At 48.4% G+C, this 71,552-nt stretch overlaps 1 protein-coding gene and 1 long non-coding RNA gene across 2 annotated transcripts; one reads left to right on the top strand and one right to left on the bottom strand.

Moving 5' to 3' along the window:
- Positions 1 to 13,602: 13,602 nt before the first annotated feature.
- On the bottom strand, positions 13,603 to 27,066 carry LOC138421811 (uncharacterized). The gene is made up of 3 exons (XR_011249642.1): positions 26,791 to 27,066; positions 25,916 to 26,271; positions 13,603 to 14,030 (listed from the first exon to the last, which is right to left on the bottom strand). It is a non-coding gene; the product is annotated as an uncharacterized lncRNA (long non-coding RNA).
- Positions 27,067 to 27,213: 147 nt separating this feature from the next.
- BOD1 (biorientation of chromosomes in cell division 1) lies at positions 27,214 to 39,589 on the top strand. Its single transcript, XM_069556173.1, has 4 exons — positions 27,214 to 27,670; positions 31,499 to 31,623; positions 37,680 to 37,876; positions 38,825 to 39,589. Exons 1-3 carry the CDS (start codon positions 27,434 to 27,436, stop codon positions 37,873 to 37,875), a joined length of 558 nt encoding a protein of 185 aa, XP_069412274.1. The 5' UTR covers positions 27,214 to 27,433; the 3' UTR covers position 37,876; positions 38,825 to 39,589.
- The last annotated feature ends 31,963 nt before the right edge of the window (positions 39,590 to 71,552 follow it).

The raw sequence follows: 71,552 nt of genomic DNA, 5'->3' as shown, positions 1-71,552 counted from the left end.
AAAGCTACTGCAAACCTAGACAGCATATTAAAAAAAAACAACTCTATGACTTCCCTGGTGGCGCGGTGGTAAGATCTCCTGCCAGTGCAGGGGACACAGGTTAGATCCCTGGTCCAAGAAGATTCCACACGCTGTAGAGCGACTAAGTCCATGCATCACAACCACCTTAAGCCCATGCTCTAGCGCCCACAGGCCACAGCTACTGAAGCCTGCGTGCCTAGAACTTGCCCTCTGCAGCAAGAAAAACCACCACAATGATGAGCCTGTGCGTGGCAACAAACAGAAGGCCCCGCTCGCCGTGACTAGAGAAAACTCGGGCAAAGCAGTGAAGAGCGAGCACAGCCAAAAGTTTAAAAATAAATAAAAATGACTTAAAAAAAAAAGCAGCTAATGTTCAATAAAAAGTAATTTTAAAGCTTTAAAAACCTACCCTAAAATTAAAATAAAATATTTTAATAAAATGAAATTTATGTTAAGAAGACTCTTCCTCTCACGGTAACAACTAAAAACAGGTTTTACTTGCTATAGAGAGATGATCATCATAAAAATAACACTGAAAGCAAGATAACATTCCTGAAGCCCAGCCAGGTTCCACTCAGTCTGCAGCCTGCTCTCTAGCTGTCAGTAAAGAGAGACCAGCTAGCGTTAGGGAGGTGTCAGGGACACCGGAGCACTGAGAGCTTCCTGACAGAATCGGGGTTGAGAGAGGCTGTCTCTGATGCTTTACCTGTATCCCTCACTACAGGTGCCCAACAAATTACTAGTGTTCCCCACACCCAGAGAAGCTGGGTCCCAGCCAGAACCTGAGCCAAACCCCAACCATACACGTGTCTCCACAGTTCCCAGCAGCTGTTAACTATGCTCACTGGAGACCTTGAAGTTCATGGCTACGCCCGGGGCCTGCCATGGTGGGTGAGTACTTTGCAGAACAGCAGTAACCACAACCACTGCCTGGACAGCACCAACCACCATCATAGTGGACATTCATATATCCCTTATCATGTGCCAGGCACTGTTCTAAGCATTTCATGTATTAAATCACTTCACCCTCACAAAAACACTGATGATGATGGTGCCATGACTATTTCCACTTTATGGATGAGAAATCTGAAGCACAAAAAGGTTAAATACCTACCCAAGAGCCATTCTATCCTTTGTACATATTGGATTCCCACATACAATTTCATTTTTCTATTCTTTCTTTCATCCAGCCTTTGAACAGATATGCATTAAGTATCTTCTGCGTTTCTTATGAAGCAATACTTATTTTTAAGTGAAATTTGCTGTCCAGCTCCCTGCGTCCTTTGACTCTCATCCCCTGGTCCCTGCATCCTCAAATGGCCTGCAATTGCCTCCACGGGCTGTGCTGTGGCGCCCGGCCCAGATGGCTCATGGGGACCCAGGCACCCATCCCTCTGGCTTCCAGGGGTGTTGGCTGATGATGACTCCCACCGAGCCCTTCTCTGAGAATTGCACTAGGCTGCAGAGAACTGTGTGGACATCGTTTCTAGTCCTTTCCCCTGGGGACAGCGAACACGCAGGGACCGAGTACTATGGAGGAACAAAACGGAAACCCCCTTGATTCATTCAATTCAGGATAACTCTGCAGGTCCCCGACCTCCCTGGGGATGGGCCGAGGCCTCTGCTGCAGCCACATCCCAGCCCACCTTCTCCTGTGAGTCCCGCCTCCCCTCCATCACAGGTATGATTCCTGAGTCCACTCTCCCAAATACCACCTGCTGCAGACACTTGCCTGAGAAACTCCACCGAAGATGCTGTCCAAAAGCATCTGCTCCCAACCAGCGCCACACAGCTCCATCTCCCCAGCAGTCCTTTCCCAGTAAGACCCAAGTGAAGGGAGCCTGGGTGCATCTGACCTTCTCAAAGGGCCTTGAACCTGCCCTGAACCCCAGGGTCCCCTCAGCCTCCACAAGCCCTGAAAGCCTTGGAGGTGGCTGGGTTTCTTTATTTCTGTGTTTTAATAATTAGCTAATTAGCTTCATTCCCAGGCCCCATTACTCTTCCCTCAAGTGGGATCAAGTGGATCATGGCCTCAATGCTGATGACAGGCAGGCGCTCAGGCCGCCAGGCAAGACACACTCCTTCAGGCCCACAGGGGGCAGCCCTGGGAAGAAGAGAGAAAGCAGAGGGGAGACTGGATGGCGGGGAGTCGGAGAAAGGTCCCTGCTCCCCAGCCTCTCTCCGCCTTTGAGCAAGGAGGGTGGAATCAGCATCTCCCCTCCTGCAGGAGCCACATCCCAGGCAGAGGAAGGCCCTAGAGCTAATGGTCTGCCTTGACTCCTCTCACGTGGCCAGTCTTTAGACATAGCCTACATCTGCCTCAGGCCCAACTCTACCATTTCTTACATTTAATCGCAAATTGCTATCTCAGCAATTCTGCAGGCTTCTCAGTCTGCTCTAAACCCAAGAGATAAAGGCAGACAACAGACGGGATCAGAACCTGCAGTTCGCGGAGGTGATCTGGGATGTGGATGTGAGGGTTCACGGTAACCCTACTCAGCATAAGCGGTTTCCCAGATGGCTCAGCGGTAAAGAATCTGCCTGTAATGCAGGAGCTGCAGGTTCAATACCTAGCGGGGGAAGATCCCCCAGGGAAGAGAATGGCTACAGACTCCAGCATCCTTGCCTGGAGAATTTCTGAACAGAGGTGTCTGGCAGGCTACAGTCCATGAGGTTGCAAAGAGCTGGACATGACTGAGTGACTAACACTTTCAGTAGAACTTAATCTGAGGCAGCTCCAAGGTCCCCAAGTCCAGGCCCTGCTGAGAATCACAGGAGAGAGCGCCGGGCAGCCCAGACACAGTCCTTCAAAGAGCAGAGGGTCAGAGTGACAAGGCGGCTGGCGGCCCGGCCTGCCAGCACTCCCAAAGACCCGACTCTACACCCAGTCAATGAGTACCTGCTATGTACCAGCCCGTGAGGTAGTGGCTCCGAAAATCTCTGGTCTTTACACAGAAATTAAAAAATCACTGAGGACCCCAAAGCACTTTTCCTTCTATTTTTCATAGAAGAAACTAAAATTGAAGAATTACACTGAGATTCATTCACTCATTTAAAAATAATAATAACATGGTTACCAAAAGGTAAAAGAAGAGGGGAAGGATAAATTAGGAGTATGGGATTAACACACACACATTACTATATATAAAATGGGCTTCCTAGGGGGCATTAGCGGAGAAGGCAATGGCACCCCACTCCAGTACTGTTGCCTGGAAAATCCCATGGACGGGGGAGTCTGGTAGGCTGCAGTCCATGGGGTCGCTGAGGGTTGGACACGACTGAGCAACTCCACTTTCACTTTTCACTGTCATGCATTGGAGAAGGAAATGGCAACCCACTCCAGTGTTCTTGCCTGGAGAATCCCAGGGACGGGGGAGCCTGATGGGCTGCCGTCTATGGGGTCGCACGGAGTTGGACACGACTGAAGCGACTTAGCAGCAGCAGCAGCAGCAGCAGCAGCAGCAGCAGCAGCAGGGGGCATTAGAACCTGCCTGCCACTGCAGAAGATGTAAGAGATTCGGGTTCAATCCCTGGGTTGGAAAGATCCCCTGAAGGAGGGCAACGGCAACCGACTCCAGCATTCTTGCCTGGAGAATCCCAGGGACAGAGGAGCCTGGTGGGCTACAGTCCAGAGGATGGCAAAGAGTTGGACATGACTTAGCACTCACACATACATAAAATGGACAAGGAACAAGAATTTACTGCAGAGCACAGGGAACTATATTCAACATTTTGTGATAACCTATATGGAAAATAATCTGAAAAAATAATTTTATATATATATATATATATAAACTGAGTCACTTTGCTGTATACCTGAAAAAAAAATAGATCAATTAAAAAAATTCATTATACCTTCACATGTGACACAGTTTATGAAAATAAACTATTTTACAGAATAATGACATTTCATGAGAAGAAGGTAATTGTTTCATATATTTGCAAATCTCTTCAACGTCCAGCTTACGGAAGACAGCTGGATTCTCTGATCAGCTTCTACATTTGGTTTGTTGCAGTATCTTGTTCTGGTTCAAATGTATAAAGGAAATCTGGTCTCACACAGATTATGCAGCTGGAAAAGGGAGAAGTATTCTGATTGCCTTTACAGATAAGAATGAATATTCTCTGGTTCTATACCAAAACTTGACGACTGTGAGGGGTTGTTGCAATGGAGGGTCTGAAACCATGTCAATGAACTCTTCCATTCTGTCACATTGAAATTCACCCGTCCACCGTGCACTTTGACTAGATCTTTTACCCAGACAATGGCACCCCACTCCAGTACTCTTGCCTGGAAAATCCCATGGGCGGAGGAGCCTGGTAGGCTGCAGTCCATGGGGTCGTGAAGAGTTGTACACCACCGAGCCACTTCACTTTCACTTTACGCAGACATGATTTTATAACATTGTATAACATTGTTCATTTGAAAAAGATGGCCTCATGACTCCTATAGATCTTCCAAATGTTGACACATTCAGTTCAGTTCAGTTCAGTCGCTCAGTCGTGTCCCACTCTCTGCGACCCCATGAATCCCAGCACGCCAGGCCTCCCTGTCCATCACCATCTCCCAGAGTTCACTCAGACTCATGTCCATCAAGTCAGTGATGCCATCCAGCCATCTCATCCTCTGTTGTCCCCTTCTCCTCCTGCCCCCAATCCTTCCCAGCATCAAAGTCTTTTCCAATGAGTCAACTCTTCACATGAGGTGGCCAAAGTACTGGAGTTTCAGCTTTAGCATCATTCCTTCCAAAGAAATCCCAGGGCTAACCTCAGATATGCAGATGACACCACCCTTATGGCAGAAAGTGAAGAGGAACTAAAAAGCCTCTTGATGAAAGTGAAAGAGGAGAGTGAAAAAGTTGGCTTAAAGCTCAACATTCAGAAAACGAAGATCATGGCATCCGGTCTCATCACTTCATGGGAAATAGATGGGGAAACAGTGGAAACAGTGTCAGGCTTTATATTTTGGGGCTCCAGAATCACTGCAGATGGTGACTGCAGCCATGAAATTAAAAGACGCTTACTCCTTGGAAGGAAAATTATGACCAACCTAGATAGCATATTCAAAAGCAGAGACATTACTTTGCCAACTAAGGTCCGTCTAGTCAAGGCTATGATTTTTCCTGTGGTCATGTGTGGATGTGAGAGTTGGAACTGTGAGGAAGGCCGAGCACCGAAGAATTGATGCTTTTGCACTGTGGTATTGGAGAAGACTCTTGAGAGTCCCTTGGACTGCAAGGAGATCCAACCAGTCCATTCTGAAGGAGATCAACCCTGGGATTTCTTTGGAAGAAATGATGCTAAAGCTGAGACTCTAGTACTTTGGCCACCTCATGAGAAGAGTTGACTCAATGGAAAACACTGTGATGCTGGGAGGGATTGGGGGCAGGAGGAGAAGGGGACGACAGAGGATGAGATGGCTGGATGGCATCACGGACTCAATGGAGGTGAGTCTGAGTGAACTCCGGGAGATGGTGATGAACAGGGAGGCTGGGCATGCTGCGATTCATGGGGTCGCAAAGAGTCAGACACGACTGAGTGACTGAACTGAACTGAACTGATCTCCTTTAGAATGGACTGGTTGGATCTCCTTGCAGTCCAAGGGACTCTCAAGAGTCTTCTCCAACACCACAGTTCAAAAGCATCAATTCTTTGGCACTCAGCCTTCTTCACAGTCCAACTCTCACATCCATACATGACCACAGGAAAAACCATAGCCTTGACTAGACAGACCTTAGTCGGCAAAGTAATGTCTCTGCTTTTGAATATGCTATCTAGGTTGGTCATAACTTTTCTTCCAAGGAGTATGTGTCTTTTAATTGCATGACTGCAGTCACCATCTGCAGTGATTTTGGAGCCCCCCAAAATAAAGTCTGACACTGTTTCCACTGTTTCCCCATCTATTTCCCATGAAGTGATGAGACCAGATGCCATGATCTTCCTTTTCTGAATGTTGAGCTTTAAGCCAACTTTTTCACTCTCCACTTTCACTTTCATCAAGAGGCTTTTTAGTTCCTCTTCACTTTCTGCCATAAGGGTGGTGTCATCTGCATATCTGAGGTTATTGATATTTCTCCCAGCAATCTTGATTCCAGCTTGTGTTTCTTCCAGTCCAGCATTTCTCATGATGTACTCTGCATATAAGTTAAATAAGCAGGGTGACAATATACAGCCTTGATGTACTCCTTTTCCTATTTGAAAGCACATTATATTTAACTCTCTCCAAAAACCTCTGAAATGCACAGAAGTATTCTCTCTGTTTGGAGAAGTGGCACTTCCCTGGTGGAGCTCCCCTGGTGGCTCAGATGGTAAAGAATATGCCTGTAATGCAGGAGACCCAGGTTCAATCCCTGGGTCGGGAAGATCCACTGGAGAAGGGCATGACAACCCACTCCAGTATTCTGGCCTGGGAAATCCCATGGACAGAGGAGCCTGGCAAGCTACAGTTCATGGGGTCACAGAGTGGGATGTGACTGAGCGACTAACACTTTCACTTTCAAAAACCTCTGAAATGCACGTAAGTATTCTCTTTATTTGGAGAAGTGGAGTGACCGACTCCGGGACAACATGGCAAATCTATGGGGAAGATCTAGATTAAAGCCAGACTGCCTGATTCCAAGGCCACTTTTGTTCTTTCTACTTTTGCTAAGCCAAGAGGAAGAGCAGTGTTCTGGGCACTGACTGCTTCGAATTTCAATAGTTTCCTACAGCTGACCGAAAAAGATCCAGTCCCTTCCACTTGGCATTCAAGGCTTCCCAGCCCAGCTCCACCTCCCTTTTCCAGCCTGCCTTCTATGAATCCCCACTCCAGCCACGCTGGGATCCTTCCTTTTCATCCAGACTTGCTTCGGGTCTTCTTGGAGCAGTGACCTCCAGCAGGAGCCCCTTCTCCCTCCCATCTTGATCGACTGTTGGACTCCTACCAATCTTTTCAGGCTCAGATAACCTCTTCTTTCTAATCGTCTGCATCTCTTATGTGTGTTGACGTCAGGCAGCAGGTCTGCCCACAGCTGCCGATCGATTCATTCATCCACCCTTCAAACCTAATGACCCATCACTGGACTGCAGGCTCCTTGATGGCTGGCACCACATTGGTCTAAGCAAATTATATCTTGGGTCTTGTACTTAGAGCCTCCATTTCCCCCTCTGTAAAATGGGGATACTAGCACCCCACCTCAGAGAGCTGTGGGGAGGACTGCATTAATGAATGTCAAGTGCCTAGCAATCTGCCTGGCACATAGGAAGGATTCAATCAACACGAGCTGCTTTCATTACTGTCATCAAAATAATCACTCTTGTAACATATCCTGAAGGGAGAGGGAGTGAGCACCTCCTATGCCCAGCAGTTTCACGGTCCACTTTCCCGTGATAATGGTAGGTCTGGTAACACGATGCATTTGAAGCCGATCTAGAAACAGGATAATACGTCCAGTATTTATTACTCCGGTCTTTCTGCAGGCAGTTCTACTCTGAGGACTTATTCCAGTTGGTTCCCTGTGTTCTGTCCTTCATGCCTGCTGAACCCCCATGGATCTGGGAAGTCTGAAAGTAACTGAACCAGGCCCTGCAGCCAGGTTGCAGAGAAGGCCCGGGGCACCCAGAGCCCTGACTGAGCCTGCGGTGGGGTTGGCTTTGTATCAGCTGAGCTGCCTTCCTCTTTCAGGTCCCCCCAACCACCCTGTCTGGGCCCTGAGGAGAAGGCGGCCCCTTCAGCCCCACTGGCACTCAAAACCAGAGACAGTCGGCGTGGTAAACTTTGACCTCCGCTGCTGTCGCTCTCATCCGCAGACGAGGAGAGCTCTTGGGTTCCGGGCTCTGCCCTGCCTGAAGCAGGCTGGCGGGCTGTTGTCAGTGCCATGGGTTTGTTTTTAAGATTAGTGAGCAAAGCACCCTAGGATGCCAGCTGCCTTGGGTTTGGCTACTCTCTTCTCGAGGTGTGATGAGATCTTGGCGTTGGGTGAATTCCGAAGAAGGCAGGACATGTGCGTGAGCTCCAAAGGGTGACGCAAGTCAATCACTCATGTCGGGGCTCCCGGGTTCTATTTCCAAACATGTTTCTGGCCTGCAGATACTGTTGTTAGAGACCGTGAACCACTCGATGCAAAGACCTGATGTCATTTCCAGCTCATTTCATCATCTAAAGCTGGTACAGAAGTTCTGCCTGATGCCACTCAGGTACCATTTCTGTGGCCTTGGCTCAGCCACGGTCACCACAGTGATGCTTGTACTTTCCACACGCCAGCCACTGGGCGCAACTCTTCACTGCATTGTCTCGTTTCACACTGAGCACAGTCCTGGGGGGACTGTGGATCTGTTTGACCAGTGAGGAAAGTGCAGCTCCCAAAGGATACATCCTTTGTCCAAAAGACACCACTGCTGGACCCAAGCACCAGAAATCAAGGCCAGTGTGATCAGATTCCACAGGCGTGGAAGGGCATTTGCTCTGCCCTCACTTACTCCCACCGATCTTCTTGGCTATTCATCACGGTTGGCTGAAATGAACTGGCATAAAGTTGACACCAGCATTCTGGGGGAGTCTCTCCCTGTGCCAGATCTTTTACCCGTGCAGCATCTTATTTCCTCCTGGAAGAAAGAAAAAGCCTTGCGAGGCAGGGATTATCACCCCCAGCTTAAAGAAGAGGATTTGGAGGCTCAGCTTGTGGGCTGACTTGCCCAGGTCCACAGTCAGAGCAGGATCCAGAGCGCGTGCGAGCTCGGGGGCCACGCCCTCCTTGCCACATCCGCCACTCCAGTTGTGTGAGGACACCCGGTCCTCCTGGGAGAGATGAGGGAGCCTTTCCCAGACTGAATGGGCACGGCTGACAGGTGTGCTCACTGTCAGCGTGTGGAGAAGCGAGAGGAAAAGCCCAGTACCAAAAAGATGTGGGAGCAGGAGGCTGCTGTGCAGGGGCGACAGGCAGAAACTCAAGAAGGCAAGTCCCGTGGTGCAGGAACAGGGAATCTGGGGACAGACAAGCTGCTCCTATCACAGACCATTCCTTCCATCAGAACCAGGATGTCTAGCCCTCTGACTGGATCTTTCCAAACTTCAGGACGCAGTTTAAGCACCACACTGCCTGCAGAGCCTTCCTCCAGCCCACAGTGACCCCAGTCGCCATTAGCAATTTTTGTCTGTGCCTCTGAATCTGTTTTTCAATTATGTACATACTGCAGTCTTGAGTGTCCTGAGATAGAAAGTCCCCATCAGATAGGAGGTTCCCGCTCAGACAGGAAGTTATTCAGAGGGAGGGTACAGTCCCATTTGTTCCTTTTCTTATATCTCACAGGGCCTAGAAGACTAGAATAAACAAACACAGGCTCAAATACACGTGCTATTGAACCATTCCCATTCTACAGATAAAAACAGAGGAACTCCTGTAAATTGGGTCAGTGGCTCCAAGGTTATCGGATGTCCCTCTAACATTGAATCTCCTGATTGCTACTATACCCCCAATCAAAGCCAAGCAAATGGACTGAGGAGAGTCAAGAGTGGGAGAAGGAGGTAGGGGAGCGGAGCGGGGAGGAAGGGTAGAAAGACAAGGGTGGAGAGGGGAGGAGATGAGGAGGGAGGAGCAGGAGGGGAGGAGATGAGTGGGAGGAGGGGGAGAGGATGACTGGGAGGAAGGGGGGATGAGTGGGAAGGGGGGAGGAGATGAGAGGAGGGGGAGGAGATGAGTGAGAGGAGGGGGAGGAGATGAGAGGGAAGAAGGGAGGAGATGAGTGAGAGGAGGAGAAGAGATGAGTGGGAGGAGGGGGAGGAGATGAGTTGGAGGAGGGGGAGGAGGGGGAGGAGATGAGTGAGAGGAGGGGAGGAGATGAGTGAGAGGAGGGGAGGAGATGAGTGAGAGGAGGGGAGGAGATGATTGGGAGGAGGGGGAGGAGATGAAAGGGAGGAAGGGAGGAGATGAGTGAGAGGAGGGGAAGGAGATGAGTGAGAGGAGGGGGAGGAGATGACTGGGAGGAGGGGGAGGAGATGAGTGAGAGGAGGGGGAAGAGATGAGTGGGAGGAGGGGGAGGAGATGAGTGAGAGGAGGGGAGGAGATCAGTGAGAGGAGGGGGAGGAGATGAGTGAGAGGAGGGGAGGAGATGAGTGGGAGGAAGGGAGATGACTGGGAAGAGGAGAGGAGATGAGTGAGAGGAGGGGAGATGAGTGAGAGGAGGGGAGGAGATGACTGGGAGGAGGGTGAGATGAGTGGGAGGAGGGGGAGAAGATGAGTGGGAGGAAGAGGAGGGTATGAGTGGGAGGAAGGGGAGAGGAAGGTTTTGATCTGGAATGGGACACAGCTTTAAACTGAAATGGGTGTAAAGTCAGACTGGAGACAGAAATAGCACTCTTTTCTCAAGCATGAATTCTATTTTTCCCAATCTAAAATGAGATTTTTTTTTTTTGCCATTCAAAACTCCCCTTCTGTGCATGCTTCACCGAGATCTAACTATAACTAACTTCATCGACTGTGAAAAGCTAACCTGCCGTAGAATGAACTACATCTGGGACTCTGTAAGTTAATCTCGACAGAAATCTGGTGACAAGGTCAAATCTTGAAGCAAAACAAGACAGACAGCTGGGAACTTGCAGCCCTGCCATGCCTCACGTGGCACGGTACAGGCAGACCCTGAGAGGTGCTCCAAGCGGGGTGCAGGCAGGAACACTTTACTTCTAGCTAACATTTAACATCCTGGGGACCCCTGGACCCCCAGCACATAGCCTGACACTGGAGATGCTCCACAAACATGCCACCTGTTACTGTCTCTGAGTTTATAAACACAGCCAACGACTGTCAGATTTCACCACTTTCATTAACATCAGGATTTGCAACTAATCTCAATATTGGCCACATCTCAGACTTTCTCTACATGGGTTTCATATTTATTCTTTTTGGCAGTATTATTAGTAATGAGCCTCAGAGACGATACAGGCATTCCGGGGATTTATATGGGACTGCGACCGTACCTGAGCCTTCACACCTGGACCATTTTGACCAAACTGGGTCTGTAACATATGCTGTATGTCTTGCTCTCGTGTTGTCTCTCATATATATGTTCTGAATTACGCATTCGTAGGTTTCCTTGCTTTGTGTGTCTTCACCTGCATAAAAATACTGAGCCATGAGGAACAGAATCACTGGTCTGCTCTTCACCATAGTTCCCTGTGTCTAGTATATAACCTGGCACTAATACAATGTGTGGTATATGGTAGGTACTTAACAAACATGTACTGAATGAATGACCGAATGAATGGGGCTGGGTTACATGTCTCTTAGCTCCTTTCAACAAGAAGAGCTTCAGGCTCCGTACCACCAGAGGGTCTTTGGCTGCCTGACCCCAGCAGGCAGCCCTTTGTGAATCGGCTGGCGATGCCCACACAGCAATGGGACCCCAGATCCAACATTCAGGGTGGCTGCAGGTCCTCTGTTTGCACAGCTGGAACCAAGGGAGACTTTGATCATGGTGATCTCAGGCTGCAGGCCTGGACAACAGGCCCACCCTGGAGCTTACTTGACACCTGCCTCAGTCAGGACCCAGCTGGGGAAGGGCATCTCCAATTCTGGCAGGACTGCCTGCACCCCTGGGAGTCAGCACCAGCATGCACACCACACACAGAGAACAGCAGGAGAGGCTGGTGCCAGGCGGGAGGGCATATGCACTCCCCCGCAACCGGGGCCAAGTGTGACCCCAAGTTCGGGGAGATGCCCTTTGAGAAAGCAGGCTGTGCATAATAATGATGGGACTACACCTCGATTCTGAATGATCTGTCCTTTAATGTACTTACAGCAGGTGCAGGGCAAAGTGAAGGCCGGAGACACAGGCAGAAGCACTCCGCTCCTACCACACGCTGGACTCTGGGCCCAACCCCAGTCCTCCAGGCTGCCTTCCCACGAAAGGAGCGCTATCCCAGAACCCATCTGCTCCTCCCCACCGCGGTCCTGGTGCTCCATCAGCCTCAGCCACATGCACCCCCTGAGCAGTCCTGGCCCACCTCCATCAACCTCAGACACAAGCGCCCCCTAACCAGTCCTATTCCACCTCCATCAGCCTCAGCCACAAGCGCCCCCTAACCAGTCCTGGCCCCACCTCCAAGCCTCCAAACTACTGCTTCCTTCCCGGGCTGCCCTTCCCTCAGGCCTGAGTGTGGCCGCTTCTTCTTACTATTTAGATCTAGGCTCAAATGTTGCAAGAGAAGCCTTCCCTGATCACCTACTGATCTGGGCCGCAGATGATTCCGACTTTGACGTTGTTTGTTTCTTGCTGGCTTGTGAGCTTCAAGAACTGAGATCAGCCGCCCTTTCACTTGCTCTTTTAGCTCAAACCCCAGCACAAAACGGCGTGTGGAAGGCACTCGATAAATGCGTGAACAGATGAGAGACTGGGAAACAGTCTCTGTGAACAAATGAGATGCTGGGAAAGGCTGAAGGCAGGAGGGGATGGCAGAGGACGAGATGGGTGGATGGCATCACCGACTCAATGGACATGAGTTTGAGCAAACTCAGGAAGAGACAGAGAAGCCTGGCATGCTGCAGTCGATGGAGTTGCAAAGAGTCGGACACGACTGAGCGACTGAACAAGGAGAACAGAGAGGCTGAGTGAGTGAATGCTCATGCTCATGCTCAGTTAAAACAAAGGACCAGCCCAGCTTCCCAAGGTCCCTGCAGTGCCAGGCCAGTCCAGTAATGAGACCAATCCAGGATCTGCGGGTGGTGAGGTGGGAGCTCTTGAGAAGAGTCTCCCTATGTCAGGCGGGGCTCGGGTGTACGCCTAGTTAAGCTTCTCTTTTTATTGAACATTGACTACCCGGCATGCAGACATGGAGGTCTTTGTGTAATTCACAGCCTCCCTGAGTGTGGTCACCATGGTGATTTCCACGCCAGGGATAAGGAGACACACTTGGGGATGTTAAGCAACTGGTTTGCGGTCTCTTGGACATCAAGTCAGAGACCCCACTCAGCCTGGCCCTGGAGGCCCGCTGCTCAGACACCTCACTCTCCCACTTCCCCACAGACCCCTACGTCAGTCCCCAAGGCTAGCGAGGGGATGAGGCAGGAACAAGAGCTTTCTGAAAGAAGCCGTTCCTACAAACATCCACCAAGACCTGGCTCTGTGTGAGTCCCAGGGCCAAGGGCAGAGGACACAGAGCCACGGGGCTGCCCCACCCTCCTGCAGCTGCGGGACACTCATGTCACAGGGAGTCACCTGTCACGTGGTCTTCTGGAAAGCTTTTCCTTAATTAAGGGTAATCAAAATTCCTCTGGTTTTTGTGGATTTCTTAAAATTCCTCTAGTGGGTTGGGGAGGGGTAGTGGGGAGGGTATGTGGAGTGAGTACTAATGTCTAAATTCAGCGGAGACCTTTGAGGTGGTAGGGGGACGGGAGGGGGGAGTTTGGCCAGACAGCAAGCTGACTGGGTAGGCTGGCCTCCCAGGGCTTGCCCCAGTTTGGAGCCATTTCCGCCCCCAAAGTCCTACTTCTCCCTTCTGCAGCCCCAAGCTCTGTACCTTGGCAGAGGGCCAGAGGGCACCCGCCTGGGGAAAAGTGCCCAGCTCAGCATTTGGTAGCAAGCCTTGGAGTACAGGCACCAGCACCTCTGTCGAGACCCTGGAATTTTTTTATTTGAAGCCCACAATTCACTTGCTCTCTCTCTCACTCCCTCTCATTCATTCATTCATTCCTGGCACGCCGCGCACGCTCCCCTCCTCCCACACCAAGCCCATTGTCATTCTGGTGGCATCTCAGCCTGCTGCAGGTGCGGGGAGGCTCCCTCTTCCAGATTTCTCTGTTGAATCCCTGGCAAGGACAAAGCCGGGAGGAGCGAGATTCGGTAACTAGCTTTTTAGTTTCATGGCCGGAGGTTGTCAGGACAGTGCAGAGAAAACTGCCAACGATCCCGAGCGCAGCCCATGAATCTGGGGCAGAGCAGGCGAGAACAAGGGAGCGCTTCAGCCGGGGTGGGGGTGCCGACAGCCACTTGGATGAGAAAGTTCTCTTCTTCCAAATTTCTTTGATTCAGATTCCGTGCTAATTAAAAAAAAAAAAAATCGATTCAGCAGTTTTCAGCCTCCCTAAATAAAGTGTTTAGAGGGCTAAGAAAAAAAACCAGAAACAGTGCTCCGGAGATCCTTCTCTATCGGGGGACCATCGGTCACAGGTTGCTAGGAAGTGGGGGTTGTTAATTTGAGGAAGAGTTGCCATATTCCCGAGTTCTCTTTGCATCCTTGGATGATAGCACACGTGTACCCCAGATGAAGGCACGCTGTCAAAATGAAAAGATCTACATCCCAACCCCAAGCTCAGCCACAGAGCTGCTGAGTGGCAGGGGGCTGGAGGCTCTCTCTCTCTCTGTGGACTCTCAAAATGGAGAGGATTGGATAGAACAACGCCTAATATCCTTTCCCACCTCTGTGCTTCTCTGCCTTCACCAAGCCCACCGGGAATCGTTTCATCCCCTCCAGTCTGAGGTCTCCGGTCTCCTGAGCAGAATCTCAGATGGGTCTGAATTGTAAGGCCTGGTCTGTGACCTCCCGAGAGGTGAGTGACAGAACAGTGGCATCAGGAAGAATGGGTTTCATTTAACCTGTTGTGCCATCCACGATTCCCCAGCTGGATATATTTGGGCAAGTTAACACAGAAGAATAACGTAGTGAACTTGCACTGGGGTTTTGTTTTATGGTTCCCAGAACTTCCTCAAATATATTCTCTTTCAAATACATGCCTCACAACTTCCCTATAACTGAGGTCCTGTCATTGGCCCTTTTACAGATAAGAAAAGTGAGGTTCACGTGCCCAAAAGGCTAACCAAGTCTAACCAGAGCTCCTACCCAGCACTTTGGTTTGCTCTGGCCTAAGACAGACAAAAGTTGCGCCCAGAGAAGCAATTTGTGCAAGGGAGAAAAGTCAGGCTCATTTTGCCAGATCCTTCCTTCCAGCTTCTTGCTCCTGTGCCACCCCACGCTGCCCTCTATTTGGTTGTATCCATCCAAGGCTCTTAGTTGCACGCAACATAAATGAAGTATGGGTGATTTAAACTGAAAGCAAATTTATTAAAAGGATGCTGAGCAGCTCACAGATGAGACAGGAAGGGTGGAGAGCGAGGCTGAGAAGGTAGGCAGGAATAAAGGGAGGTCACACAGCCAGAATCACAGCTCAAACTCTTGCAACGAAACCAGCCCAGCAACAGCACCACTGCAGCTGCTGCAGACACAGGGCCCGTGGCGCCACCGCCGGCACTGCCTCTGCTGACCCTGGCCATGTGCCTGCACCCGGGCTGCGAGGGGAGCTGGGACAGCGTGCACTGGGCACCTCCACCTTCTGCTGCCCAACAAATCTCAGAGGGTGGAGGTTACCCCCACAATAGGAAGGGTACTGAAATGCCAAGTAACCAAGCAGATGGTACGTGTGTAGGTAAAGTCAGGTCAGGCCAGGTAACAAAAAAAAAAAAATCCTATATCTGAACGACTTTAAAACACCAAAGACTTATTTCTTGATCACTCTACAGCTCCATCAAGGGTCAGCTGAGGGCTCTGCTCTAGGTCACCCAGAGCCCAGGCTAATGGAGCATCCATCATCACTGCCAGAGAGAGCGATCTGGAGCAGTTATTACAGAGTTTAGTCCAAAAGTGACATCACTCTACTCCTGGCTCATTGGCTGGAACTAGTCACATGGCCCTGCCTGGGACCAGCATGTACAATACTGCCTTGGGCCTAGAAGGCAGAGAGCTGAGAATACCTGGTGATGTCCACAGCCCACTAAATGGAACCTGCCAATCAGAGCCTTCCTCGGGAGGGAAGAGAAGAAAATGGCACTGGAATGAAGGCAGGAGACCTGGCTTTCATTTTAGGTTGACCCACTGGGACCTGTACATTTCTCTAGCACCCCTAAAAATGGAGGAAAACCCCACTTTGAAGTGTGATCCCAGGAAGCAGTCCACTCAAATATTAGCAGCACGTGGCAGCAGCAAATGCTCAGCGCGCAGCCCACCAATGAAGTCCTGGACAGGCTAGGAGAAGCCAGCGCCAGGAGCTGACCCAGGCTCCTGGAGCTCAGGCAGGAAGCAACACTGTCCTCTCCCACAGGCTCTTCAGCGGCTGCACTGTCTCCCCAGAAAGGCACTTCTCGGTAGCCCCAGGATCCCTCTGGAAATAAACCCTCTGTGAGCAACAAGAGCTGAGATTTCTGGTGTGTTCACAGGCCTCTTGGGCCCCACTCTGTTTCAGCTGCAGAGAGGTGCCTGCCAGACAGCCCCAGGAAAGCAGGGAGTGGGGCACTGTGAGTGGCATCTGCTGACTCCTGAGTGGCCTTGCGCCCCAGCCCTTCCTAAAGCTGCAGAGCTGACACTTCCAAAGGAGCGAGAGCAACTATTGGGACCATTGTGCCCCACAACCCACAGACTAAACATTTAAGCTTCTTCCAAGATCCAGTCCAGGAAAAAGCGCAGGTGGAACTTCTGAGACAAGTGGGTTTCCCTGATACAGCACAAACCACTAGTTCCTCCCGATACCCACTTGCCACTTCTTCCTTAAGAATACGTACACCAATTTTTAACTAGGGGTTGTACCAGAGGTCCAGCTACACTTCCCAACCTGCTCCGCAGCGCTTAAGCAGCCCTCCTGGGTCAGAGCTTTCACAATGGCAGAGGAGCCTGGGAGGCTAAAGGTCAGGGAGCTGCCCTGTCAGTCTTCCTCCAGACTTTTCCATCAGACACACGAATTTCTGTTATTTTCTGGTTTATAATTACTATTGATAAAAGCAAAATTCAACTGCGCAAAGCTATTGTAGAGGCAGAAAAGTAACTGTTACCCACTCTTGTCTTCGAAGGAGCATGGGGCTTGTTAAAAGTGTGACCTCATGTTCCGATGGCCTCTTTCATGGGCCTGGAACTGGGTTTGGAAGAGAGGGCTTGAGAGGCATCATCTGTGGGGCAGCCTGTCAGGCAGGAGTGCTCGGCATTTCATAGGCAAACCACGAGGCAGGGAGTGAAGATGAGACAGAGCGGGTAAGGGCAGAGAGGAGGTGACGCGCTGGGACAGAGGCTGATGCACCCATGGGGAGAAACAGCTGACCATGAATCCCTCGGGACATATAAAGTCGTCTAAGAACAAGCAGGTTGATAGTACAATTTGCAGTTTGTTTTTAATGTTGCTGAAATGTCAGTCTCCCCTCTGATACTCTCAGAACTTCAATCCATGTCAAGGAATCAAGGTGCTGCATTTCACAAGAAAATCCATAAACTAAAAGGAACACAGTAGAGGCTGGAGTTCTGATGCAGCAGTGATCATGGAGAAGTTGCAGAAATTGTGTCGCGGGGTCAGGCTTGGCCTTCTGCAGGGCCTAGGATAGTGGTGGTGGGCGGAGGGCGGGGTGGGCAGTGACAAGGAAGGAGTGAGCAGTCTGAGCCAGATCTCAAGGGGCAGGGACGCCCTAGCCAGCATCCACCACATGAGATACTTCTTGCCGCTTCCTCATCCGTCTCCCCGCCCCCAGTTCCACCAGGTCCAATCACACCCCATGTTGTCCCAGAGTAATCTTTGTCAATTTTGGATCTGGTACTCCTGTTCTATTTAAAGCCCACTGTTTCCACTCCAAGGTCAAATTTAATTCCTGAAATGGTAGCATTTGAGCTCCCAGCTTATTTCATCCACCTGATCTCCTGCTGGTCCCCACTCCACCCCAAATACGTGCTCTGCAACCCCACGGGACTGGCATCCCTCTACAGAATATATCCAATGCTCTTCAAGGTCCTGGGCCTCTGCTCAAGCTGGAACCCTCTGCCTGGGTGGGGCTCTGATCCTCTCTCCTCTCTATGTACTCATCCAGGAGAGGTCTTTCAGCTGCAACAGACATGAACTCTGGCTGCTTTAATCAGTAAAGTTATGCAGCAAAGAACACGGGGTGGGGCTTCTCTGATGGCTCAGTGGTGAAGACTATGCCTGCCGATGCAGGAGACAAAGGGTTTCAATTCCTGATGCGGGAAGATCCCACACGCCGCAGGGCGACGGAGCCTGTGTGCCACAACTACGGAGCCTGTGCTCTAGAGCCCAGGGTCCGCGAGCACTGAAGCCCGGGTGCCTTGGAGCCTGTGCTCAGCATCAAGAGAAGCCAGGCAGTGAGAAGCTCACACACCACAGTAGAGAGCAGCCCCTGCTGGCCACAGCTAGAGAAAGTCCTGCACAATGAAGACTCAGCACAGCAACCCCCACCCCCCAAAATAGGAATACGAGTGGCTCCTGGAATCCCTGGGAGGGCCAGAGATCCAAGCCTGGAGACGACGTGGACAGGAGTCGCCCCTAAAATCACAGCACTGGACATTCCACGGAGACGCCACCGCCCCAGTGCTGGCTCAGAACAGCATCAGGTGCCTCTGACACGGACTGCACAGATACTGGACACCCCTGTGGGACCCCCCACCACGGCCCTCTGAAGGCAGGACACCACCTCCCAGCATGGAACATGCTTTCTTCACCTGCCACCTGCTGCACCAAGTGCCACAGCGGCCTCTAATGGCTGGAGTGGAAACCATATGCTTAGGAAGCGGGGAAATCAAGTCTCTGGGCTGCCAGATAGAAGAGGTCTCCCCATCCTACAGAGACCCACAGGCAGGGATGGCCCAAATGAACGAACATGTTCAAAGGCACTTCCATAAAGAAGGGCAACACCCACCACATTCATGAGGACCCTGCTTGAACGCTACCTTCTGTGGGACGTCCCCACGGCTGCCTTGAGCAGTTACCTGCACCCCTCTGTACCCTTTGTAACCACTTCCATTCTCAGGAACCACTATTGATGACCTCCCTCAAGGTATGAACGTGCTTCTCTTTACAGACAAGAGATGCAAGAGCCAGAGGGGAGATGTCAAGGATATTTTCAAGGGCACCGTCAACCAAAGGTAATCACTTAGGTATAAGTGGCCAGCTGGGAACAAGGGTAAGAGTTGGGAGTAGAGGTTGAGGTGGGGATGACAAAGAGAAGCTAAAAAACCAACATGCCAAAAGATAATCACCCTTTTGGGCTTGTTGATGGGGGTCGGAATTTTCTACCCAAACAGGCAAACGTTCCTGATCCAAACCCATTGTCGGAATCTCTTAGGAAACTTGTTATAAATGCAAATTGCCATGACCCACCTCTTGGGAACGATTCTGTGGACTTGAGGGATGGCTGGGCATCTGTATTTGTAATGAGGTCCTCAGTGAATTTTGATGAACACCAAAGTTGAAGAAAGACTAACCAAAGACATCTACAAAGGTATACATAGTGAACTAGGTGGATTTATAGTCATTCCTAGACATGATCTGAAGGGATGGGGCCCAGGAGAAGGAAGCTGATTCATTCACGCTTTTAGCCAATCATTTGTTTGTTAGTTTCAATGTTCAGTCATTCCACAATGATGGATTTAGTGGAGCAATGTGGTCAGATTTGTATCAGTCAGGATGGGCTAGATTATGCTGCAGTAAAAAAACAACTCCACAATCTCAGTGGCTCAAAACAACCAAGGTTTATTTTTCAATCTTGCTGGTCCATTAGGGGCCAACTGGAGCCCCTACTCCATGACCTCTCATTTGGGCCCAGGATGATAGATCAGCCACTGTCTCAAATTGTGCTGGTTATCATGGCAGGTGAAAGGAGAATTCTTGGAGGGTCTCATGTTGGTACTTAAATGTCCCAGCCTAGAAGGGACACGAATCCCTTCTGCTTACAGCTCACTGGCCAGAACCAGTTACATGCCCCACAAGTAACCCTCGGGGTGTTGGTTCAGGACTGCTGCACCTCCGTACGGACAGCAGGATGGGGCAGAGGCCCATCAGCAAGACAAAGCCTTCCCAGACACCCTCAGCTTCTGTCTCCTCGGCCAGAACGGACACCTACGGTCACCCTTGGCAACCCAAGGAATCTAGGGCAGACACTTTAACAGGGCACACGGAAGCCCCAGATAAAACGGGGTTCTGATGATAAGAAAGGGGGTGGATACTGGGTAGGCAACTAGAAGCATATGACTCGACAGGGGAGTCACTGGAGGATGACAGATAGCGCTGTCTCTGTGAAAACAGCAAACAGACAGAACGGATCCAGATGCCAACAGCAACAGCGTGGGCGGCCCCGCCATGAATCTGGCTTCCCTGAGTCCATCAGTTTAGGGACCGGCTAAGCGGTTCTCTATGTAATCCAAAGACTGAAACTAGCAAGTAATAAGTATAATTCTAAATACATATTGCGACTTCCCCGGAGATTCCACCCTCCTAACCACGGGGCCAAGGTTCAACTCCGGACCAGGGAACTAGATTCAACATGTTGAGACTAAAAGATCCCGTATGCTACAGTGACCACGTGGAGTGGCCAAATAAAAATAAATACTTAAAAAATAATAATAATAAAATAAACACATATTAATCAAGATTTCTGCCCAATAACAGACTACAACTGAGTACACTAAGAAGTTGTATCAAGACCATATTATTAGCTATTAGCTATTGAGTGCCAACTATGTGTCAGGTTCTGCATACAAACTATCTGTTTCACAACAACAAATGGCAAGTATTATTATGCTCATTTTACAGATGAGCAAACTGAGGCTCAGACTGGTTCATGGATTCTTCAGGGTCACACACGTGATAAGAGAGGTTCCCAATCCAAACTCAATGCAGATTTCAGACTTCCCATTCTTTTCTTACATTATATCAGATTGCCTCTTTCACTAAGCATCCTTTCGTAATAATAATTTGAAATGACAATGTGCTAAAAACATTTGAGCCTGACATGTTATCTAAGATGCATATTTGGTGGGAGAGGCAGTGATAGTACTGATCGGTGCTGAGGACACCTGCTTATTAAAACCTTGTTTCCTGAGTGTGTGTTTGGCTCCAGTCGCTCATTAGAGATGCTGGAAAACATCACAAAGAAATAAACAAAAAGCAGCTGAGATCCTTTGGTGCAGATGTAGCCAATATACTACAGACAGGAAATTTCGAGAAACGCTGTATACTATCAATTAAAAAATGAACATCTGTATGGCCTAAGACTTAGTAAGGCTCTTTGGATGAAGATATGGAAGCAAGGAGAAAAAGGGCCACACCATGAACATGAATGAGGACCAACAACCTGTCTAACCCAAGTGGGCGCTGTGTCTAAATGCAGCCCCAGACTCTGGAATGCTCCTGCAAGACTGGAAGGATACCGAGGCAACCCACAGATTTTCCTTTAACCTTGGGGCCTGCTCTCAGCTCCAGGCTCCTAGTCCAGTTCAGTCATTCATTATGGACAGCTCACTGGATTGCACCTGACCCCTCTGTAAACACAGCCAATATACTGATGATATTCTGCCATTTGGTGGAGGGCAGTATCAAAAATCTTGAATAGCCTGTTCCTATACTTAGAAGAGCTTTGCCAAAAGAACACACTGGTCATAGCAAACACCCTCTTCCAACAACACAAGAGAAGACTCTACACATGGACATCACCAGATGGTCAATAACAAAATCAGACTGATTATATTCTTTGCAACCAAAGATGGAGAAGTTCTATACAGTCAGCAAAAACAAGACCCGGAGCTGACTGTGGCTCAGATCATGAACTCCTTATTGCAAAATTCAGACTTAAATTAAAGAAAGTGGGGAAACCACTAGACCATTCATGTATGACCTAAATCAAATTCCTTACGATTATACAGTGGAAGTGACAAATAGATTCAAGGGATTAGATCTGATAGACAGAGTGCCTGAAGACCTATGGATGGAAGTTAATGACATTGTACAGGAGGCAGTGATCAAAACCATTCCCAAGAAAAAGAAACATTAAAAAGGCAAGATGGTTGTCTGAGGAGGCCTTACAAATAGCTGAGAAAAGAACAGAAGCCAAAGGCAAAGGAGAAAAAGAAAGATACCCAACTGAATGCAGAGTTCTAAAGAATAGCAAGGAGAGATAAGAAAGCTTTCCTCAGCTATCAATGCAAAGAAATAGATGAAAACAATAAAATGGGAAAGACTAGAGATCTCCCCAAGACAATTAGAGATAGCAAGGGAATATTTCAGCCAAACATGGGCACAATAAAGGGCAGAAATGGTATGGACCTAACACAAGCAGAAAATATTAAGAAGAGGTGGCAAGAATACACAGAAGAACTGTACAAAAAAGATCTTCACAACCCAGATAATCACGATAGTGTGATCACTCACCTAGAGCCAGACATCCTGGAGTCCAAAGTCAAGTGGGCCTTAGGAAGCATCACTACGAACAAAGCTAGTAGAGGTGATGAAATTCCAGTTGAACTATTTCAAATCCTAAAAGATGATGCTGTGAAAGTGCTGCACTCAATATGCCAGCAAATTTGGAAAACTCAGCAGTGGCCACAGGACTGGAAAAGGTCAGTTTTCATTCCAATCCCAAAGAAGGGCAATGCCAAAGAATGTTCAAACTACCACACAATTGCACTCATCTCACATGCTAGCAAGGTAATGCTCAAAATTCTCCAAGCCAGGCTGCAATGGTACATGAACCATGAACTTCCAGATGTTCAAGCTGGATTAAGAAAAGGCAGAGGAACCAGAAACCAAATTGCCAACATCCACTGGATCATGGAAAAAGCAAGAGAGTTCCAGAAAAGCATCTAGTTCTGCTTTAGTGACTATGCCAAAGCCACTGACTGTGTGGATCAGGACAAACTGAAAAATTCTTCAAGAGATGGGAATACCAGGCCACCTTATCTGCCTCCTGAGAAATGTGTATGCAGGTCAAGAAGCAACAGTTAGAACTGAACGTGGAACAATAGACTGGTTCCAAATTGGGAAAGGAGTACATCAAGCCTGTATATTGTCACCCTGCTTATTTAACTTATATGCAGAGTACATTATGCGAAATGCCGGGCTGGATGAAGCACAAGCTGGAATCCAGATTGCCAGGAGAAATACCAATAACCTCCAATATGCAGATGACAGCACACTTATGGCAGAAAGCAAAGAGGAATTGAAGAGCCTCTTGATGGAAGTGAGAGAGGAGAGTGAAAAAGTTGGCTGAAAACTAAGATCATGGCATCCGGTCCCATCACTTCATGGCAAGTAGATGGGGAACAGTGGAAAAAGTGGCAGACTTTATTTTGGGGGGCTCCAAAATCACTGCAGATGGTGACTGCAGCCATGAAATCAAAAGACACATTTCTTGAAAGAAAAGTTGTGACCAACCTAGACAGCATATTAAAAAGCAGAGACATTACTTTACCAACAAAAGTCCGTCTAGTCAAGCTATGGTTTTTCCAGTAGTCATTTACGGATGTGAGAGTTGGACCATAAAGAAAGTTGAGTGCTGAAGAATTGATGCTTTTGAACTATGGTGATGGAGAAGACTCTAGAGAGTCCCTTGGCCTGCAAGGAGATCAAACCAGTCAATCCTAAAGGAAATCAGTCCTGAATATTCATTGGAAGGACTGATGCTGAAGCTGAAACTCCAACACTTTGGCCACCTGATGCAAAGAACCGACTCATCTGAAAAGATTCTGATGCTGGGAAAGACTGAAGGTGGGAGGGGACAACAGGATAAGATGGTTGGATGCCATCACCGACTCAATGGACATGAGTTTAAGCAAGCTCCGGGAGTTGGTAATGGACAGGGAAGCTTGGCGTGCTGCAGTCCATGGGGTTGCAAAGAGTCGGACACGACTGAGCGACTGAACTGAACTGATACTTAGAAGATAGTTAAGAATCTTCCTACAATGTGGGAGACCAGGGTTCAATCCCTGGGTCAGGAAGATCTCCTGGAGAAGGGAATGGCAACCCACTTCAGTATTCTTGCCTGGAGAATTCCATGGATAAAGGAGCCTGGAGGGCTACAGTCCACGGGTCGCAAAGAGCCAGACACAACTGAGCGACTAACATTACATTACATTATATACTTAGAAGAGCAAATTTCCCCTTTATTCATTATTCTCTTTCATTCATCTATATTTACCAAGAGCCTGTACGTATCAGGCACTATTTAGGTGCTAAGCACACAATGATAAACGAAACAGACAAACCCTCCCTTCATACAATTGAGAAGTGAGTAGAGGAGACACTGGCTAATCAAATAACTTCCCAACCCAAATGTAAACTTGTGACTGTATTATATTATCAACATTTGCTGAGGACCAGGAATTATGCTAACTAGGATGTCAAACTGAAGCTTCACCCTTGCCAGAGCCCTGGAACTAAGGCTCTGAGACATGATGTGACTTTCCCGGTCACACCACCCCAAAGCGATGGAGCCGGGATTCCCATCCACTGTCATCTGATGCAGAAAGCCCTCATGCTTGGCTGCTTTCTCATGTCTCCCTCGGCAAATTATGGATCTCATTTCCAGTTTCTGCCCTTTCTCTTTTGGAGATCCAGGCTTAGCCTTGCAGTCGTTGACATAAAATATTCCAGTCCTTAATATGTACAATTCACTGGGCTCAGGCAATGTGCTACAGACAAATTGTAACAACGAGAGGCAACGATTATTTTTTCCTAACGGATATCTGAAAATGAGACCACTACCTGGGCCAAAATTAAAACAATATCTGTGTAGAAATTTCTAAAGATCCTGGATTATTAATACAGCAATGGCGCTCCCTGGTGGCAATCACTGTGTATTACATGTCTTTGTCTGTTACTGCAACTCTGGATGAGTAATAAGCCAGGAGAAGGGGGCGACAGAGGATGAGATGGTTGGATGGCATCCCCGACTCAATGGACATGAGTTTGAGCAAATTCTGGGAGATAGTGAAGGACAGGGAAGTCTGGGGTGCTGCAGTCCATGAGGTCACAGAGTGTCAAACACAACTTAGCAACTGCACAAGTCTTGATTACTTTCTCCTCATCCCCTTGACCCCACCACAACCCATTTATAGTGATTCCAGACATAAGGCCACAGCTATAAGATTCAACCTGTTTCCACAGTTCAGAATTCTAGCAACTAGGATATGATACAAGGTCCTCATGAGGCTGACAATTAAACCATTTGCTGTCAGGCTCCGGGATCACATACCCATTTGGTCACGACGGATTAAGCCATCATCCCCTGCTTTTTCTGCAAGTGGTGGCTACAAATGACACCCTCCTCCACCCACCCCCAACACAGACAGTCTCTCTGACTTTATTCCATGATTATAGGAAACAGACCAAAATGTACACGTCGACTTTCAGCTAGGTATTGAGCTATGGGCTGGAAACATGGTGATGGACAGCAAGCTGTGGTCCTGGCTCTAAAACTTTAGCAGTGGGAACAGGTGGCCAATTAACCTATAAATTATTCACTCTCAATTAAAATAATTGTTACAAGAAAGAGGCTCTGGGAGTCTATAAAAGTGAGACAGACCAATTAGGCCAGAAGGTCAGAAAAGTTTACCCTGAGGAAAGAGAGTAAGGTGTGCCTGTCAAAATGGAGAAGAGGCTGGTCAAAGTGATCAGAGTTTAGAGAAGAATGAACCTGGGGGCCCAGGCAGCCTGAACCCAGGCCTCTCCTGGGGCTAAAAGTGGGTGATAAGTATGGGAACAATTAGGAGAAATAGTCATTAGGAAATCCCCGGGATGGCTGAAGTATTAAGAGATAATGTTGGTTAACTTAACCTTTGAGGAAGACTGAACTTGAGTTAAAGGATGAGTGTAAACTGTAACACCCCAATATTCATTTTAAGAGCTAAATGCTTTTAAATGGGAAATGTTAGAGAGGAGAGCATCCATAATAGAGAGATCTCTATTATTTCTCTTCTTAGGAGCCAAGGATATTGAAGAATTTATTATTTACATACCCTCCACTGCTTATGGAAGATGAGGAAATAACAATACCTATGTTATGGGTAAGAGTTCAGTTAGTAACAGGCAAAAGCTGAAAGGAAGGGAGGATAGTGCTGGCAGTTCCAATGGTGAATTGTAGCTACAAAAAAAATTGAGAAAAAAAGCCTTACCTTTGATGTCAGCTTAGGCTGCAGTCCATGGGGTCGGTAAGAGTTGGGCACGACTGAGAGACTTCACTTTCACTTTTCACTTTCATGCATTGGAGAAGGAAATGGCAACCCACTCCAGTATTCTTGCCTGGAGAATCCCAGGGACAGAGGAGCCTAGTGGGCTGCCGTCTATGGGGTCGCACAGAGTTGGACACGACTGAAGCGACTTAGCAGCAGCAGCAGCAGCTCGTAAAATGTAGTACACCTTAGGTTAAACATGGCCAAGATTTGGATTCAGGAGACCTGACTTCAACCCCTCCTCTTCCACTTTTAGCTAGGTGATCAGGGTAACAAACTCTGTGCCTCCATTTTTTAATCTGCAAAACAGTGATAATAACTGCTCTTTAGATTGTGAAGTAGTGTATATAAAGTATTTGGTATCATGCCTGTAATATTCCAATTACTCAACATTCATTTATTATTATTATAGGCTTCCCAGGTGGCTCAGTAGTAAAGAATCCACCTGCCAAAGCAGGGGACACAGGAAATGAGAGTTCTGTTCCCTGAGTGGCAAAGATCCCCTGGAGAGGGAAATAGCAACCCACTCCAGTATTCTTGCCTGGAAAATTCCATGGAGAGAGGAGTCTGGCAAGCCACAGTCCATGGGTGTTGCAAAGAGTCAGACCAAGCAAGACAAAAAAAAAAAAAAAGCTATCCGGAAAGAAATACACACACACACACACACACACACACACACAATCAGGGAACTTTTTTACAGCAAAATTTTCTGTTATTCTTCAATTTTCTAAAATAAGTATGTATTTCTACTAAAATCAGAAGGGGAAATAAAACCCACAATGTTTGAATAAAAGAAATGTGACTAGTCCACTGCTTACCACATTTCCCAGATGATATTTGTTGCTCAAGGGCGTGGGAATATACATTAAAATCACGGATTCCCAGGCCACGACCTCGAAATACTGAATCAGAAGCTCTAAGGGACAAACCTGTTAATCTATGCATTCAATCAGCCTAGCAGACGATTCTTATAATCAGGTACTCTGGGAATGCGCAGATTTAGAGCAAGGGGGCAGTACCGGGTGAGGGCGAGGAAGGCCAGCCCACGCTGCAGCAATAACTAGGGCCTACGCCTACAAGTCCCATTCTTTCCCGCAACTGGAGACGCGAGCCCGGAGCCTGCCGGGAGATGTAGTTTCCATCCGCCAGACCTCTGCTTATAAGAGAGCGGGAGCTGCCTGCCGGAAGACCTCCCGCCCCACAATGCAAAGATCGGCGGTGACGTCATCCGTAGAGCGTCCGGGACGCGGCGGGCGGTTTCCGCCGCCTCCGGCAGCAGCTCGGCTACCTGAGAGACTGCTGCGGCCGCTGGGGAGGCCGGCGCCGCGCCTTCCTCCTGCGTCCCCGCCGCCGCCGCCGCCTTCTCCTTTTCAGGCCCCTCCGCCACCTCTCCACGACCTAGGCCCTCTGTTCTTGAGAGGAAGCCTTACTCGGGCCCCTTGGCGGGCCCGGCGCGCAGCCATGGCTGACGGCGGGGGCGGAGGGGGCACCGGCGCGGTGGGCGGCGGCGGCGCGGGCCCGGCCTCGGCGGGGGCGGCGGCGGGCGGCGGCGGGGCCGGCGGGGGCGGCGGCCCCATCAACCCGGCCTCACTGCCCCCGGGCGACCCGCAGCTCATCGCGCTCATCGTGGAGCAACTCAAGAGCCGGGGTCTATTTGACAGCTTCCGCCGGGACTGCCTGGCAGACGTGGACACCAAGGTCAGCGGAGGCGGCTTGGGCTCATGGAGGGCGGGCTGGGCGTGAGGCTGCTAGGGCTGCAGCTTCGCATTACCAAATACGAGAGAAAAACAAAAGGTACTTTTCAAATCTCAGCAGCGAGGAGACCGCTTGGGGCAGTATAGGAAGCTTTCTGAGGGATGTCCACGTGGGTTCGGCTCCCCGCCCCATCCTTGCTCTGTGCGGCTTAGCCCAACGGCACTTTAAACTTGGGGACCCAGTACCGGTTTTACAGCCTCGACCCTGTATTTCCCAAGATGAGACTCCTTTAAGCACAACAGTAACAAATCTCAGTATGTTAAGAACACCGGAGAAAACCGGGTAAGTAAGCAGGAATGGTATGAATGCACAAACATCAGCCTTTCTTCCTTTTCTCTAGCTCAGTGATTTGCAGGCTTGAGTATGCAGTTAATTAAGGTACATTTTCGTAGAACCGGCACCCTTATTTTGTATTTCATCACTGGCTGAAAGATTCTGTTAGATCCTAATGCCACAGGTCAACCGGCTAATACTGTTTCACTTGACCTTGCCTAGATTCATTTGTGTTCAGTGAAGTCACTGGTGTTAAGTGTCAAAGAGTAGTCGCTGAAATGTTTTTTTTTTTTTACTCCCTTTTCAGAAGTTTCTCTCACAAGACTGTGGTTGTAGACATAGGAGGCTCTCTTACTGAATGGGCTCCGCTTGGGAAGTGATTTCTCCTCTCTGAGCCCAACATGGAAATCTTTTGCCTACCTCACAGGAAGATTGTGAGCTTAAAACTAGGCCTTAAAGATAGGTTATCCATTAAACATTTATTGGTGAGGTTTCTGGACACAGGGTCAAGCATGTCACTATCCTGTCCTCAAAGTGTGTATTCTGGTGTAGAAAACTGAAGTGTAGACCAGACAATATGTATAGTAAGTATACTGTTATTCTCCAAGATTAAAAAACGCATGGAGCAGTTCTCTCCTTGGAATGAATTACTTAATTTTTCTTTTTTAACATATGTATTGACAGAACTTTCACATTTTCCAGTCCTGGGTGCTCTCAGCTTCCCATCGCAAGTTCTCCACTATGTTTTCTTATGTCTCACTAGGTTTTATGTGGCTTAACCCATGCGGTATACATTTGTTTTAGTCGGTATTGAGAATCTGTTGGGGTAGAGGGAATCAGAGCCTTCACCACTTAACACCCCCTTAGATGTTCTTTCTAGTTGTCACCAGGTTGCTTTAGCTCTTGAGGTAGTGTGTCTCCAGGCACATCCTTTGTTGCTTTAGTCCCACCGTTCTCACAGCGTGGTCCTTGGATCATCAGCATCACCTAAGAACTTGTTAGATTTGCGTATTGTTAGGCTCCACCCCAGACTGCAGATGTTTGGAAGGGAATGTGTACTGCTGATGTTTGTAATTTACTTTGCAATGCATCCAAAATATAAATAAATAGAATAGATTGATAGGTTAAGGGAAAGTGATAGTGTAATAAAGCGTTAGTGACAGGCACTGTAGATCTTTCACTTCATGAACTGAAGGGATTTTGCTATATTGTCAGGGTCTGTTAAGGTTAGAGTTTGGTTGGTGACGTTAGCTGTCCTTTGTCCTTTTCAGTAACCAGTCCTACCTAAAACTGGGTGAATCATTTTGAATAGTAAAAGAGACAGCGTCAGGATTGATGGTTAGGAGTGACAAATCTAACTCTGTGAGCAAATCTATTGACTTGTGGGAATCTAAGGAAGGGTAAAATTTAAAAAACTGCCAGAAGGGTAGGGCTGCATTTGGAACCAAGAATTCTCCACCAGGGCTATCTAACCCATGTCACTACAGAGCAGAGTCATCCATTCGGTTACATCTTACAGCTTCTTCCTCTCAAAATGGCTCCAGTTAAAGGAAAAAAAAAAATCCCAGAAAATACATGCATCGTCTAAACGTGGTTCAGGAAGCCACCCCTGTGGCCAGGAGAATGTGGCACCCACTGCCCTATCCTTGTGAAAAAGGGAAGGTAATTACCAGGAAGAAGGACTTGCTAGGTGGATAGTACATGGGGATCTGTGAATTTTGGTCCTCATCCATCTCCCTGCCTTTCTCTTTTCAGGTTTGGTGGAGAGTCTTTGTTTGTGAGTCTTGGCCTTTGGGAAGAGCCCGCTCACAGAACTGAGGCCTCTTGATTCCTTTGTCAGTGTCATACACCTGACTGTTAACAGACTTTTTCTAGAGTAACACTGTATAATAAACCAAATCTTCGTGGCTTATAATAAGCATTTGTTTGCATGCTGATGGGACTGCAAGTCAGCTAAAGTTCAGCTGGTCTGGATAGACTTGGTGGCTCAGCTATAGGCAACCTGGGCTTAGGTCCAAGCTGTGCTTGGGGGAACATCTCTGCATGTGTAGTTTTCCTACATCCCAGGCCCGAGGGACAGAGGTTGCAAAGAATAGACCCTCATAGGAGGTCACCAGAGCACCAGAGCCTTGCCAGATGGCACAACCACGTTAGGACTTCTTGTCAGCGACACAGTATTATCAAACTGAAAGTCATTCAGCCGTGTCCAACTCTTTGTGACCCCATGGGCTACACAGTCCATGGAATTCTCCAGGCCAGAATCCTGGAGTGGGTAGCCTTTCCCTTCTCCAGGGGGTCTTCCCAACCCAGGAATCAAACCAGGGTCTCCTGCATTGCAGGCAGATTCTTTACCAGTTGAGCTACTAGACACTTCATTGGCCAAAGAAAATCACACTGCTAAATGCAACATCAGTGAGTTGGCCACAGTGGGAGGAGAGAGGAGTGAAGTGTGAAACGGCAGTGCACACTGTTACACCTGGTTTGGACAGCAGCTGATGGTACCAGAAGGTCTTGGAGGCTCAGAGTGCACCTTGTGTTCACATGCATTCCTTGTGTTCATCAAATTCCTTTCTGATTTTGTTCTCATACTAGTTGGCTTTAGAGAGCAGTGCTGCCATTCAAGCTCCTTTGGGGACTGAAGTTTTGCTTCCTGTCAGCCTCTCCCAGTGTTCCATAGACTTTGACTTCAGTCTGTGTTTGTGAGGGCTGGGTGGCTTCATTTTACACAGAGGGCTTTCGTGGGCCTTTGCTTGTTGCTGAGAACACCCTATGAGGTAAGTGGGGCAGTAATATTTGTTTTAGAGATGGAAATAACTGAGACTCAGGTTGGTTGACTTGTTGAAAGTCACAGAGCTAGTAAGCAGTAGAGCTGGGCTAGAACTCATTTCCTTTTAATTTGGGAACAGCCTGGGTCTGACCTTGACTTTGCCACGTTTTAGCCTTGTAGGCAAGTTGTTTACTTTTTCTAAACCTAAATCCTTTAACATGAGTGCAGAAGAGAACTAATAGGACCACCCTCATAGAGTTATCTGAAAAGTAAGCAGGGCAGTAGAGCATCTGGCCTCATACCTACCTGCCAGGTGGCGCTAGTGGTGAAGAACCTGCCTGCCAGTGCAGGAGACATAAGAGACATGGGTTTGATCCCTGGGTCTGGAAGATCCCCTGGAGGAGGGCATGGCAGCCCGCTCCAGTCTTCTTGCCTGGAGAATCCCATGGACAGAAGAGCCTGGCGGGCTGCAGTCACAGGGTTGCAAAGACTTGGACATAACTGAAGTGGCTTAGCACGCACACATGCATGCCCTAAAGCAGGCGCACGTGTTGGTCATCAGTCCACGCTCTGCTGTGCTGTATGCTGACTTCATGGACACGCTGGGGTGTAATTAAGGACTTGAAGTTCTGCATTCCTATGAAAATCTGTGATCTGAATGGCAAATTTACAAAAGTCTGGTGCGTGTAACTTCTGACCTTGCCCCCCCCCCCTTTTTTTTAATATTTTAGCCAGCTTACCAAAACCTGAGGCAAAAAGTGGATAATTTTGTGTCAACACATCTGGACAAGCAGGAATGGAATCCCACGATGAACAAAAACCAATTGCGAAATGGTCTGAGGCAGAGTGTGGTTCAGTAAGTAAGCAGAATTGAAAGTGAAAAGGCAGTAACCGCAAGTGTAACTCACAAGGCCCGTGAAAGGCCCTGTTCGGTCAAGCGCATGGTCTGCAGCCCGCCAGGCTCCTCTGTGCATGGGGTATCCTAGCAGGAGTGCTGGCGTAGGCTGCCATTTCCTCCTCCGGGAGGTCTTCCCAACCCAGGAACTGAACTTGTGTCTCCTGTGGCTTCTGCATTGGAAGGCAGATTCTTTACCACTGAGCCACCTGGGAAGCCCCAAGTGCATGGTACCTTCTAGCAAATAAGACATACAGGTGGCAGCAGACCCCACCCCCCAGTTAAGTTCAAGTAAGCAAAGAAAGTGAAGTCACTCAGTCGTGTCCGACTCTTTGCGACCCCATGGGCTGTAGCCTACCAGGCTCCTCTGTCCATGGGATTTTCCAGGCAATAGTCCTGGAGTGGATTGCCATTTCCTTCTCCAGGGATCGAACCTGGGTCTCCCGCATTGTAGACAGATGCTTTACTGTCTGAGCCACCAGGGAAGTCAAGAACTCAATTAAAACTCTTGATACCTACAGAGGCCTCCTGTGCACGTCTCTACCAGGAAAGGTATTCCAAATTGTAGGACATATTTCAGGCTCTTTGAAGTTTTCAGTGTAGCATGAACATACACTGAAGCTCATACCAATATATCAGTGTTTGAGCCTTGGGCAAGAGCAGCCGGATCTTCTCACAAGCCAGTGTGGGTTACACAGATTTTCTGAATCCACATGACCCCTCTAAAGTGTAATGGTAGTGTTCAAGAAGGCATGAAGTTTTATTAAAAGTATATTCTTCATAATAGCAAACTGAACCTCAGTTAATGAGGTGCTATTGATTGTGCATCCAAGTGACTTCTGCCTGTCACTGGGCACAAAAGTGGAGGTGGCTCATGAAATCTGGTGTCCTGAGATAAGCTTTTTCTTTTTTGTTCTTAATACCAGTGCTTATGTTCAGGTTTTCTTGATCACTCACTCTCCTGGAATATCTAAAAGCTTGTGATGCTTTCCTCTTTAAAAAGAGAAATGGTGGGGAATTGTGCCAAGTGAAAAAAACCTAGTATCAAAAAGATACATGTTGCGTGATTCCACTTCCATAACATTCGTGAACTGACATGTAATTATAGAAATGGAAAATAGGTTAGTGATTGCTAGGGCTTAGGGTTGGAGGGATGTGAGTGTGGCTAGGAAAGGGTAGCTGGAAGAGGGTGGGATACAAGTGAGTAATTGTGATTCATGAGGTTTCTTACGATGAAATTGCACAGAGCCATGTATCCAGACACACAAATGCAGCTATAACTGAGATGTAATTGAGGTCGAGTACCCATGCTGGTTTTCTGGAGTTTTTTGCCCGCCACCTGCCTTTTCGGAGGTGTTGTTGACATGCAGCTTATTGGTTTCAGGTGTAATTAGTTTCAAGCATAATGATTCAATTCATGTATGTTTTGAAATGATCACCACAATAAGTAGTTAACATCCATCACCACATATGGTTACAGAATTTTCCCTCTTATGTTCCTGGCTTCAATATTGTACTGTGGTTATACACAGTACAAGCATTAGAGGTGTCTGGGTAAAGAGTTCATAGACCTCCCTATGTATTTCTTTGCAACTTTCTATGAACATATAATTTCAAAATAAAAAGTTTTGTAATGTAGAAAAGAATGTTTATTAACATGCTGGCACTTTGAATATAGCTGATGAAATCTGAATCTTTGTAAATGTAACTAAAATTTATAAAAGTTCTCAAAGATAGGGAAGAAGCATGACTCCAAAAGATGTCCAGTGCCTTGTCGCTCTGGATTCATTACCCATGACCTGTGCCTCTGTTGAGCAGACTGGCACAGGAGTCCTTCAAAAAGAAGGGGACAGTGGCTGCCACTCACAAAGCAGCTGCTTCACGTCTGGCACTGGTCCTTATATGAGTTATTACTCAATCTCCGTTCAGTCACTCAGTCATGTCCAAGTCTTTGCAACCCCATGGACTGCAGCACGCCAGGCCTCCCTGTCCATCACCAACATCATGTCCATTGAGTCAATGATGCCATCCAACCATCTCATCCTCTGTCATCCCCTTCTCCTCCCACCTTCAGTCTTTCCCAGCATCAGAGCCTTTTCAGATGATTCAGTTCTTCACGTCAGGTGACCAAAGTATTGGAGTTTTCGCTTCAGCATCAGTCTTTCCAGTGACTATTCAGGACTGATTTCCTTTAGGATGGACTGGTTGGATCTCCTTGCAGGCCAAGGGACTCTCAAGAGTCTTCTCCAACACCACAGTTCAAAAGCATCATTCTTCGGCGCTCAGCTTTCTTCACAGTCCAACTCTCACATCCATACATGACCACTGGAAAAACCATAGCCTTGACTAGATGGAGCTTTGTTGGCAAAGTAATGTCTCTGCTTTTTAATACGCTATCTAGGTTGGTCATAACTTCCCTTCCAAGGAGGAAGCGTCTTTTAATTTCATGGCTGCAGTCACCATCTGCAGTGATTTTGGAGTCTCCCAAAATAAAGTCTCTCACTGTTTCTGTTGTTTCCCCATCCATTTCCCATGAAGTGATGGGACCAGATGCCATGATCTTAGTTTTCTGAATGCTGAGTTTTAAGCTAACTTTTTCACTCTCCTCTTTCACTTCCATCAAGAGGCTCTAGTTCCTCTTCACTTTCTGCCATAAGTGTAGTGTCACCTACATATCAGGTTATTGATATTTCTCCCGGCAATCTTGATTCCAGCTTGTGCTTCATCCAGCCCAGCGTTTCTCATGGTGTACTCTGCATATGAGTTATTGCTAGTCCTTAAAAAAAAACTATGTGACAGCTTAAGTAACAAATCAGATGAAACTTTTAACCCTACCTTCTAAAAGATTGGCAACCATATTAAGAAAATAAAGCACAAAATAATTTAAATATTTGAAAAGGTGCCAATAATGGCATGAAGACTGTCAACGTTACTGTTAATTTCTAATGCGTGTTGATACCATCCTTGAGGTGTGCATGTGGCACTTCTCTTCATATAGCTTTCATATGAAATGTAACACAGAAAAGTGCTTGCGACAGATGTGCAGTGTAACAAATAGTTAGAACATCCCTGTAGTCCCACCCAGGTTGAGAAATAGAACATTACCAGCACCCTCCAAACCCCACGCCCTACCCATCCCAGCCCCGCCTCCCACTTTTCCCAGTACCTGTTCTCTCAGAAGTTGACCATACTCCTCACTTGCTGCTGCTGCTGCTAAGTGACTTAAGTCGTGTCCGACTCTGTGCGACCCCATAGACGGCAGCCCACCAGGCTTCCCCATCCCTGAGATTCTCCAGGCAAGAACACTGGAGTGGGTTGCCATTTCCTTCTCCAATGCGTGAAAGTGAAGTTGCTCAGTCGTGTCCAACTCTAGCGACCCCATGGACTGCAGCCCACCAGGCTCCTCCATCCATGGGATTTTCCAGGCAAGAGTACTGGAGTGGGGTGCCATTGCCTTCTCCAACTCCTCACTTGGATGGTCCTTATTTCCTTGCCCTTTTTTTTTTCATAGTTTTACCACCTACGTAATTATTCCCTGCTTTTCACTTTGATCAAGAATGTATTTAACCTGAAAACATGAATTTGGATGTCGTACTGAGACATTTGTCTGTGATTCCTGCTAACATTTTGAATTTGAGGCAAATTCTAATGATGTTTTACAGTGAAGATTCACTCCTTAACCCTGCCAGTGCGACACTGCAGCCCTCAGCATTGGCTGGCCAGCCGCGCTGCTCAGGCCCAGACGCTGTATCCTAGTCTCCAGCCTGGAGGAACCTACATGATAGTTGTTTGTTTCATCTTCTGTTTTAGGCACCTGACAATACTTCTTACTTCCTCCTGGCACTTTAAAAATCTCCAGGAAAGGGAGCTGTACTCTTGGTATTTTGTTTTCCTTGGTCAGATTTTCACCTCTAGTAAAGACATCTGGTCCCATCACTTCATGGCAAATAGATGGGGAAACAGTGGAAACAGTGTCAGACTTTATTTTGGGGGGCTCCAAAATCACTGCAGATGGTGATTGCAGCCATGAAATTAAAAGACGCTTACTCCTTGGAAGGAAAGTTATGACCAACCTAGATAGCATATTCAAAAGCAGAGACATTATTTTGCCGACTAAGGTACATCTAGTCAAGGCTATGGTTTTTCCAGTGGTCATGTATGGATGTGAGAGTTGGACTGTGAAGAAAGCTGAGAGCCAAAGAATGATGCTTTTGAACTGTGGTGTTGGAGAAGACTCTTGAGAGTCCCTTGGCCTGCAAGGAGATCCAACCAGTCCATCCTAAAGGAGATAAGTCCTGAGTGTTCATTGGAAGGAGTGATATTGAAGCTGAAACTCCAATACTTTGGCCACCTCATGTGAAGAGCTGACTCATTGGAAAAGACCCTGATGCTGGGAGGGATTGGGGGCAGGAGGAGAAGGGGACGACAGAGGATGAGATGGCTGGATGGCATCACCGACCTGATGGACGTGAGTTTGAGTGGACTCCAGGAGTTGGTGATAGACAGGGAGGCCTGGCGTGCTGCGATTCATGGGGTCGCAAAGAATCGGACACGACTGAGCGACAACTGAAACTGGAAAGAGACCTGGAAAGAACCTGACGCAGGAAGCAAGGTGATGGAGGTCGGTAGCCCTTGGCTTGTGACTAAGGAGAGGTGGCTTTGCTTCCTCGCTGACCCAGGGGCTGCTGCTGGCCTTGGTGTTCCGTGGGCGCACACTGTCTACATCTAGGCTTCCTGTTGATAAGCTGTCCGTCACCACTGGGTTTAGGGAGCACTTTATTGACTGCTCAGCCTAACCAGTTCAGGGCCTGTTTCTCATCTCACTCATGGCTGCGTATGTGTGCTCGGTTGTCTCCTCGGCTGTGCTCTGACACACCATTTGCCCCGTTACATCAGGACCTATTTTTACCCAAGCAAAACCTTGAATGGCCTAAGAACTCAAGTCTAAAGGAAAGTAAGTAAAACCTGTCCACCACACTTGTGAATGGTATTTGAATATTTTAATCCTTTGAGGAGAACAAGTCAGTTTGACCCTGCATGAACTATGTTCCAAACCCTTCAAATGTGATTGTTTCCTATGACCATAATCTTCCTTGCTACCCATCCCTAATGTTTGAATATAGACATTTGACTAATTATTGTTCTATTTCAAAAAGCACTGGGGCTGTATTTTAGCCCCTTAGAAGCTTAGAAACAATCTATTTCTTGTCTGTTTACTTGTTTGCTTCCACGTTACCTTGTATGTAGCACAACTTGAAGGCCTTTGAATTGCTGAGGATGCTGTAAGCATTCCCAGCCCTGACTGGTTTGTGCTGTATAAGATTTAGGGCTTAGTAGCCAGGTTGCTCAGAGAAGGTGATGGCACCCCACTCCAGTACTGTTGCCTGAGAAATCCTATGGATGGAGGAGCCTGGTAGGCTGCAGCCCATGGGGTCGCTAAGAGTCGGACACGACTGAGCGACTTCACTTTCACTTTTCACTCTTATGCATGGGAGAAGGAAACGGCAACCCACTCCACTGTTCTTGCCTGGAGAATCCCAAGGACGGGGGAGCCTGGTGGGCTGCCATCTGTGGGGTCGCACAGAGTCGGACATGACTGAAGCGACTTGGCAGCAACAGCAGCAGGGTTGCTGCTGGGGCCCACTTCTGCTTTGACGTGTGGAAGAATAGATATTGAGGGGAGTGGAGTCAAGTGGGAGGTCTGCTGGCTTTGCTGGATTGAGGTTTTCAAATCTCCCCACGGCGTCTTTTCTTTCGATCGTCCTGTTACTGTTTGTCTTTGGGGGAGTTTTGTTTGGTTCTTTTGTACAAGGTTGCATTGAGAGTGGCTGAGATTGTGAACTAGGAATAATGAATTGCCCTCTAAAGACGACATGGCTTGAACCCTGTGTGCTCAGTGCACCGTCCTTTGAAAGCACTCTCTCACGGGCCTGTACCTTGGACCAGGTGGATACTTCTTGCACTCTCCCATGACACTTGCAGGCTAAATAATGCAATAATCTGTTTGTCTTCTCAAGGTCAGGGATGTTAGAAGCTGGAGTGGACAGAATTATTTCCCAGGTGGTGGATCCCAAACTGAACCACATCTTCAGACCGCAGATAGAACGAGCAATTCATGAGTTCCTGGCAGCCCAGAAAAAAGAAGCCGTGCCAGCACCGCCTCCAGAGCCTGAAAGCCAGGACCCTGCTGCTCCATCCCAAGATGCTTCCTAAGGTCAGTGTCCCGCCTTCTGTCCAGGAGCATTCACCTCTGGCTTATAGACACAGGAAGTGGATAGAAAAGGGATAAGCTATTACCAAGGTTCACGTTTCTTATCTGTTCAGAAAAGTGTTTACTGCAAATGGATTTCATTTTGTTGTGAGTAATTTTTTACTGAGAACTAATTAGTAGCCTCTTCCTATGTCAGTGAGTGTGATTTTCTGTGCCAGCAGAGCTGAACATTTAAGCCATGAATAGATGCTTCATTAAAAACCAGCTGGGATGCTTGGTATGCACACGCCAAATTCACATTAAAGTCTTGTGAAATTGCCTAAATGAGTCTCTCCCCAGACATTGAGTTAACTTGGGCTTACAATTTGAATATAAAACCAAGCAGTGCATTCTAAAGTGCCTCCTCAGTGGCGCTCAGAATCCGCTTTAAGTCCTCTTGGGTTTCCTTGTAGTATTTATTAAGCATTTCAGTTTACCACTGTCAGCTACCATGGGATTCTTCTGCTATGAGCACCCTTTTTTTCTTTTTCACATTTGAAATTTAGTTTTAAAAATCAGCTCTAGATGCACAAAACAATACTGTTTGCAGGGGTTGGTAAAGTTATCACAAGTAAGCCGTGGTGGACTCTCTCAGCCATTGCGGGTAACCATCACGGTGTGCCTTACCCCCTCATTCTACGTTGGTGTTCTCTTTGAAAGAGTCTGTAAGATGTCTGTTATTTTTGATTAGTAAACTAAGCATCAGTGAGTGAACAAAGCAAGAACATCAGGCTCGCATGGGAAACTTATGAGACAAATTGTCCCTTTGTGCCTGTATTAGGAGAAAACCTCAGTTCCATTATGGAGTGTAAACATTCGCTTCAAGTTTTTCTTTCTAGCTTAATTCCTTTGGGAACATAAAATTAACATAACACAAAACTAACGTTTTGATTTGATTATCTTTCTTTTTAGAATATGCCTGACATGTTTTGGAAGCTCCGTTGAATTAATGGTGAAGAACTGGATTCAGTTACATAAGAATACAACTTCAGAATGAAGACAGGCCGAAGCCCTCACTGACTTCAGAATTCAATGTGGACTGTGGGGCCGTGTCCAGATAGAATAGGGAGCAAGTGGGGCTATAGAAAAGTTGACCATGTGAGCCCCCATATTGTGCTGCCATCCAGCTAGCCTGTCCAGGGTAGACACTACAGACATGTTAAGAAACACTACATCACTTTGGGGTTTGTCCTGAAGCGAACCTTTGTACTTGAACTTAGAGACTGTGTATGGATTTTAGGGTTTGTGCTTGAGGATAATCAGAAGCTACAGTGAAGGAACATAACCACCCCTAAAGATGCAGTTTCAAAGAATTGACAGTAAAGGTTAGCCAGGGGTGGTAGGGTTTTAACAATGCTTAGTTGATACTATCAGTTTCTGAGAGTTGCAAATCAGAGTTTACAAGCCACTAGCATCAAATAGCTGTAAGGTCGCTGTGACCCTCTTGTAGGTGACTCTTTTTAGCTTCCATTTCCTTTGCCCTGCAAGAGGTGTCAAAACCCGGGAGCCTGGAATGCCTGAGAAGATGCAGACTTAAGTGTGAGGAAAGACATGCGCAGGCTCTCTATCCAGGGCTTGGGCCTGTCCCGCAAGGGCTAGTGAGCGGGATGTGTTTATTTTATTCTCATGTTTGTGTTTTTTTAGAAAGTGAATAAAGGGACTTGAGTTTTGTAATTAGATCATTTGATACTCTGAAACTTCAGCTAACTCTTAGACCCCAGGTATGGAGCATAACCTTTCTCCTCCATCTGTGTACCATTCCTGTGCAAACACATGACCTGGTGGCAGTGAAGGGCTGGTGGACACATCTTGGAACTACCATCGTCCTGCAGCTGGCGGGTATACCTAGAAGCGGTCCTCTCTTCCCCGGACCATTGCCAGTCCTCCTCTTTAGTTGAGGGCCGTGTTCTTGTTCCTGAACTTGCAGAAGTGTCACCAGGGGATTTTAAACAACATGCAAAGTCTGATTCGGAAGTTCAGAAAGACCTGAAAGTTTCTGACAAGTTCCAAGTGATGCTTCCACTGCTGACCCAAGTCATTTTGCATCCCAAGCTTTGGATGATATCAAAATTTACTTCAAACTAAGAGTCTTTGGTCCTTAGTTGAGCCTTCTGGATATTGTTACTCAGACTTTAACCTGTTCCACCTTTACCATCAATAACAAGTTAGGACTGCACTTCTGTGTTTAGCAGGATGTTCGGGCAGCATGTGCCCTTTAACGCAAGCTAAACACATGTGTAGAGCAGGTGGCAGTTACTTCTGCAGTGTGTTCTGCTTCCAGGTAGAGCAGGTTGCTGCCCTTTTCAGTCTAGGATTCAACAGCTGGGTCCTCAGTGCCCAGAGACGAGCCCCTCCAGTCAGTCCCCTGCACTGAGAGGCAGATAAGGAAGGACTGCAGGCCTGTGCGCTGCAAGGAGGCCTCCCAGACTCGGACCCCGCTGGTCAGGACCACGGGCCTCCTTCCCAGGGAGGCCTCTGCTCCAGAAGGGTGGTCTCAACAGAGCCCCTCTCAACCCCGCCAACATTCTGCCCGTCCACCACTGGCCTCAATCAGCTGACCGGGCAGTATGAGCAACCCAGAGAAGCTTCTTCCTCTCTCCCCAGATTTGCAAGTGACCGTGTTGTGCATCTTTTTGGCAGACGGTTTTGGTCCATCTCAGTTCTCTTTTTTCCATTGTTATAGAAGGATGTACCAGTTAATGAGAAATACCCTGATATTCACAGAATGTTAAATATGCCAAGATACCAAGGAGATTTTTTTATTTAAATCATATCCACAAAGAGTCACCATTGACTAGAGGGAATTTTTTCAAATGAAATCATCAGATTACAGAAGTACCTAGACACATTACTACTGTTGGGACAGAAGGCTGATTTTGACTTAGCTGAGCCAAATTGAAATGGAAGTAGTTTCCATATTCCCTTGAGTAAATGTAGTTAAGTGGGCAGCCAGGGAAAATGAGAGCAAACGGCACTCAGGGGCCTGAGATGTCCAAAGCTGCCACCTCCCTCAAGAACTGGTCACCTGCTAAGCCTTTTTTCATTCTCACTGGAGTCATGTTGAGTATTAGGCTTGCAGAGCCTAGAAAAATGATCTGAGAAAAAGTGAAATTCCTCCCTGATGCAGATGAGGCCACCAAAAGCATCTCACCCCTAAGCACCCTTGCTCCAGCAAGCTCCTAAATAAGAAACTACCTGTCTCAGACCTCAAGTCGTCTTTCTCTGTAGTTGGAACACCCACTAACATTTGCAAAAGCCTCATGAAGCACAGAACTAACCTCTAAGACATCAACAAACCCCAGCCTTTAAAAACCATCCAAGCCTTGGAGTCGTGATGATATGAAGAACTCCATGCTCGTTTGCGGTCCAGTTCTTTGACACGGGGCAGCATCTCCCATTGTGACTAGAGACTGCTGCCCCCAGCAGCTTTCCAGTTACTGCCTAAGCACTTCAGTGGCATCACCAAACCACCATGTCCACCCAGTCGTGACTATAACCCTTGGCTTATAGTGAAGTTTGTGGCTCCTAGATCAAGATTTTCAAGCATTGTTTTATTTCTGTCATTTAACCTTGGTTTCTATTTACTCAACTGGGGATGTAAGGGTTCTCATGCATTTTGTAACACTCACTAGTAGTGTGGAGTGAATAAATACCAGCAGATTCCTTACAGTAATACTTCTGAAAGCATAACCACCCAGCCACCAGCGGGAAGCATCAGCATCTCCTGTGATTGTTAGAAATGCAGCCCTGACCCCAGATCTATCGATTCAGAGACTTACTGGGAGGGAGGGGGCAGGGGGATTGGCAGGCAAGCCTTTCATACAATTCTGATGCACACTAAAAATCATTTCCACTTAAGGAAACCTTTTTGGAAAGTTGCTGACTGGTAATGACAGTTTAATTATATTAGTGGGTACACATAGCACCTACATAGTGGGTGAAATGTGTCTGTTGTTCCTAAGGAGCAAAACTATTTCTCTCTGACTAATTCTGCCATCAGTCCCTTGCAAGAACTGTGCATTTGGCCTTTTTGGCTTAGGAATGTCTGCATGTAATTTAAGCTCCCAAGCTTTCAAAAGCTTTATGCCATCTTCTGAAGATGTTTGCTACAGTCCATGGGGTCACAAAGAGTTGGACATGTCTGAGTGATGAAAACAAAAACAACAGAATTTTACCAGGAACTCTGCAGAAAAGCCTTCAGTGGCTCCTCAAGATAAAGATGTCTGTAGAGACCCAGCAAAGGTCAGGGCCTGGCTTGTGCCTGAGGCTGGCACCAAGGTTCAGGCTTGGAAATTGCGCCTGGATCAGCGCTGGCAGGAGGCCAGGCGCTGCCTCCCTTGGCTGCGTGAAGGCTGCTGAAGAGGGGGTGGGAAGCAGACAGGAAAGCTGGCACAGCCGAGCTTTCTTTGGCGCTGTGCATTGCACCCTGTCCATCACCTTACCCATGGAGAAGCCAGGAGGTCAGCTTTTATGGTCTGGCCCCTGGGGACAGGCTCAGCTCCAAGGCTGTGCAGTAATAATGACCCATCCTCAAAGTAGTAACGCTGCCAGAGACTTAGCCAGTCTTTCTGACTGCAGTCTCCCAGCTGCCATTTGGCCATCCTTCCCAAAATGCTGCTTTCATCAAGTATCCTCACTCCCAAACCTTTGAAAGTAAGAAGTGAACTAGTTGCCTACCAGATGGCAGACACTTCCTTAGACACAACTTCATTTAATCCTCACAAACCTGTTATGTAGGGTCTATCCTGACTTATGGATGAGAAAACCAAGACTCAGAGAGGTGAAGCATCTTACTATTAAGTAGGGAACTATTAAGTATGGAAGCAAGGTTTGAACCCAAGCTTCTGTGAATTCAAAGCCTGTATTTTCCCATCCCCCTCACCCTTTGCTACTCTGCCTCCCTGTTAATTAATAGAACAAGTTCAAATTTGTCAGTGCTCCAGGATCCACCCTTCATTCCAAAGGTAGCCCCAAATCGAGCCAACTTGACGTCTCAACACAAGCCCTTAGTTTCTAGCCAGCGTTTGCCCCTTGTACATCACAGGGCAGAGTTTGCAAACTGCCAGGCCGCTCTGCTGCACCTCGAACCATGTTCTTTCGGCCAAGGAGTTGTGACTGTTGTCTCTTATTTTGTTTTCAACTATTTACCAATATATCCAAATGGGGAGATTCCATATAGATCTGTATTTCTGTCTCCTAAAGGAGAAGGTCAAGGTTCAGAAATGCTTTTGTGTCCCATGGACAACAATCAGCCCGTTGTGATGGCAGCTGACCGTTTCAGATGGCAGGTGGGACGTGCGGGAGTCACTGGCTGGCCTCACCTGTTTCCATCCCCTTACTGGCCCCTGAGGACACGAGAGCAGGTCGTACTTCCCCCAGAGGGTCATCACCTTGTGATTACTTTAAATTATTCAAAAACATCTCTTTAGCTATCTTCTAGAATTTAAGTTTTCATAAGAGACCAAGTGGTTAAGTTACGTGAGTTGGGCTCTAGAATTCTCAAGATGGGAAGCAGGCTGAGGGTCCCTCACATCCCCTTCTGGGCGCCCACATAGGACCACTCGAGGCTGTGAGGGTGACAGCAGAAACAGCAGGGAGAGGTTGGTGCAGGTACGAGGAGGCACCAGCACCCGGCTTCTCAGAAGCCTCTCCGAGGCGCCCGAGTGGCCGTGTCCCCGAGGCCAAGACAGACGGAGGTCTGTGTGTAGCTATCCTGTATATGGACACGGAACAACAGACTGGTTCCAGATCGGGGAAGGAGCATGTCAAGGCTGTGTATTGTCACCCTGCTTACTTAACTTACATGCAGAGTACCTCATGAGAAACGCTGGGCTGGAGGAACCGCAAGCTGGAATCAAGATTGCCGGGAGAAATATCAATAACCTCAGATATGCGGATGACACCACCCTTATGGCAGAAAGTGAAGAACTAAAGAGCCTCAATGATAGTGAAAGAGGAGAGTGAAAAAGTTGGCTTAAAGCTCAACATTCAGAAAACTAAGATCATGGCATCCGGTCCCATCACTTCATGGCAGATAGATGGGGAAACAGTGGAAACAGTGTCAGACTTTATTTTGAGGGTCTCCAAGATCACTGCAGATGGTGATTGCAGCCATGAAATTAAAAGATACTTGCTCCTTGGACAGAAAGTTAGGACAGCATATTCAAAAGCAGAGACATTACTTCAACAAAGGTCCCTCTAGTCAAGGCTATGGTTTTTCCATTGGTCATGTATGGGTGTGAGAGTTGGACTATAAAGAAAGCTGAGCACTGAAGAATTGATGCTTTTGAACTGTGGTGTTGGAGAAGACTTGAGAATCCCTTGGACTGCAAGGAGATCCAACCAGTCCAACCTAAAGGAGATGTTCATTGAAAGGACTGATGTTGAAGCTGAAACTCCAATACTTTGGCCACCTAATGCAGAGAGCTGACTCATTTGAAAAGACCCTAATGCTGGGAAAAATTGGAGGCAGAAAGAGAAGGGGACAACAGAGGATGAGGTGGTTGGATGGCATCACTGACTCAATGGACATGAGTTTGAGCAAACTCCGGGGTTGGTGATGGACAGGGAGGCCTGGCGTGCTGCAGTCCATGGGCTTGCAAAGTGTCGGACATGACTGAGCGACTGAACTGAACTGAACTGAATCTGTGTATGCAGCTTAACGTTTTGTAAATGAGGGTGAAGGGTAGCAAAAATACTGCCCCAAACTATGACTGCAGGCGTTGAGGATGTGCCACCACAAAATAGGCTGCTTTGTACATTATTTTGAGTTGTTGGCACCTGAACAGCAAATGCAGGGAGATACTTTTTCTGAACTCCTTTTATCTTTTATCTGCCTCAAGACAGATCCTCCCAAAGGAACTCAGTTGTCACAGAGGCCCCTCTTTGGTGACTAGATGGATTGATCCAGCTATTTATTTCTCTCATTTATTTAAAGCAACAACGCCTGTATGTGGGAAGACATCCCAAGGGTACAAATGGGTTTAACAGGAGAAGTTTCCCACCGTGTCCCTTAGGGACCCCAGAGACCATCACTGTTACCTGAGTCTATACAGATCCCTCTAGAGATGATCTGTGCATATATAAGCATGTCTTTATATGCTTATATAAGGCTTTCATATCTTTAACTGGGACACACTCTACCTCTCTAACTGTCCACAGAAGAAGTTCCTAGAAAGGGGAAGAGAGCTGGCTGGGTGCTGAGTAGTCAGCAAGTTCTTGGAAGTGGGAGGAGGGGGCGTTGGGGAAAATGGCAGCCACCCCGAAGAGCTGTGAAGTTGATGCAATCATGTGGAAGGATCAGAATAAGGAGGTGCCCTGTTTTGAGAACCCACTATGTGCTGCCCACTACAGCCACGACATGCAGGGCTTCCGTGCAGGGTCTCTGACTCTGCAGTATGAAGACAGTGCCCTTGTCCCCATCAACAAAGAAAGAGACAAGCACTCACCTGAGATTTCAGGGACAAGTGTCAGAGCTGAGAAGTTGTTCGCCTTCAAAGCCTGACTTTTTCTCCTCCAGTTTCTTATATGGTGGGAAAATAGGCAAACCATGAAATTTACCATCTCAACCATTCGTCCAATGACAATATGTACCTGCATCTTGTTCTGCAAACATCGCCACCATCCACCTCCAGAATTTTTACCTTCCCCAACTGAAACTCTATGTTCTTTAAACAGTAACTCCCCGCTCCCCCTGCCCCCAGCCTCTGGCACCCACCGTTCTACTTTGTCTCTGCATTGGACTGCTCTAAGAACTTCATATAAGTGCAATCATACAGTATTTGTCCTCCCGTGACTGACATTTCACCTAGCATAATGTCGTTAAAGTTCGTCTAGGCTGTAGCACGTGTCAGAATTTCCATGCTTTTTAAGGCTGTATAATATTCCATACAACCATAATATTCCATAATATTCCTTTCAACCACAGCACTGAACAAACATGCCTCTCAGTAGATGTTTAACAACTTTTTTGAAAAAACTCTTTCCTTTTCCTTTGAAATGATTTCAAACGTATGGAAAAGTTGTAAGAATAGTACGAACAACTTTTTCCTGAGCCACTTGAGAGAGGTTGTTGACCTGATGTCCCATCTCCCCCAAATACTTCAGCATGTAATTCCTACAAATAAGGACAGTGTACGACAAAGCCACAGTAAGAGCAACAGAAAATTAACATTAATACAATACTACCATGAACCCACAGGCCTTCTGTTTTGCCAGCTGTCCTGATTAGAGAAAGGATTCGGTTTAGAGTCAAACACTACCTTTAGTTGTCACACCTCCTTTGATTCCTTCAATCTGGAATAGTTCCGTTTAAAGACAATGGGTCAGACCTTTTGTAGAATAGTCCTTGGGTTTGTCCGACGATTCCTTGTGGTTAGACTCAGATTCTGCATCTTGAGCAGAGACATTACAGAAGTGAAGCTGTGTTCTTTCCACAGCATCCTATCAGGTGCATGATTTAGGCTTGTCCTTTGCTGCTGACTTCCCTGGTGGCTCAGACAATAAAGCGTCTGTCTACAATGCAGGAGACCCAGGTTCGATCCCTGGGTCGGGAAGATCCCCTGGAGAAGGAAATGGCAACCCACTCTAGTAGTATTGCTTGGAAAATCCCATGGACAGAGGAGCCTGGTAGGCTACAGCCCATGGGGTCACAAAGAGTTGGGCACGACTGAGCAACTGAGTGGCTTCACTTTTGCTGGTGATGTTCACCTTGATCACTTGATTAAAGATTGCTGTTTTCCCCCTTTGTGGTCAGTGTTTTGTGGGGAGGCGCTTCTGGCTTTGTCAACATTCTGCTCCACGATAAGCACCGAATGGTAACTTCCTAGTCCCACCATTCCCTCTACAGTTGTTAGTTGCATCCCACTGCAAGGAAAGCTTTTACTCATCCTCGTTTATTCTCTTATTTATTTCTATTTGTGTTGATCCATGGACTCCTATTTAATTGATATGTTCTATATTTTAGTCTTATTTCTTTTGATGCCCAAACTGTCCCAGATTTGGCCAGGGGGTGGCCCTCCATGCTGTTTTTCGTGTCCACGTGACCTTTCTCCACCTCTCTTTGGCACTTGCTTTCTGACACCAGAAGATGCCCCAAGCTCATCATGTACATTCCCTGCCCCCAACTTGGAATCTGCCATTTTTCCAAGGAGGCTTGATCCTCTGGCTGGTATTTAAAAATCAAATCTGAGAGCTAGACATGCCTCTGCTCCCAGACCCTCTTGGGATTCAGCTAGTTTCCTTCCTTGAACTGTAATTATTTTCCCACCACTTTCCCATTATCCTAAACACATTAACAACGGATCAGTACCACTATTTGGAACCCCTCTGCCATCACTGTCGCCATCTCAAGCCCCTACGGATGCCCCTGACCCTGTCCTGGCTCCAACACTAAACCCTGATACTTGGCCCCCACTCTCTCCATGCTCACCTTGATCAGCCCCGTCCGGTGGCCCCGTGACTATCTGCAGACCCTTGACCTCGCCGGTACTCCAACGTCCTATGGTATGAATGGGCCAGGGGGTGGTGATAAGCGATGAAACGGCCGGAGCGGTGAATCAAACACACACCACGTGACAGCCCCTGCCTGGCGGAGCAGGCAGCTCAGCTGGCTTCTGGCTTATCAGTAGGCCACCTCCTGGACATGCAGACCAGCAGACAGAGGCTTTGGGGTCAAGCTCACTCTTTCTTTTTCCTTTGTTCTTGCTGTCTCGTCACCCCCACCCTGGCCCCGTCAGCATTTGGGGTCTCTTGCTGTGGCTCAGTGTCAGCCCGTTGGGTGGCAGGCCACGCGTCTTTCTGATGCCAGCTTATTTCTTATCACCAAGCTAGACCACCTGGTACATGCCAAATTTGGCAAAAGTCCACAAGCTGTGGAAACTAACAGAAACTTACTTATGTTCCATAAGTGATTAATAAGCTGGGATTTTACCGGTGTTCCTTCTTAGCAAGAAGCTCTTCCTAGACGCTCGCAAGCGTGGGTGAAAACACAGAGAACACTGCGGGCTACAATCGCCGTGAGGACTGTCGTGCTGCGTCACTCCACTTCTCCTCATGAAGTGCACGCGGGAACACCTGTGGTCTGCAGCCGCCAGATGAGTCCCACGCGACCTGGAGACCCAGGACCGCGTCTCTCCGGCCTCGGCCCAGCCTCCCACCTCCTTACAAGTCCCCAAGGAGATGTTTGCACGCTTGACACTGGCGCAGTGATCCTTTGTGATCAGCAAAGCCTCTGGCCCTACACCCTGACACAGAACTCCAGGGAGACAAGCTGGACCACACCAGGGGCCGCGTTCACCCCAGCCAGCTCGCGGACGACACGGCCTTGAACCAAAGCCAGCCTGAAGAGGGCAGCTCTGCCCGCTGCCCTGCGCTACACCCGAGTCTTGGAAGCCCAGGGAGGCGCAGACCTCTCCTGCCTGAGGCAGAGGAAGAGAAGGGGAAAGGGGAGCAGGCGAGGCCCAGGGCGCACAGCTGGGTTCTGGGAATGAGAGAGGGAGGGACGCGGGAGAATGGAGTGTTCTCATCACATGCCTCCAGAGCAGACAAGCAGGAGGTGGAGGATGCCAAGGCTGGACCTGAGGAGGCAGGGACGCCTCTGTGTCCATTCTTATCTCCTACGGTGGCAGAGTAAGGTGATGACCCAGGGCACTGGGCCTGTGCGTGGAGACCAGTGACTCCGTGCTAGCCGCGCAGCTTTGCTTAGACCCTGGAACTGACCTATTTTGCCAGGGCTGTTCCCCACACCCTCCCCGCCCCCACCCCCAAATAGTCAGTGGAGGCCTCCGAGGCGGGTTCAACTCCAGGGCAGAGTGAAGCAGGGGGAGGGACAAGAGTTGTTGTAAGAAGCGGGGGAAAGGAGATGCATGGTTGCCAGAGATTGCCCTGGCGATGGTTTTCAGGTGCTGTCAGGTAAAACTGTGAACTTGTGGCCCATCCATCCGTGAGGAGCAACACAGCTACATCCTAGAGGGACAGAGTCACCTCACTTAACCGCTGCTTCTGTTATCCGGCAGCTCTCTTGTCCTCTGTTCCATAGACTCTGAGGTGTGGCACTCTGCTCTGTGGGGATAGACAAGGATAGGCTAGAAATAGGAAAGGAATAGGAACGGGAGAGGAAACACTCATCCCTTGCATGCATTGCGTGCTAAGTCACTTCAGTCGTGTCTGACTCTTTGCCACCCAGTGGACTGTAGCCCACCAGGCTCCTCTGTCCATGGGATTCTCCAGACAAGAATACTGCAGTGGGTTGCTATGCCCTCCTCCAGGGGATCTTCCCAACCCAGAGATCGAACCTGCGTCTCCTACATTGCAGGCAGACTCTTTACTGCCGAGCCACGAGGGAAGCCCTCATGTCCCTTAGTTTTCCCTTTTCCATCCCTTATCAAGTGTAATGGTGCCTGCAGAGCACCTGTCCATGCAGGGCACATAGTAAGCACTCACTAAATACTGTAATTGCTCAAGGTAACAATAGCAGCTACAGGTGTCGTTGCTGCTGATTCATTTAACCAGAGAGCAGAGTGCAGAGCAGCCATCACACCCTCATTTTACAGAAATGGAAGCCCAGGGCTAGCCCAGAGCTAGCTAATGGACCAAGTAGCCTGGTTGCCCGCTGGCCTAAGGACAGCAGAGCCAGGGCAAGGAGGTCAGGGAGCCCAGCTCAAGGCATGGAACTAGAACAAGATCTAAAGAGGAGGGAAAGGGGAGAAAGAGACTTGTGAAGGCAGGGATGTGGATGCAGCCTGGGCATGAGGAGGGCTGGAGGCAGGAGGTCCCGGCAGTTTGGGGTGGTGCAGAAGATGGGAGGCAGCGGCCACCAGTCTGGGCTCTGGAGGGAAACCCTACTGGGTGAATGTACCGCACAGACCCCTCAGTAGCCAGGTGACCTGAGGCAGACCCTCCTAGCTCCCTGAGCCTCTGTTTCCTCATCAGTAACATGGGGGGATAGGGCAGTTCCTACCTCGTGGAGCTGCTGATGAGAGAATGTGCAGCACCCAGATGGCGCTAGTGGTGAAGAACCCACTTGCCAATTCAGGAGATAGAAGAGACACAGGTTCGATCCCTGGGTCGGGAAGATCCCGTGGAGGAGGGTATGGCAACCCACTCCAGGATTCTTGCCTGGAGAATCCCATGGACAGAGGAGCCTGGTGGGCTACAGTCCACGGGATTGCAGAGGGTGGGACATGACTCAAGCATAACTAAGTTATGACAAAGTCATGCGTGTGTGCGTGACTTAGCATGCACACACACGCACGCAGCTCTTAATCATCACCCAGCCAAGCTGTGGTTCTCATCACAGAGCCAGACAGAGATGACAGGCCCATCTTTCCGGATCCACCCCATGGTCATGATGGAAGAGGGAACCACCAGGACGCTGCCATGCATTTTCCTAAAGGAAGAGTTTTCGTCAGAAGAAAGCTGCTTGGCCCACCCACCAGGCTCATTCCCACACAATCTGGAGGAGCTGGGTGAAGCACCCTAGCTTTGTCACTTCCTATCTGTGGGCAAGTAAGTGCCTGGTCCTCTCTGAACATCAGTCTCCCCACCTACAAAACTGCCTTGAAGACTATAGAAATTCTTTAAACAGAAACTACTGGTATTAAACACAATTTTTAAAGCATGTATATATGTGTATAACTGAGTCACTTTGCTGTACAGCAGAAATTAACACAACACTGAATCAGCTGTGTACTTTGTTGCTCAGTTGTGATCAACTCTTTGTGACCCCATGAACTGAAGCACATCAGGTATGTCTGTCCATGGGGTCCTCCAGGATCCGAGTATACACCAAGAATACTGGAGTGGGTTGTCATTCCCAACTCCAAAGGATCTTCCTGACCCAAGGATCGAACCCACATCTCTTTCATTTCTTGCACTGACAGGCGGGTTGTTTACCACTGAGCCAGCTGGGAAGCCAATTAAAAATATATATTTTTAAAAGGAAGTATTGGTATTAAAACCTGGGGAGGCAAAATAACCTAGCTGGAGATAACACAGACTTTAGAGAGATCAGGCCAAACCCCAGCTTCTCTAAAAAGTAGCTGAGCAGCCTTGGACAAGTTTCTCAGCCTCTCTGCTTGCTTCCCTGTGTGGAGGAAATTACTGAGATAATGCCTGGGAAATACTCAGTACCACCTAGTATGTAATAAGGACTTACAAAATAACAGTCATTATTACTGCCTGTTTCTTTCTCGGTCTGAACCAGATCCTGGCCTGACCTTGACTTGTATCTCACTCTGCTTCCACCCCGAGTTTTCCAACCCAGTGCAGCTTGAATGCTAATTTTGTGGGGCAGCCACCCAGGCCCAGCCACAGTGTTGGCCTCCTCAGTTCCACCTCCATTAACAGACAGAGGTGGTGTGAGTAAACACACCCTCTCTGCTGGCCCTGGAGGCCACCAGCCTCGAAGGAGGCCAGGTGGAGGGTGGCAGCCTGCTTTGATGGAAATAAAGACCGAACCCAGGAAAAGAGCAGGCCACGAAAGGCCCTTGGCCAGGCAAGGCAGCACACGGGGTGCTGAAACCAGAGGGCATATGGGCCGAGTCCCCCATGTCCATCTCACCCCTCCCCAAGCTGGCCCTGGCACCATCTCACCCTCCCCAGAGTTAGCATCTGTCTCTCAGTGCCCCCCGGGCTCCCAGGAGTGACCACAGCAGCAGTTTTGACAAAAGTCCACACCCCAGGTTCACACAGCATCTCATGAACACCCTCCCTACCCCAGCGGATGGCTGCCATCACTGAAGAGGAAACCGAGTCTCAGGAAGACAACCCACCGCAAATCACAGAGCTGGAGGGATGCCTGGAGTCAGAATCCCACGTGGCTCTGAACCCCAGCTTTCACCCTGCTCCCTGCTGGAAAATCACCCCTGCCTGCCCTGGCGTCAACCCCCAGAGCCACTCCAGCTCCTCTGACCCCCTGCCTTTGCCCCTACCAAGCAAACTCCACCACCCTCAGTGAAACAAGCATGTTTGCTGAATGGCTCCACAGATGGAGACAGAAAGAAGAATCCAAGTGGGAAGCGTTTCTCTGAAGGACAAGGGCATGGCTGGAGCACGTCTCAGGACTTCACACACCGCTTTGCAAGGACTCACTCACTTCACCCTCAAAACCACCCAGTCGGGTCTGCAGTCTGATCTTCATTTTACAACTGAAGGAGCAGAGACTAGAGGTTAAGTAAGGTGCCCAAGGATCACATTGCTCTTAAGCGGCAGGGCTGAGCGTGGACCTGGGATGCTGATGTGGTGAGGGCACAGATGCCTTCCCCTCTGTGAGGTCGCTGCCCTGTGTGGACCTGGCCCAGCCCGGGTGATCACCACAAGTCTGGTCACTGAGTAACCCACAAGTAAACATATTACTTCTGAGGCCCCTTGAAGTTCTAGGATAGTATAGGCATAGAAAGCATGGATTCTGGAGCCACACCACCGAGATTGCTCATCCCGGCTGCCCCCAACCAGCCATGTGTTCTCGAGTGAGTTACTTCATTCTCCTGTCCCTCACCTTTTCCATCTGTAAAATGGGAGTTATAATAGTGCCTGCCTCAGAGGGTTGATATGAGGAGCCAGTGAGTCGTCAGCATTTGTAACACTCTTAGAACATTACCTGGCACAAAACAAATTCCAATGAAGTGTTCATTAAGTTTTGGGAAAAAAATGTATGTATGTATTGTTGACTGAAAAAAATGCACAGTCTAAAAGTTGAGACTTATGTTTTGTTCAGGGGACATTTTTAGAACTTCAGGCCTAGGAGACAGCATCTCAGGTAATGCTGAGAAAACTGTTTTGAAGAGGAAGGGGGGAAACCAGGATATATAGGCGTTTCTGCAACAAAGCCAGATAATCTGAAGAAAAGGTTCCTGTTAATAAAAGGAAATGAGGTATCTCAAGTTAAAGACTTGAGTGTTCCTCCATGTACAAGACGATGCAGGACTCCGGGCTCACCGACATGCTTCCTTTGATGTGCACCTCAGCCCTCTCCGGCCAGCATCCTGTTTTCTTACCCAAGTTTCCTCAGGTGTACCATGCAGGAGTGGCCGAAGTTTGATACCCACTAGATGGGCTTGGCGGTGGGTAGCCCCTTTGTCTCCACCCTGAGGTCCCTCAGGGCTCACTGTCCAGGCAGCTGTTGTGTAATGGCTTGAAGATGGCGACATCCTTTGTTTACTGATCTGGTAAGCAGTTTAGTTATATATATATATATATATATATTTGGCTGTGTTGGGTCTTTAAACTGAGGTGCAAGGGTTTCTCTAGTTGTAGAGCATGAGCACACAGGCTTAGTGGCCCCACAACATGTGGGATCCTAGTTCCCTGACCAGGGATCAACCCTGAGTCCCCTCATTGCAAGTTGAATTCTTAACCACTGGACCACCACCAGGGAGGTCCCACGTACGTGTGTGTGTGTGTGTCTGTGTATTTATAACTCTACTGCACAGCTGTCTTAACTTTTTTTGTTGAAGGTGACATTGTGTGAACGTTTTAAATTAGACAGTTGTCTAAGCTAGTAACTGACCTGATAAAAAACATTACCTCTTGGTTTCTTGTGGATTTAGATACCTTTGCACAAACTCTGAATTTATATTCTGTTTTACTTCAGAGATGGACCTCAGGCCTTGATCAGGAACATTTGAGGGGAGGATGTTCCCCATTAATCTTGGCACTGGAGTCACTTTGCTCCCTTTCTGTAAGGTGAAACAACATGAAAAGGATAGTTTTAAACACCAAAGTTGAGAATGCTGTGTTGCTAGGGAAAAGCTCAGAACAGAGCTCCTCAAAAGCCTTCAGGCGAAGATTAAAATGGAAATGACCAAAGGGAGCTAGCAAAGGGCCATTCCCGGGAGGGAGCTCGGTGCAGAGCAGTCCAGAGAGTGTCCCCCTCTTCCTGGGAACCCAGCAGAGACCCAGGGCAGCGCCCACTCGGCCGTTCCACACGCATCCACCGTCTGCACTCCGGGAGCCAGGCCCTGGTGGAAGTGTCAGGCGCCTCCGGGGAGCTCACGTCAACTGTGGATACAGAGACAGGATGGAAATAGAGCTGCTGGGCCTCACAAGCCTGCCACAGCCCTGCTTTCTGTCCTGTACGTAGAAGGATGGAGGCAGGGCCCTCTGCCAGGGTCCTCAGAGGGAGACCATCCCATCTCCTTGAAAGAAATATTTTGATAGAACGATTGGGGTCAGGGGTGAGACCCTTAGCACAGGTTCAAATGAAAAACAATTTGACTGAGTGGTTCAGAGACCAAGAGACAAGGAAGGAAATGAGTCTCTCCCAAGGAGAAGAGGGGAGTCGATTCCAGGCAGAGGAATGGGAAGGCTGGGGGCCGACGGGCGAGGCTGGAGAGAGGCCTGCGGGCAGGCTGAGCAGTGAGAACGAGGGGGCTTGAAACTGCCCGAAAGAACTGCGGAGGTGTTGCAAAGCCCTAGGCCGCTGACAAGCACCCCACTCTGAGGAGTCCTTGCTGTTCTGTGGCGATGTCCCACACTCAGGCTCCAAAGCGGGCTCCTCTGGTTTATGTTCAGATGTGACTCCCCCGGATGAGACCCTGAGTCGCTTCCACCAGCTTTCAAGTGTGGAGCCTGAATTATTCACCACGCAGCGGCCCATGTTGTTCTTGGTAAGCATTGTGGGCCAAACGTTTCCGTGGTCTCCCCCTCTAAATTCGTACGTTGAAGCCCCCACCCTCAACATGACCGTATTTGGAGACAGGGCTTTTATGAAGTAATTCAGCTTAGGTGAGGCCAAGATCCAACGGAATTGGTGTCCTTATAAGGACAGAAACAAACCGGGAGCTTGCATGCTGTCTCCTCACCACGTGAGAATGCAGCGAGAAGGCATCCCTCTGCAAGCCAGGAGGGTGCTCACCATGCTGGCACGCATGGCCTGGACTGGCTGCCTCCAAAACCATGAGAAAAAAGAAATGTCTGCTGTTTAAGCTGCCCAGACTGTGGTGTGTTGTCATAGCAGCCCGAGCAGGTCATTACAGCGGGTTTGTCTGGGGCGCTTCATCTCCGCTCTTTCCAGCATACTTTGATCAGGGTCACCCGGGTCCCACCTGGAAACCCTCTGGGGAAGGAATCCCAGTGTACAGAGCACCCGAGGCCTGGCGGAGAAGCAGAGGGGACACAGGATTCGGGTGCTCACACCCCTTGACTCTCGTCCTGTGGGGAGGGGCACGGCCAAACACTGCACGCTTTCACTTATACGTGGCATCTGAAAAAGGAGACAAACGAACAGGACACAGGACGAAACAAATAGACTCACAGAGGGAGAATAAGCTAATGGCTACCGGCGGGGAGAGGGAAGAGGAGGGGGCACAGCAGGGGCAGAGAATGGAGAGGTGCAAACTACTATGTATAAAATAGGTAAGATACAAGGGTGTAACACCGCACAGGGAATATAGCCGATATTTTACACGCACTTTATATGGATCATAATCTTGAAAATGCCAGATCACTATGTTGTACTCCTGAGACTAATATACTACTGTAAGTCAACTCTACTTCAATTTGAAAAAATGGTGTGGCTGCTTTGGAAGACTGGTGGCTTCTTCCGAAACTAGAGATATTCTTTCCATGCAATCCAGCAATCATGCTCCTTGCCATTTGCCCTGAGTCAAAGCTATATCCAAACAGGACCTGCACATGATACTTACAAGGACTTTAGTAATAACGGTCAAAATCTGGAAGCAACCAAGACGTCTTTTAGTAAGTAAATGTATAAATACACTGTGGTACATCCAGACGATGGACTATGCCTCAGCACTGAAAAGAAAGATGTCTTCATGCCACAGACTGACACGGAAGAACCTTAAATGCATATAAAGCCAATCTGAAAAGGCTACACGCTACATGACTCCACCTAGATGATATTCTGGCCAAAAAAAGAGAGACAAAACTATGGAGACAGTAAAAAGACCAGTGGGGGCCAGAGGTTGGGCAGAGAGAGATGAGCAGAACACAGAGGACTTTTGAGGAAGTGAAAATACTGTGTATGACATTATAATGATAAATACATGTCATTATACTTTCATCCAAACCCATAGACTGTACAACACCGAGAGTGAACTGTAAGAAACTCTAGACTGTGGGTGATTATAACACGTCAGTATAGGTCCATCTTTGGTAACAAATGTACCACTCTGGTAAGTGATATAGATAATAGGAGAGGCTGGTCACATGTGGAGGCTGGGGGTATACTGGAAATCTCTAACCTTCCTCTTGATCTCCTATGAACCTAAAATTGTCCCCCCAGATGAAGATTTTTTTTAATATCATTTTTAAATTTAATTTTTATTTTATAGTAGAGTATAATTATTTACAATTTTGTGTTCATTTCAGGTGTATGGTGAATTGATTCAGTTATACATATACATATATTCTTTCTTTTTCAGATTCTTTTCTCATACAGATCATTACAGAGCATTGCGTAGAGTCCCCTGTGTTATACAGTAGGTCCTTGTAGATTATCTGTTTTATGTATAGCAATGTGTATATGTCAATCCCAGGCTTCCAAGGTGGCTCAGTGCTAAAGAATCTGTCTGCTGATACAGGAGACTTGGGTTTGATCCCTAGGTTGGGAAGATCCCCTGCAGTAGGAAATGGCAACCCAGTCCAATATTCTAGTCTGAACAGACCCAAGGACTGAGGGACCTGGTGGGTTACAGTCTGTGGGGTTGCAAGAGTCACAGGCAACTTAACGACTAAACAATGGCAACAATATTATGTTAATCCCAAACTCCTAATTTATCCGTCCCCCAGTGTTTCTCCCCTTTGGGAACCATAAATTCCCTTTCAAAGTCTATGAGTGTGTTTCTGTTTTGTAAATGCGTTCATTTGTATAATTTTTTAGATTTCACATGTAAGAGGTGTGTGATATCTGTCTTTGTCTGACTTAATTGTTCACTGAGGATGATCACTCTTGGTCCACCCGTGTTGCTGCAAATGGCATTATTTCCAAAATGAAGACTTTCTTTGAGTAGTGGAGTAGTGGAAGCATTTCATTTTTTAAGAATAAAGAGTGGGAGCTCTGTCAGAAGAGGAAATGCAGTCTTCTATGTGAACTCTCTTTATTGTTTGCCACCCACCTTCACGCCATCCCCGCCTGCAGTTAGAGAGACTGGGGGACAGAGAGATTTCAGGGACTCGCCAGAGGAGCAACCGCGAGTGAGAGTCCAGGATTCCTATCCCGCCATGTCTGCCTGCACAGCCCCAGGGTGGCTTTAGTGTCATTCTGTCCGTCTCTGTGGAAGAGGCGGGGAAGACTGCAACAAGCATTTGGGAGCATCTGAAAGCTCATTTCAAACAACTGCGAGGAGGGCAATGGATTATCTAGGCACTTCTTCATTCAGGATTCCGGAATGCAGAAACTTGCTCAACCCTGAACCCCACCACAGACAGCCGTCAGAGAATATTTTCTGTCCAGTTGCAAAGGAGCCGTGCACAGGGCACGTGACCGCTGCGAGGAACTGGCATCTCAAGTCTGAGAAAAGGACAGAGCAACCCAGAATCCATGTCTCCCGTGGCCTGTGTGCTGGCCCGCACAGCCCCAGGAAGCAGAGGTGGCCAACAAGCCCCAGCCCTTGGTGGCCACCACCTCCGCTGGCAGGGACTGTGTGACCTTGGCCGGGCTCTCACTTAACTCCTTGAGACGCTCAAAGCAAATAAACTCCGTAAGGAAAAGCGCCCGTAACGTTTCCGAGGGCCGGACAAACTTTGGCAATGGCAGCATTTTAACAGATGACCTGGCCCCTGCAGTAAAAATAACCTTTCCCATTATAGCCAGATCTTGTTTTTTTCCAAATCGCTTTTGCCTTTCATTACACAGCCCAACCCCAAAGAGCCTTTCCTTTCATCACAGAGTGGAAAAATTCTGTTTTCTTTTCTTTAATTTTTAAAAATGTATTCCTTTTTAGTTGGAGGATAATCCCTTGACAGGACTGTGCTAGTTTCTGCCATACAGCAACATGAATCAGGCATCGGTGTACGTATGCCCCCTCCGTCTCGAACCTCCCTCCCACCGCCCACTCTGACCCTCCTCTCTAGGTCATCACAGAGCACCAGGTTTCAACTCCCTGGGTCACACAGCAAATCCCCATTCGGCCATCTATTTTACACATGGTATGTGTATGTCCCAATGACACTTTCTCAATCCGTCCCGCCCTCTCCTTCCCCTACTGTGTCCACACGTCTGCTGTCTATGTCAGCGTCTCCACTGCTGCCCTGCAGATGGGTTCGTGAGCACCATCTTTCTCGATCCAAATATGGCATGCACCCAGAGCTGAGACCTGCTCACGAGCCCCAAGAGCCCCCCGCCCCCTGACCAGGTGCTTCTGGGGCATTCACAGGGGTGCCTGGCATCTCACGAGTTCTGGACACGCAACTCAGTGCTGGCCATCTGTTCAAAGAAGGGAGGAAAGAGGAAAGGTACTCTTGGGACAGATGATTTTGCTGTGGTTTTGTAGCTGCTTTATCTTTTTTTTTTTTCCCTAAAAAATCTGCTCAGAGCAGGAGAACACTTTCCCACTATTGTTTGGAAAACTCATGGGGTTTTGGTGTCAAGACTCCAAGGCATGTCAGCCAGCCTGAGTGGTACATTTGAGACAGCCCGGGCTACAAAATTGATGTAGCTACTCCTCCCCCAGGAGGGGTAACACAACTTCCTGTTCTTTAAGTGTGGGCGAAAACAGTGCGTTTGCAATCACCCCTCACTCATGTCCAACGCTTTGCAACCCCATGGACTATAGCCTGCCAGGCTCCTCTGTCCATGGGATTCTCCAGGCAAGAGTACTGGAGTGGGTTGCCATTCCCTTCTCCAGGGGGGTCTTCCTGATCCAGGGATGGAACCTGGGTCTCCTGCATTGCAGGTAGATTCTTTACCATCCACACCACCAGGGAAGCCCTCTGAGTCACACAGTGACTTCCTCCAAAGACAACTTACGGAAATGGAGAAAAGGTAACTTGACAAAGTGACAGACACCACCTTAGTGTCAAGGTCAACGCCAGCAGCGATGAGTCATGTTGAAAGTATGTTCCCTTGACATGAGGTGGTGTGAAGGACACTTTGTCTCTGTGGTCTTCCTTCCCAAAGCCTAGAACCTCAATCTAATCACGGGGAAAATAACAGATAAAATACAAAACCAGTACTTCTCCAACTGTCCAAGTCACAGAAGCAAAGAGAGTCCTGGGAAACTGTCACAGCCGAGAGGAGACTTAGGAAGACATGGTCACTAAACACGGTGAGAGCCTAGATGGGGCACTGGAGCAGAAAACACACACTAGGTCAAAACCAAGGACACCTCGGGGGCTTCCCTGGTGGCCTAGACAAGAAAGAATCTGCCTGCAGTGCAGGGGACCAGGTTTGACCCCTGGGTCGGGAAGACTCCCTGAAGAAGGGAATGGCAACCTACTCCAGTGTTTTGGCCTGGGAAGTCCCATGGCAGAGGAGCCTGGTGGGCTACAGTCCATGGGATCGCAGAGTCGGACATGACTAAGGCACTGAGCATGCAAGGACATCTTAATTGATATTTGTTAATAATAATATGTCAATATCCATTAATTTTGATAAATATACCATGCTAACCTAAGACGTTCATAACAGAGAGAACTGGGTGTGGAATAAATGGAAACTCTCAGTATTATTTTCAGCTTTTTCCTGTAAGTCCAAGACTGACAATATCAAGTTTATTTTACAAAGTGAATAAATTTAGTTTCACATTTTGCCTTCCTTGTTTGCCTCCCGGCATCACCTTCTTACAAGCCTTGGCATCTCAGCTGGACTTACATCTTTTTTTAATCTATTTACCTATATTTATTTTGCTCCATCACTTTGGGGATTTTTTAAATAAAAGTTTAGTCTATGCAATCAGTAACTCATCCAAAGATGGACACACCACTATCCATCAGTCCCCCTCAGGGCTTTTCAAGGGAGCTCCCAAGAGTCTGGGACCAACATCCTATCTGAATGCTTATTGCATAGGCACTTGGCAAAGTTAGATGTTTCACAGGGAAGTGAGGCCTCCATTGGTCCCTGCTAGGAGCTATGAGTGGAAGAAGAAGGAGGAGGTAGAAGAAGAAGGGGGGAAGAGAAGGGGGTAAGGAGGAGAGGGAGGAGGGGGAGGGGAAGAAGAAGATAAAGAATATTTGTAACATGTTTTGCTGGTACCTTGGGAACTGTTTTGAAAGGCAGAAGACACAGGACCTCCCCAGCCCCTCGTGTGATTGGATTGCACCCTAATAGCATACCCCGGGCAGTTCAGAGACCTCTCAGATTAACCCAGCTCTCCAAGGAAGCAAGAGACTCAAAGTCCTCAGCCCAGGTCCCCCTCTGTGTCCCTGCCCTCGGTGCACTGGGAAGCTCATCTCCTCCCTTGGTTTCCACAAGAGCTCACTGACACCGAGAACTCACTGGAATCAAGAGATGGGTTTGAAATTCGAGGGCACGGAGGGAGATTAGGAGGATTTCACGTCTCAGCAACTCCAACACTTTTCATCCGGACACTAGGCATTGCTCTCCATAACCAGCCGCAGGCTGTGGAGTCTGAAGGCACTTTCTCCTGGTCCATTTGCCCCACAAGACCCTCAACACTACCCTCACCCTGGGCTCTTTCCTATCTCCCCCTCTTAGGAGAAAGGATAAAAATATATTTATTGCTTGGGTTCTTGTCCACGCCCTTGGAATCTGGGTCACACCTTACATCCCAAGCATCTCGTCAGAATGTTTTCCCAAAGACTGTTTCCTTCTTAGCAGGGACACTGCCGCCAGCAGTTGAGAAAATCTTTGCCTGATCACGTCTGACATCATCTATCAGTTCATCCTCTACCCTGGCCCTGCCTTTTTTGCCTTCATCTACCCTCTTCCAATCAAGAATAAACCCCCAGCTTTTCATGTTAATCTTTGAAGCTGAGTTCATATAAAATATTTGCCCATGTCATCATCTTATTAAACTCCTACCCATAAACTTACCTTCAGTCAAAGCTGTAGGCCAGGCAAATGGACTTCCCTGACTTGGTTAGGTACACATCTCTACTCGACACTGAAGGGAAACTAACACATTACAGACCCACAGTTCTTACTGCCCAAGTTAGTCGTATCCTCTTTGGGCAAAAATTTACTTCTGTAAATATTTCTAACAAGATAATAAGAATATCTTTGGACCCTTATAGAATTTCTTTTTGTTAAACATGCTTTGGAATTTTCCCTTGGGAATTGAAAGACGCCATGAGAGGATATCTTAAGAACCTCGGTTTTATTTTTCTTTGCTCTACTAGGAAACTCAGAGTTCAGGTTAGAGATCATCTCAATTAACTAGTTGGAATCTTATGACAAACATGGTGCCATAATCTCATATACCATACGATTTATCCCATTAAAGTGTAATGTTCAGCGGCTTTATACTACAGTTGATTTTAGGACATCTTCCTCGGAATAAAAAGAAAACCCACACCCCTTATCTATTCACCCTTTAAGCCCCACCTTCCCCCAGTCCTGGGCTTCCCAGGTGGCTCAGAGGTTAAAGCATCTGCCTGCAATGCGGGAGACCTGGGTTCGATCCCTGGGTCGGGAAGATCCCCTGGAGAAGGAAATGGCAACCCACTCCAGTATTCTTGCCTGGAGAATCCCGTGGATGGAGGAGCCTGGTGGGCTACAGTCCATGGGGTTGCAAAGAGTCGGACACGACTGAGCGACTTCACTTACTTTCCTTACTTCCCCTAGTCGGGCTGCTGCTGCTGCTGCTGCTGCTGCTGCTGCTGCTGCTGCTGCTGCTGCTAAACCGCTTCAGTCGTGTCCGACTCTGTGGGACCCCATAGACGGCAGCCCACCAGGCTCCCCGGTCCCCAGGATTCTCCAGGCAAGAACACTGGAGTGGGTTGCCATTTCCTGCTCCAATGCATGAAAGTGAAAAGTGAAAGTGAAGTCACTCAAGTCGTGTCCGACTCCTAGCGACCCCATGGACTGCAGCCCACCAGGCTCCTCCGTCCATGGGATTTTCCAGGCAAGAGTGCTGGAGTGGGGTGCCATTGCCTTCTCCGTCCCCTAGTCCTAAGGCAACCATTTGTCTACTTTCTGTGTCTGTAGATTAGCCTATTCTGCCTATTACAGATGTTCCTAATTTGCCTACTACATATAAATAGAATCATACAATACGTGGACTTTTATGATCAGCACAACGTTTTCAAGGTTCATTCATGTTGTGGCCTGTATTGTACTTCATCCTCTTTTATTAACAAATGACGTTCCATTGCAGACACACCACATTCCGTTCATCTGGATTCTCGGGTTTTCCTCCACTTATTTCTAACACGAATAGTGCTTCTATTGTTATGCCCAAGTCGTGAAATCTCCCAATGACCACCAGGGAGCCCATATCCAATGCAAGAGCAAGAGAGTTTTTATTACCAAGCTGGAGCTGGGGCTCCCACCGATACCGACGCAGCAGCTATAGGGAGGAGCCCTGAGCTCTGGGTTACATTGCTTATATAGGGTATTAGCGCGCCAAAAATTCAAAAAACGGGAGTCTCCGGGTCTGATTGGTCACCTTCTGGTAAAGGGTTAGGTGTTGAGTTCTGATTGGTTCTCCTTTCCCGGGCCTGACTCGAATTTCCCTGGCTGTCCAAGGGTTCTGATTGGTTCGCAGGTGGTGGGGTGAGGTCAGGGGATTTCCAAAGGCTCTTTTCCCGGAACCTTACAAAATGGAGTAGCTTTGATTCTTCACTATGAACGTGAGCATACACGGTTTTACATGGACATGTGTTCTCGTTTCTCTTGGGTATATATGCGTCTAGGAGTGGAATCGCTGGATCTTGCTGTAACTCCACGTTTCACCATTTGGGAAACCGCCACTGTGTGTCCGCTCTGCTTTGACTCTTTTCCAAAGCGCACCATTTTATTTTCCCACCTCCATATTTTCCCCATGCTTATTCTTGCCATCTTTGATTACAGCCATGCTAGTGGGTATGAAGTAATATTTGATTATGGTTTTTATTTGCATTTCCCTGATGACTCATGATGTTGAGCATTTTATCATTACTTATTGGCCATTTGTATATCTTCCTTAAGAAGCTATCTATTCAGATCCTGTGCTCATTTAAAAAATTGGATTGTTTGTTTTTATATTACTGAGTTGTAATGGTTTATAAATTCTAGGTACAATTTTCTCATGAGATAAATTATTTGCAAATTTTTTCTCCCATTCTGTGAATGGTCTTTTCAGTTTTTCATTGCAGTCCTTCAAAGCTTCCAATTTTTTCATTTTAATGATTTTTTTTTTCTTTCGTTGCTTGTGCTTTTAGTATTATACCTAAGAAACCATTGCCCCATCCAAGGTCTGTTATGCCCAAGTCGCGAAATCTTCCAATGACCACCAGGGAGCCGGTATCTGATGCAAAAGCAAGAGAGTTTTTATTACCAAGCTCAAGCTGGGGCTCCCACCGGCACCAACGCAGTGGCTATAGGGAGGGAGCCCCGAGTTTTGGGTTACACTGCTTATATAGGGAATATTCAGGTGAAAGGGTAACAAAGGGGGTGTTCAGGCTGAAGGACTACTGATTGGTTACCCTCTTCTATAGGGTCATGTGTGGATCTCTGATTGTTTTTTTTTACTTACATGATGAATCATTATTTCACAAAGGTAAATCATCACTTTCAAGGTAAATCACAAATGTAAATCATTACTTCCAAGGTACATCACAAATGTCACAAATGTAAATCATTACTTCCAAGGTAAATCACAAATCCTTGAACTTAAAGTCAGGAGGTTTATCCTAAAGGCTGATTGGCTTGTGCATAGCGGGGCAAGTTTAGGCAAGATCCAAAGTCTAAGTCTGTTTGTCCGGTACCTTTGCAAAAGTGGAGTTCTTTTACAAGATGGAGTATCTCAGGCTCTACAGGTCACAAAAACTTCTGTTTTCCTCTAAGAGGGACTATATCTCCTCATTCATTAGGCAGTGCCTTCTCACACTCCTTGCAGAGAACCAATTTTCCTTCCCCCTCACACTATGGCTAGCACTTTGCATTACCCAGCTTTTTAATTTTCACTTATCTAATGGGTATCACTGACTCAATGGACCTGAGTTCGCGCATGCTCCGGAAGGTAATGAAGGACAGGGAAGCCTAACATACTGCAGTCCCTGGGGTCACAAAGAGTCAGACACGATTTATTGACTGAACAACAACAAAATGGGTATACAGAGTGAAGTTTCACATTGAACTTTTGAAACAGACTTTAACATTTTTTCTCCTTTGGGAAAAATATGAGGGAAGTGGGGAAGGCAAGAAAGAGGCAGCTGGCTGGGAGGGCAGGACCAGGAGGTGAATCGTGCTGGACTGCTTGAGCCCCTGTGCAATCCTAGAGACAGACAGAGTGACCTGGAGCAGCCTAGGGGAGAAGGAAGTGCCGCAGCTGGACTTTGGGAGGATGGCTTCCCCGGTAGCTTGGCTGGAAGGCATTTAACCCGTACCTCCAAGGCTGGCGGGGCGCCTCCCAGAGGATGCTGGGACCTCCGAGAGGCTGGAATCCAGCCTTCTTATCACCAGGACGCCTCCTCTTCCTCCTTTTCCCCTCTCACTTCTTTCTTGGCAATTAGAGACTCTGTCTTAGCAGGACCCATATCATTTCGTTTTCTTCTTTTACTTTTATTGGAGTGTAGTTGGTTTACAATGTTGAGTTGGTTTCAGGTGTACAGCAAAGGGATTCAGTTACACACGTTTATTTGCTCTTTTTCAGATTCTTTTCTCATATAGGTTATCACAGAGTACTGAGTATAGAGTTTCCTGTGCTATACAGGAGGTCCTTGTGGGTTATGTATGTTTATACATAGTGGTGTGTGTATGTTAATCCCAAGATCCTGATTCATCTCTCTCTGACACCTTTCCTCTTTGGTAACTGTAAGTTTGTTTTTAATATCTGTAAATCTGTTTTTGCTGTGTAAATAACTTCATTTGTATCATTTTTAAAAATTAGATTCCTGTGTCATTTTGTTTTAATCTTCACCTCCTTTGCTTTCTATTCCATTTGCTCCCTTCCTCTCTCCTGTCCTCCTCTTCCTGCTCTCCCCACAGAAAGAGGGGGCACAAACCCAGGGCTTTAGCAGCATTTGCTGGGACGCCAGCTGCCTTCCCCCAGGAACAGAGAACCCGTGATACTTCCAACTTTTGGGTTTCATCCAAAGACCTTGGTTCTCTGGCCAGAATATTTGCACTGAGTTCAGCAGGGTCTTCTAGCTATTAATATTAAGATAACTTGCTATAACCCTAAAGACTTGCACATGTAGAAGGAAGAGGTTGACGCTATTTTGTTAAACCCCGGCTGCAACTATAGCTGGCTTGCCTAGGAAGAACATCACCCAGTTCTCCACAGGGATAATGTGTCTCTTTTGGAAATAACCTGAAAAGGGGAGAGATGTGTGTGGGAAAAAAAGAGCTTAATTGTTCTGATTAAAAGGAAACAGCAGCTTGAAACTTGGCCAGCAGCTGCATGCAGACCTCTGAGGAAGCAGGGTTTGTGAGAGTAAATAGGGGACTTGGGGGCAGAGTAATTTACTTTGGGGATGACGCCCTTTGTTAATTGCAGACCTTCAGGAAACATCTGCTGAACTTGACAGCTGTGCACTGGCGGTCAATGAAAACCAGCTTTAAGTTGACAGGGAAAGAGACCGTGGGGGTGGGGGAGACAGGAATGAGGCTGAGTGCTCAGCGCGAATGGGGAATCAAAGACAGGAAGTGATCCGTAAAGTATAAGCCCCTGGGGGCGGGTGTCTGGGAACACTTGGAAAAGAGCCCCAGGCTGCTCCATAATATGCAGATGTGGGCTTTCCGGAAGAAGGAACCACCTCCCCCCACCCCCCACCAGACTGGTGAACTTGGGGATATTCAAACAGAAGACATCTGGGACATGTGTGTGCCAGCACACACACACACACACACACACACACACACACACACACACACACACGCACTGCGGCGCAGGACCAGACCTTTAACAGTGAATCTCTACCTTGCGGGCAAATTTGAATTGCCTGGAGGCTTTAAAAAATGTGCCAGGCCTATGCCTCCCCTAAACCAATGACATTAGAATCATCAGACTTTGAGAGTTAGGATCATCTGACTTTCAGAGTGATTTCAGCTTAGGGTGCTCAGCGCTGTCCAGAACAAGGGACCTTGACAACCCCAGCTGCACAGAAAACTGATGTCAGATATCACCTCCTGAACCAAAAGACTCAACTGAGCCCACACTCCTTTCCTTCACTCGTTTCCACTCCCCAGCCTTCTTCCTCCCTTTCCCACTCATTTCTTTACTCCCCTCCCCCAGGTCAACAGGCACCTCTTCCACTGGGGACGCACAAAATTCAGGAATTTGAATTTCAGATAAAGGGTGAATAATTTTTTCAGCATAAGCATGTTCCATGCAGGGGTTTCCCTAGTGGTTCAGATGGTTAAAGAACCTGCCTTCAATGCAGGAGACGTGGGGTCGATCCCTGGGTCAGGAAGATCTCCTGGAGAAGGGAATGGCAATTTCACTCCAGTATTCTTGCCTGGAGACTCCCATGGACAGAGGAGCCTGGCGGGCTACAGCCCATGGGGTCACAAAGAGTCTGACACGTCTGAGCGACTAACACCTTCACATGTTCCATGCAGTTACACAACATACTCGTAAAAAACTGATCCGTGACATATACTAAAATTCAAATCCATCCAGGCACCTAGTGTTTTTAGGTGCTAAATCTGAAAACCCCAGATAGGAACAACTTAAAAAATAAAAAAGGTAAAGACTTCTCCCACTGGCGAGATCTGGCGAGACGACCAGCCCCCAGCCCAGAGTCAAAAATTCAGGGCAGACTGCCAGGGAGAATCAGCAACTCGTCTCTGCTTTTCCCGCCCGTGTTACGGGTTCACAGCGCTACACGTTACCACCACCAGAGGGCGCGCCATGAGCGGGCAGGAGGAAGCGACTTGGGAGAACCGGCCAGGACTAGTTGCCCTGCCCTCCCCAACACAATACTCAAGGATGGAGGACAGAAGGAACCGCGAAATGCGCAGGAATGCTCAAGCAGTGGGTTAGAGGGAAATGGATTACTCTTAAACTAGATCCTCCTGCCGACAGCCAAAATGAAATCGGAGAGGAAGCTACACCCGTGTGAATGTGTGTATGCATGTAAACGATTGGGGTTTGTTGGCAAAATTCTCTCACAAATGCTGTAACAGAATGTATGTGTATCTATACATAGGTATTTATGGAAGTTCCTTTTTTTGCATTTAATATATTCTGAGGATTATTCTATAGTATTTGTTGTTGTTTAGTCACTAAGTCATGTCCGACTCCTTTGTGACCCCCAGGGACTACAGCCCACCAGGATCCTCTCTCCGTGGGGTTTCCCAGGCAAGAATACTGGAGTGGGTTGCCATTCCCTTCTCCAGGGGATCTTCCTGACCCAGGGATTGAACCTGTGTCTCCTGCATTGGCAGGCAGATTCTTTACCACTGAGCCACCAGGGAAGCCCCTTCTATGGTATATAGATAGATAGATAGATAGATAGTGAAGTCGCTCAGTCGTGTCCGACTCTTTGCGACCCCATGAACAGTAGCCAACCAGGCTCCTCCATCCATGGGGTTTTCCAGGCAAGAATACTGGAGTGGGTTGCCATTTCCTTCTCCAGGGGATTTTCCCGACCCAGGGATCGAACTCGGGTCTCCCGCATTGTAGGCAGACGCTCTACCGTCTGAGCCACCAGGGAAGTACTAATTTCCTTGTATTGTTGTTGTAGCCACGCGTTCCGGGAAACAAACTCACTCAGAAGGACAATGCAGATAGTGGAGCGCAGTTTATTACACCGGCGGGCCCAAGGCAGAGTCTCCTCTTAGCCAAGGACCCCAACCAGTTTTTGTGAAAACCTTATATACCCTAAGTGTACTTGCTCAAACCCACCTCCCCAAGTTCCTTGAAACTAGTCTGGACAAGGTAAGAGATACGATCAAAGTTAGCCCATGATTCATGTGTCACAAGACTAGATAAACGATATTTATCAATAGGCCTGTGGTCATATCCCGATAAACATAATGGAATTTACCACTTTGTTCTGTTACAGAGATAATTAGCATATTCTTTTAGGCAAGGAGAGTCCAAGAACAAGTCCTGAGGCTCTTTTATCCAGGGGGGTCTGGTTTCCCATTGGTATGCCACTTCTATAGACACGGGCACAAAGTTCAGAGTCCATTGGGAGGGTGACCGTGTGTGTGGCCTAGTGTCCGCAGCCTGGCCTAAGATGGAGTCCAGCTCTGTCCGTTTCCTCCTTCAGTATCTTCACAAGGACCTGTGAGGCAGGGGCCATGGTTATCATCCATCTTTCAGATGGAGCAATCACAGCACAGAGAGGTGAAGTGACTTGCCCGAGATCGCACAGCAAGTAACCAAGTGAGATTGAGACCAGGGCCATCTGTCTTCAGAGTACATGTGGCCCCGATGTGTACCTAATCATGCTTCATGCTTAATCATGCTTCTGCACTGCTTTGTTTTAACCAGGGCATCACAGCCTATGCTGTTGTGCATATGACCACATTGGATGGACACTGAGCTAAGCTCAGTTTCCAGGACTTCTGACTACAAATGACACGGCAGCAGGAAAGCCTTGTGCAGCGGTGATTAGGGCTCTGCAAGGTAGACCCTCGGTGGGGCAGACCCAGGTCACGTTTCCATAGTAACTGCCACATTTTCCTTCCTATCCCCAGCAACTGTGTGTAAACATCCCCCACCCCTCACTGCCACCAAAGACGCCGGAGAGCAGACACAGCCTGTGGCGAGGCACAGGGGTGCGCTGCGGAGCGGCAGCACAGCCACACAGGCGGGAGAGGCTGTGCGCCGTGAACTGGGCGACCCAGCCGAGGGGCTTCAGGGCGAGTCCAGGCAGCCAGCACCTCCGCGCAGGCACCTTCCTGGTTAAGCATGCAAAGACCTCAAACAGGGCTTGTGCAGCAACATGAGCTGTGCCCGCTGGTCTCCGTGGAGCCGATGGATTGAGAAGAGAGAGGATTATGGTTCTTGCTGGTTCCCAGAGTGGGGCTCAGGGAGCTTGGGAATGAGAGAGACTGTTCCTGTCCCACCTGTATTCCCCCAGAGACTAGAAGAGACGAGGATGAAGGGCACCCCTGAAAACACAGACTCAGCACTCCACCCCGCCAAGGGGACTTTACACGCGGTGACAGAGTCACAGGGCCCAGAACTGGGGTGTGCTTTGGGGTGTCTGTGCCCCTCTGGGGGGTCCCAGATGGGACTTGCATAGAGGAGGCCCCTCCCACACTCTTCTCCCCAGTGACGGAAGCCATAGCATGCATGCTGTCTCTCCTTTCCAGTGACGGGGTATGTGATGACCTAAACCTGAGCATGACTTTCCCTTATCCACTTGCAATGCATATCTGTCCTTCTGCTTGTCTGGCATTTTTGTTGTTGTCTGTTTAATTAGCTGCCCCAGTAGTTGCAGCAAGTGGGATCTAGCCCCCCTAACCAGGGATCGAACCCAGGCCCCCTGTCTTGGGAGCAGAGTCTTAGCCACTGGAGTACTAAAGTGAAAGTGAAGTCGCTCAGTCGTGTCCGACTCTGTGCGACCGCATGGACTGCAGCCCTCCAGGCTCCTCCGTCCATGGGATTTTCCAGGCAAGAGTACTGGAGTGGGGTGCCATTGCCTTCTCCACTAGGGAAGTCCCTTGTCTGGCATTTTGAACACTTCATGGCTTTGAAAAATTCTCTCCTCCTGAGTCTGACTCTCCAGAGAAGCCAGAAGCTAAGGTGCAGGTGCGGGAGCAGGCTCTCCGAGCAGCTGCCCCAACAGCGGACTCTGACTCAGAGCCAGTGGCTCTGAGATGAAGCAGACGCCCACTGAGGGCGGGGTGAGGGGGATGGCAGGGGCCAGGGGCCAGGGTTCCGTCTGGGCCCTCCTGCGTGGTGCCTCTGCTGGGGGCTGGCCACGGTCCTGCTTCCTGGAGCTGCCCCACTGTGGCACGTGTGGGCCGAGTTCCCACGGCAGAGCCTCTGACCTGGTTCTAGGGCTACTCTGGAGAAGCTGGCAGCCCCCAGCCTTCTGCAGTAAATCCCGTTTCCTCCTAAACTCACTGCAGGTGCTTTCTGCAGTTTGCAGCCAAGCCTGCTGGAGACCTCCCTGTTGGCCTAGCATCTTTGAATGGGAGGCATTGAGTGTGATGGCTGCGGGGTACCACGTTTCCCTGTCAGATACAGCCAACTCCTCAACTAAACCAACATCCCATAGGGGAAACAGACCTCCAGGTAGGGTCATTCAGATTAAACAATGCTTGGGGTCCATGCAGGAGGGTCTGGCCTCCCGCCTCCACACTCTCGCCTGTGTGGGCAGAATGAACTTTCTTGAAAATCATCTGGCTGTGCAACTGCCCAAGTGATATCTCTGCTGGCGTCCCCTGTCCCATGCCCATGAGGCTGCCGTGTGTGTGTGTGTGTGTGTGTGGAGAGGGGAGTGTCAGCAGGCTTGCGAGGGAGACAGGAGAGTGGGCTTGGGCACCTATAACCCGGACCCCTCCCGTTCTTGGCCACCAAGGTCAGCAGCATCCCTTTCCCATCAGCCCTGGGCTCTGGTCACCCCTTCCTGCCTCCCTCCTTGGGGTGGTCACAGCCTCCCAAAGAGGGGGGAGCACATCGCTGCAGCTCCAGCCCCAGGTCTGCCCCACCCCGTTCCTTCACCCCGCCCGCTCAGGAGTACCCTCACCCTTGCCTCACACGCAGTCATCAACGCCAGGAAGCTGTGGAAGTTCCCCCACAGATGCAGGGCTCATCCCTGAAAAGCCGGGGGTTACCTCGTGTGGCAAAGACTCTGCCGGTACCATTAAGCTACTGATCGTGAGACAAGGAGATGCTCATGCGTTATCTAGGGGACCCTAAATGTCATCACCAGTTATCCTTAAAGGGGGCTTCCCAGGTGGCGCTAGTGGTAAAGAACTTGCTTGCCAACACAGGAGACTTAGATAGGGTCGGGAAGATCCCCTGGAGAAGAGCATGGCTACCCACTCTGGTATTCTTGCCTGGAGAATCCCCATGGACAGAGGAGCCTGCTGAGCTAACAGTCCAGGGGGTCACAAAGAGTCGGAGACGACCGAGCAACGCACACTTTAAGGACCTCTGAGCCGAGGAACACCACCAGCCTCTGCTGCTGCTGCTGCTAAGTCGCTTCAGTCGTGTCTGACTGTGCAACCCCATAGACGGCAGCCCACCAGGCTTCCCTGTCCCTGGGATTCTCCGGGCAAGAACACTGGAGTGGGTTGCCATTTCCTTCTCCAATGCATGAAAGTGAAAAGTGAAAGTGAAGTCGCTCAGTCGTGTCCGACTCTTTGCGACCCCATGGACTGCAGCCTACCAGGTTCCTCCGTCCGTGGGATTTTCCAGGCAAAAGTACTGGAGTGGGGTGCCATTGCCTTCTCCGCCACCAGCCTCTAGAAACTCAAAAAGGCAGGGAGCAGACTCTCCCCTCGGGGGTTCCAGAAGGAACTTTGGCTTTAGCCAATGACCCTGATTTTTGACTGCTCACCTCCAGAACTGAAAGGGGAGAAACTTTGTTGCTTTAAATGGAGTCTGTGGTCATTTGTGACAGCAGCCCCAGGAAACTGATTACAGGGCTTTCCCACCGCCAGGCTGGG

This window comes from Ovis canadensis, chromosome 16 (genome assembly GCF_042477335.2).
Source record: "Ovis canadensis isolate MfBH-ARS-UI-01 breed Bighorn chromosome 16, ARS-UI_OviCan_v2, whole genome shotgun sequence".
In the NCBI taxonomy this organism is placed as follows: domain Eukaryota; kingdom Metazoa; phylum Chordata; class Mammalia; order Artiodactyla; family Bovidae; genus Ovis; species Ovis canadensis.
The sequence above is the reverse complement of the archived record's forward strand: the minus strand, read 5'-3'. Positions and strand labels throughout refer to the sequence as shown.

Bases quoted from the DNA above. Each gene is read 5' to 3' on its own strand.
- BOD1 (XM_069556173.1), top strand. From the start codon at position 27,434: ATGGCTGACGGCGGGGGCGGAGGGGGCACCGGCGCGGTGGGCGGCGGC. The intron at 27,671-31,498 runs GTCAGCGGAGGC...TTAATATTTTAG, and splicing joins TGGCAGACGTGGACACCAAG to CCAGCTTACCAAAACCTGAG. The intron at 31,624-37,679 runs GTAAGTAAGCAG...TGTCTTCTCAAG, and splicing joins CTGAGGCAGAGTGTGGTTCA to GTCAGGGATGTTAGAAGCTG.